The sequence below is a fragment of the Glycine soja genome, chromosome 15 (assembly GCF_004193775.1).
Source record: "Glycine soja cultivar W05 chromosome 15, ASM419377v2, whole genome shotgun sequence".
Taxonomy (NCBI): Eukaryota; Viridiplantae; Streptophyta; class Magnoliopsida; order Fabales; family Fabaceae; genus Glycine; species Glycine soja.
The window spans coordinates 21,490,051-21,562,139 of NC_041016.1; the positions used below are offsets into that span (position 1 = coordinate 21,490,051).

The 72,089-nt window shown below is 33.7% G+C and overlaps 3 protein-coding genes and 1 pseudogene across 4 annotated transcripts; 1 reads left to right on the forward strand and 3 right to left on the reverse strand.

The window, feature by feature from the left end:
* Positions 1-16,985: 16,985 nt before the first annotated feature.
* On the reverse strand, positions 16,986-25,612 carry LOC114388503 (lysine-specific demethylase JMJ18-like). 2 transcript variants are annotated; one of them, XM_028349017.1, is made up of 12 exons: positions 25,351-25,612; positions 25,051-25,139; positions 24,313-24,384; positions 23,742-23,819; positions 23,138-23,647; positions 22,821-23,042; positions 22,197-22,358; positions 20,352-20,717; positions 19,121-20,195; positions 18,926-19,029; positions 18,057-18,254; positions 16,986-17,776 (listed from the first exon to the last, which is right to left on the reverse strand). In XM_028349017.1, exons 2-12 carry the CDS (start codon positions 25,090-25,092, stop codon positions 17,465-17,467), a joined length of 3,141 nt encoding a protein of 1,046 aa, XP_028204818.1. In that variant the 5' UTR covers positions 25,093-25,139; positions 25,351-25,612; the 3' UTR covers positions 16,986-17,464. The 2 variants fall into 2 exon arrangements, with proteins under 2 accessions (XP_028204818.1, XP_028204817.1); XM_028349016.1 differs by having other exon boundaries at positions 23,132-23,647; positions 25,351-25,611.
* Positions 25,613-26,319: 707 nt separating this feature from the next.
* LOC114385943 (elastin-like) lies at positions 26,320-27,558 on the forward strand. The gene is made up of 2 exons (XM_028345971.1): positions 26,320-26,344; positions 27,083-27,558. Exons 1-2 carry the CDS (start codon positions 26,320-26,322, stop codon positions 27,556-27,558), a joined length of 501 nt encoding a protein of 166 aa, XP_028201772.1.
* A 20,308-nt stretch (positions 27,559-47,866) lies between these two features.
* On the reverse strand, positions 47,867-48,698 carry LOC114385944 (annotated as a pseudogene).
* A 17,223-nt stretch (positions 48,699-65,921) lies between these two features.
* LOC114387482 (CASP-like protein 1B1) lies at positions 65,922-67,461 on the reverse strand. Its single transcript, XM_028347673.1, has 3 exons — positions 67,159-67,461; positions 66,898-67,021; positions 65,922-66,352 (listed from the first exon to the last, which is right to left on the reverse strand). Exons 1-3 carry the CDS (start codon positions 67,398-67,400, stop codon positions 66,113-66,115), a joined length of 606 nt encoding a protein of 201 aa, XP_028203474.1. The 5' UTR covers positions 67,401-67,461; the 3' UTR covers positions 65,922-66,112.
* Positions 67,462-72,089: the final 4,628 nt, after the last annotated feature.

Genomic DNA, 72,089 nt, shown 5'->3' on the forward strand with positions numbered 1-72,089 from the left:
TTAGTCAATTACAAACATTTTTTCATTCTTTTTAATAAGTTTTTAGATCCTATAAAGTCTACCATGCCATTGTTATTGGCTAGATTAGCAAGCTCACCCCTATCTAGAGATATATCTTTCCTCTTCTATCAGATGTAGGTTCTTTCAACATAAAAAGTTAGAATGATACTCAATTATGTTTATCTACATATACCACTTTTATTTTAATTATTTTTCTTTGGATTAAGAGGAGTTAAAGCCCAAAAATGGAAAATACAAAAATGCTACTCTAGGAGTTTCAACTCCTAATACATCAAAAAGCAACAGTTGATCCAAGAAAGAAGGTTGTTGCTCATAAATAAAAAATTCCTCATCCATGTGGTTGGGCCTATTAGCAATGGCATTAGTAACCCAATTTGCTTCTCTATAAACATAAGAAAACTTGATCTACCAATATCATAGCTTTGTTTAGAAAAAATAGATTTAATAGTTAATAGCTAAAGAAACCCAAAAGCGTTTCTTTTATTTCTATTTTCTTTATTTTCTTCCTATTCAATTTTAATTTTATCTTCTTTTCTCACTGTCTCTCATACTTTTCTGTCTTCTCACCTGCTTCTTCAGTTTACTTGATTATTGTTTCACTTTGACACATTAGCCAATAGCTCCTCAATACCTATTTGTTTATTCTCATCTCTTATGTGCATGTGTCTTTATTTGGAGGGTAGAGGGAATAGTTGGCATTTCTTCCTTTTGAGTGTGTGAATATCAAGTAAAAGGCAAAAATAAAACTTACTGTACTCTTATCTACTCAAATTTTCTTTTGTGGATAATTATTACATACTTACATGTTCCTTTATCAAATTATAATTGCATTTTCTATTGAAAAGTGTTAATTTAATAATCTAAAATCTTATACATACAATAATAGTCTCATTATTGTATTAACAAATCACAAATGACAAGTTTTATATATATTATTAAGCTTCTACCCCAAATCCTAATGAATTGTGAGATTGATCTCAAAATAAGTTTATTTTTTATTGTTTTATTAATGAATAATGATTAATCTCAAAAATAATTTATGCAGGTTTAACAAAAAGGTTGAAATTTGAAAATTAAGTTTAAGCACTTACCAAAGAAGAGAAAGAGACTTGAGACTTCAAGATACTACAATCAAGTTCATTTTCTTGACAACCAGAATCAGGTTTTATTGTTTTAGCTCATTCTTATTTTATATACTCATCTTTGTAGTGTTTTATATATTATAATTTTTAATTTCATTCAAAAATATATATAATAAGTATGTCAACTAGAAAGTATGAATCAGGCTATTCAAAACTTCAGAAAAAGAGAAGAGTCGAGGCTTTAATTGAATCACAAAAAGGAGCTATGGATAAATTTATAAAAATAGATGAGAAAAATGAATTAGAAAATATAGGTGGGTGCTCTTTGAATGAACGAGATAACAATTTAGATATAGGTGAAAGCAACAATAGAGAAGTAGTTAGTAATGAGGATAATTATAATTCTGATTCTCAAACTCATGATAACGAGGAGGAGATTGGGAGACTAGATGATTCTACTTTTGAAAATATATATGATCCAAGTCAATGGAAGAATATTGATACGACTTTGAGAGATTTATTAGTAGAAAAGGGTCCTATTAAAGTTACTGATATGGATTTCCCAAAGGATAAATATTCTAGGCAGTTTTCTTAATCAAATTACATTCAAAAATTTCCCAATGCAGAGAAACATGAAAGAAAATGGTTAATTTATTCTAGAGATTTGGATAGAGTCTTTTGTTTTTGTTGCAAATTATTTAATGTTGTTTCTTGTACAAGTAAACTAGCTAACAAAGGTAGTAAAGATTGGAGAAATCTTAGTGCTAAGTTGAAGAGTCATGAAATAACGAATGAGCATATTACTAACATGAATGCATGGATTGATTTGGAAATGAGATTAGTAAAAAAATAAAATAATAGAAAAACATGTTCAAGAACAAATAAATAGAGATAGATAACATTGGAGAAATGTGTTGATAAGAATTATTGCAGTTGTTAAAACCCTTAGTAAAATTAACTTAGCCTTCTGTGGAAAAAATGAAAAGATCTACCAAGAAGCAAATGGAAATTTTTTAACTCTAATTGAAATTATTGCAGAATTTAATCCAATCATGCAAGAACATATTCTTCAAATTAAAGGCATGAAATTCACAACCATTACCTTGGGCATAATATACAAAACGAGTTGATAAATTTGTTAGCAAGCGAAATCAAAACAAAAATTATTAAAAAAAATTAAGGACACGAAATATTATGCAATCATACTTGACTGTACTCCAGATATAAGTCATCAAGAGAAAATGTCTTTTGTACTAAGGTGTGTGGATATTGCATCAACTCCAATACAAGTTAATGAGTATTTTTTAGAATTTTTAAAAGTAGATGATACAAGTGGAAAAGGTCTTTTTGATGCTATTATAGATGTCATTTTATACTCCTTGTGGTTGTCATAGTTTAAACTTAGTATTTTGTGATATGGCTAACTCTTGTCCTAAAGCTACATCTTTCTTTGGAGTGTTACAACGTGTATACACTTTATTTTCTTCTTCTACAAAAAGGTGGAAAATTTCACAAAACCATATACATAGCTTAACTCTTAAATCATTGTCACAAACACATTGGGAAAGCCGTATTGAAAGTGTGAAAGCTGTAAGATTTCAAACTTTACAAATAAGAGATGCTTTATTTGAATTAGTTGAAGCTAGTGATGATCCTAAACTAAAAAGTGAAGTTGATTGTTTAGAAAATTATGAGCTTGAAAACTTTGAATTTTTGTTAGGCATGACTATTTGGTATGACATTTTATTTGCAGTTAACTTAGTAAGAATTTACAATAAAAAAAATATGTGCATTGATGAAGCTATTGAACAATTAAAAGGTCTTCTTTCATTTTTTGAAAAGTATAGGGAAAATGGATTTGAAAATGCACTGATTTCTACCAAGGAAATTGCTTTTGAAATGGATATAGAGCCTAAGTTTCATGAAAAACGTATTAGTCGTAGAAAAAAACAATTTGATGAAAATGTTAAGGATGAAATTGTAAAATCTCTTCAAGAATCATTTAGAATTGATTACCTTTTTTACATTGTAGATAAAGCAATTACCACACTTCAAAGTATCTTTGAACAATTTAAAATATATGAAGATATTTTTTATTTTTTATTTCGTGTTAAAAAATTAAAGTTACTAGATTGTACACTTTTGAAAGAGAAATGTCTAAACCTTGAAAAATCTTTGAAACATGATAATTTGTTGGATGTTGATGGATTAGATTTATTTTCAGAATTAAATATCTTAAAGGAAATTATAGGATTGGAAAATGATAAACCAATTGACATTCTTAATTATATAAAAAGAATAAATTATTTTCCAAATGCGTATATAGCTTATAGAATAATGTTAACGATACCAGTATCAGTTGCTTCAACTGAAAAGAGTTTTTCAAAGCTAAAAATAATAAAAACTTACTTAAGATCAACAATGTCTCAACAAAGATTAAACGGATTGGCGTTATTGTCTATTAAAAAGAAATATTAAATGAAATTAATTACAACAATTTAATCGATAATTTTGCATCACAAAAAGCCAAAAAAATTATTTTTAAATAAAAATATGATAATTTTAATGAACTATTTTATGAGTAAATAAAAGGCCTCATTCTTAAATTTGCTTTAGGTCTCTCAAATCCTTGAGCCGCCCCTGGCCCATACTAAAGCACACCTTTGTTTGGACTGATTCAAGCTCAAAGCAACAGCTTGAGAGTCAACTTCAACCTCCAACTTATGAATTCCTTTATGTCTTGCACTGCATAGGCCTCAAAAACTCCCCATAATTCTGCTATAAAGATAGAGAGTCTACCTAATTTGTTAGCAAACCCAGAAATCCACCTCCCCCTTCATCTTTGATAATTCCCCCACAGCTAGAAGGTTCATTGTGACCATGGATAGATCCATCAGCGCTTAACTTATAGCATCCTACATCTAGAACCAACCATCTAATCAATATTTCTTGTCTTTGCATAACCAAAGAAGTTATGCTAGGCTAAGAAGTTTGAAGATACTGATTAGAAAGATGAAAATAACTTCCTAGGGTTTGGATGGCCTTACAAACATTGGATCATGAAGTCACTAATTTCTCGAAAAACAAAACAAATAACATCCCTAAACCCATATGCCCCTCCACCCTGGTAACTCACCACTATTTAGTGCATTAGTTAATTAAAAGCTAGCCAATCCTGCAAATCAGAAGTGAAGAAATTGCTTTTGTGTTGGCTTTGAATCAAATTATGCCAAACCTAGGATGCTAGAGGGCAATCCCTCAAAACATGAAGAACTGTTTCTTCCATAAAATTACAATGATAACATCCTGACTGTCCTAACCCCTATCTTGTTATTCTTCTACTATGGGTAAGAAGTCTATCATGAGTCATTTGCTAAGTAAACACCTTAACTATCTCTGGAGCTTTAATCTTCTTAACCATTTTCCAAGCTCCATTATGTTGAAAAGCATGGAAACCATTGAGTCTTTGATAGGCACTAGCCACAATAAACTCTAGTTGCTTATTTCTCAGCCATAATCTCTTGTCTAGACCGGCTTGATTCAAAGGAGGTAGTATGGGCATAATAAGATCAATCACATCCTATGAAAAAAGTTGTTGCATCAAAGTACAGATCTATTCCCCATCATCTCGAACCAGATCTTTGACTTTTAATCTCAAATACTGATCTGGTATATCATTGACAACAGTAGCCAAGTTTACGTCATTATTTACTCATCTATCCATCAACACATTTACCATACATCCATCACTAATAGCCCAGAATTCACTAGCCACAAGATGAGCCCAAATCTTTCATCAGTTGGAAGCAACAATTTAGCCCACAATGACTTTATCCACTACACAGGAAGAGTACATGGCTCTGGTAGAAGCAGTAAAGGAAGGAATATAGCTTAAAGGTCTTATTAGCAATCTTGGGTTTTCACAAGAAAAGGCTATAATTTTCTGTGACAATCTAAATGCAATCTGTTTAGCCAAGGATCAAGTCTATCATGAAAGGACTAAGCACATTGACATCAGATAGTACTTCATCCGTTTTAAGAAAAGGGTCAAAGTCCAGAAAGTTGATATGAGGGAGAATCCAACTAATATGTTCACGAAACTTGTTCCAAGAAGCAAGTTCATGCATTGTCTCGATCTACATAACGTAGATTGCTAGAAATGAACTAGGTTACATGTAATTCATAAATTTTATTGAACCAAGCTAGGTGGAGATTGTTTATTGTTGGACAATAGAGATAGGGTGGACGAAAATGGTTGTTGTTAGTCATCTTATACGACTAACTTTTGTATAGAAAACTTTTACAAAATGTATATATTTTCCCCAATTTATGGTTCTTTTTGTAGGATTGTAAATAAATTTTGCTTTGTTTTTATTTGTGCTCAGTAGAAGCCTTGTGCATGAAATTAATGTCAATTTCTCTTTAATTTCAGGCAAAAAGGAGTTATTTTGAAGAAGTGCTAAAGTTGATGTCTTGCTAAGTGAGCTCAATGCGCTTAGCGAGTGTCATCCGCTAAGCGAGGCATCAACGTGCTTAGCGGATAGAAGGAATCTGGAAGGGAATCTGTCACGTAGGCACGCGCTCAGCGCGTCATCAACTTGCTCAGCGAGTCATTTGTCACCTTCCAGGCTTAGTGCGAGTTTGGCACTGAGCAAAAATTCACTTACTCACACTAAGCGCGAGAATGGCGCTAAACGCGACGTCGAGGTCAGTGAGCCTTTTTTAAGCTTGGAATAGCAGAAAAGAAGAGACAGTGCTGAATAGTCGTAAGAGCTTGAAGAGTGAAATACACAGAGGCAAAGAACAGAGCAAAGAATCCAAGTTTTGACCTTTTAAGAAGATTTGTGATTTTTTGAGCGATTGTGAGATTCCTAGAGGTGGAGGAGACATCCCCACTTCTTTGTAAGCAAACAATTTCTCTTAATTCCTCTTCTTCATTGTAAAAGGAGCTTCCTTGCTATGGAAGGCTAAATCCTCAATTGGGGATTCTTGTTGAGTAATTGATGTAAACTCTTTCCCTATCTAATTAAGGTTGTTTTATGTGTTCATTGTTTCTATCAGTACTTTATTATTGCATGCTTGTGGCTTGATCACCCATATGTGTGTACCGTTAGGGGCTTTAGCATTGAAAGATGTATTGTCTCCTTAGAACTTGATAGAGTAGGATTAGGTTCCCGTATGTCTGGACACGGAATGCGGTAATTTAGTTTTTATTATGCTGTGATCATAAAGTTGTTCAATTAAGCTAAGTTCAAGAGACATCTGCGAATGAAGTTTAATTAGAATTGGGCTAAACTCACGAGACATCAGTGTTTAGTTCTTGAGCCTTCAACATACAACACAGAAACATCTTTAATTAGAGAAATATCCTTAATTGCATCAATTTGCTCAATAAGAGGACCCAACGCCTTTAGATATCTATTTTCACACTTACTTGCTCACGTTTATTGCTTTGTAATTAGAATAGAACATACTTTTACTTTCATTCGCAATCATGATTTCTGTTTGCAAAAGCCTGCTTATTGAACAAACCTTTACCAAGTGAACAAGTCCCCTGAGTTCGATACTCAATTCACACCATTTTAATTATTTACTTGACGACCCGATGCACATGCCGGTAGATTTCGCATTCACACAAACAAGTAGTAGCTCGGAGTGCGAAACAAGTATTTTGGCGCCGCTTCCGTGGAACTTTTTCCATTTGGAAAGTTTAGTTCAATTTAAAGGCATTAATTCATCATTCTTTGATTTATTAATTTTTGTTTTTTTTAATATTTGTTTAGTTCATAATTTATTTTCTTCTTGAATTGGTTGACCTTTGTTCCTGTTAGTGTTTGCATTCGTAGATCTTCTGCAGGTGAATTGGTTCCATTGGATTTAGAAATTGAAGCAACCTTCAAAAGAAACAACGCAGAGAGAAAAAGAAAGCTTTTGCACCACAGAACAGTAGCATCAATCCTTAAAGAGGCTCACTTCTCTAGAATTTCATAATTTTGTATTGGGCTTAGCAAGTAGATCCGCTAAGCGCATGAGCTTTAAAACTCAAACGTCATGTTGACTCACTTAGCGAGTCCATGCGCTAAGTGAGTCATTCGAAACTGCCAGTAAATAAGGCAACTGCCTTAGGCAGTTTCCATTTTACTTCCTCTGAGCATATTCTCATATTCATTGCATTCACCCTTTGCACAGTACTTCAATCTCCCTGCATTGCCTGCATTTTTGCTCCCTCTTTGCACTCATATTCAACAACACAAGTAAGCTTCTTGACTTTGTTCATTTTATTTCTAAATTTCAAACTTTAGGCTAGTTAACTTAGTAGTGTTAAGTTGAATTTCTGTTAATACTTAGTTCTGTTAGGTTAGTTGTTCGTTAAATGAGAATTAGGGTTTTATTATGGATACAATGTGCTTGTTTTGATTAGGGTTAGATGGCCTAATAGGGGACTAAGTGGAGGGGTGAGAAGCCCCTGCTTTTTCTGGAAATTGCGATGAGCGCGCTAAGTGCCTTGCTACGCTAAGAGAGTTCATCGTTTTTGTTGAACATCTGGATTTCCAGATGAACTTGCTAAGTGCGGCCCTTTCCCGCTAAGCGCGTTCATCTTCTCTGATTGAAAGTTCAATTGCTTATGAACTCGCTAAGCGCATCTGTGCGCTAAGCGAGTAATGTGTTCTCGGACACTTAGAAATTTTTGTTTGTTGTGCGCTAAACATGCCCTGTCACGCTAAGCGCAATTATCTCTCTGTTTTTCTATTTGTTGGAATTGGGCTTAGTGAGCCTGCTCGTTAAGCCAATGTTGTTTAGTAGAGTACTTGTGCTAAGCACGCTTTGCCACGCTAAGAGCAAATCCTTATCTATTTTGAAAATTTATGGAATTGGGCTTAGCGAGCCTGCTCGCTAAGCCATTTCTGCAGAAAAAATTGGATTTGTGTTCACTCGCTAAGCGCCCAGACTGATTTTCAGTTTTATTTTCTGCTTTTTAATTTGAATAAATTCCTGTCTAATCTTGTGTTTTGATTCTTTTGTATTGCAGATGGCTTCCCGTAAGAGAAAAGCCACAACTTTAGTGTCTTAGGACGGTTATGATAGATCAAGATTTGTATCATAGGAGGCCTGTGATCGTTACTCAGATAATGTGCTTGCCAGGAACATTCTGCCAGAAAGAAATGTCAAGTTGTATATCAATGAGTTTGATGATTTCAGAAGAGAATTGATTAGAAGAAACTGGCATATACAACTAACCAAATTGACTGAGGGAAGCATTGATGTGGCAATTGTGAAGGAATTCTATGCAAATCTATATGTCCCTAAGGACAAGTATCCCTAGCAAGTTAGGGTTCGAGGGCACCTGATAAAATTTGATGTTGATTCCCTCAACACCTTTTTGGAGACTCCAGTGGTCGTGGAGCAAGGGGAGAGCTTGCCCTCTTACTCCAGGTTTGCTAGACTGAGGCCTGATCCTCAAGAGCTTGCAGCCCGGCTGTGTATCCCTGGGAGGGGATTTGTACTTAATGCCGAAGGTCTGCCGTGGAAGCTCTTGAGGAAAGATCTTACCACTCTGGCCCAAACCTGGAGTGTTCTATCTTATTCTAACTTGGCCCCGACATCCCATACTTCTGATCTTAATCTGGATAGGGCCAAGTTAGTCTGTGGGCTTGTAATGAAGATGAACATGAACTTAGGATCACTTATTTCTGGTCAGATTTCACTCATTGCTCAGTCCAACTCCTCGCGGCTTGGATTTCTAGCCCTGATTACTACCTTGTGCAAGGTCTGAGGAGTCACTTCAGATTCTTTTACCTTCGAGTCACACAACCCAGCCATTAATTTGGCCTATATTAAGAAGAATTGCTGGAACCTGGATGACCTTTCGGTCACTTTTCCAAGGACCCAGAAATCCAAGGCTAGAAGATCTGAGGCCCCATCTCCTTCAGCTGCCCCTGCTCCCCCTACATCAGCTCCATCTACTTCTGCTCTTCCTTCACCACCAGCAGCTCTAGTTCTTCCAAGTCCCTCCACTCAGAGCTCAGAGCTTTTCATGTCTATGTTGCAGAGCCTGCATCAGGGCCAACTCCTGATCATGCAGAGTTTGCAGGATGTGGTCCAGCAGTGACCAGTTATGAGCATGGAGGAGTTTGTTCATTAGGTGGCTTGGCCAGGAGTCCATCCTTCTCCTTTGGGAGGGGGTGAGGCCTCTGTAGCCCAGAAGCCTCAGTCGGACCAGGAGGATGACATTCTAGAGGCCTCAGAGCCTATTCCACCTTAGCCTTTCATCTTTGAGGATCCAGTCATTGCATAGGAGGATGTTGCAGTAGCTACCCCACAGGTGACTCCACAGCCTCCACTAGAGCCTTCCATTTCAGTGCTGGACATGTCTTCTTCTCAGATTGAGCCATCTGCACCAGTGTTAGACCTGCCCCTTCCTCAGGATTCATCAGTAGGCACTACTGTATTGGACCTGAATGAGCATGCCATGGACTCTGCACAGAATCATTGACAGGATCAGGATTTTTATTTCCCTGTGTTTTGAACATTTTTAATATTATCTCGTCTTTAGTACATTTTATAATTTAGATTTATGTTTATGTTTCAGTCTTTAGATTTATGTTTATGTTTCAGCTTTTAAATTTTAGTTTATAGTTTTTATTTTGGTTGATAGCTTGTACAAAGCTTGATTGAACAGTGCATTTATATTATCCAGTGGTTGATACTTGATTTTGGAATTTAGTGTTTGTGATTGGTTTGAATTGATCAATTGTATGGTGTGAGTGAATTGAAATGTGTAGATCATATGCCTTGAATGAGCATGCAGTCATTAGAAGAGAAAGAACATGGAATTAGGATCATGACTGGAAATGTTAGTTGGTTTGTCAGGTTGATTGTAAAGGAACACATTAGCCGCAACCCGGTGAGAGTGTGATCTTTAATTGTGAGAGAACGACTAACATTAAGTAATGGTTTTTGCATGAATCTCTGAATATGGAATGAATGTGTGAAATTGAAGATGATGAAGCCCATGTTTTGATTGAAGATAGCCACTTAGCTAAAAAGCTTACCTTGTGCATGATTGATTTCTCCCTTGCACCCATTTTGAGCTGAAAGTATGATTGTTTGATTCAACCTTGAATCTGTACAGTTTATCTCCTTCTACCTTGTCTTAGGTTGTAGGAGAGCATCATTCATAAAAGGAAATTTTGGTTCAAAGCAAATTTGCCCAAATTTAGGGGAATTATGGGGTGAAACCTTGTAATGGTAAGAAAAGAGCAACACACACAGTCATCTAATAAGCATCAAGTATTTTAAAAAAAAAACTGTAAGTATAAAATAAAAGTGTGTGTGCTGCTATTTAAGAAAAAGAAAAGCTAAGTGCGGAAATGCAAGTAATAGAGCTGGAATAAAAAGAAAAAGGTTGATCTATGGATGAATGCTCTCTTAGAACCTAAGCTTTTGCATCCTAGAAAAACCATGAATTGATTGTAGCCTAGCCTCGTTACAAGCCTAGCAAAGTCCTTCAGATTCAGTTTGTGTGTTCTTGACTGTATGGCATGAGATGAATTGCAAAGATTGAGACTTGTGTTAGTTGTTGATTGTTGAATAATCCTAAACACTTGTGTTTGAGTGAAACAGTAGTTGTGAGGCTTTGGTTAATGATCCTTCCTTGATATTTGTCACTCTTACTAGCTTATTTCAGTTGTGTTCCTTAATAATCATGTTTACATCTTTGAAAAGTTACATGTCTTGTGAGAAGCTGTTGATTGAAGCATTGTATTCCATTCATTTCATGTGATTGAATTCTTTAGAGCAAACACCTTGTGAATAACCACTGTGATTTTGTCACTTGAGCACAAGTGAGTTGTTCTTTCTTTGCTTGAGGACAAGCAAAACTGTAAATTTGGGGAGTTTGTTAGTCGTCTTATACGACTAACTTTTGTATAGAAATTTTTTACAAAATGTATATATTTTCCCCAATTTATGATTCTTTTTGTAGGATTGTAAATAAATTTTGCTTTGTTTTTATTTGTGCTCAGTAGAAGCCTTGTGCATGAAATTAATGTCAATTTCTCTTCAATTTCAGGCAAAAAGGAGTTACTTTGAAGAAGTGCTAAAGTTGATGTCTCGCTAAGCGAGCTCAATGCGCTTAGCGAGTGTCATCCGCTAAGCGAGGCATCAACGCGCTTAGTGGATAGGAGGAATCTGGAAGGGAATATGTCATGCAGGCATGCGCTCAGCGCGTCATCAGCTCGCTCAGCGAGTCGTTTGTCACCTTCCAGGCTTAGCGCGAGTTTGGCGCTGAGCGAAAATTCACTTACTCACGCTTAGCGCCATTCTCGCGCTTAGCGTGACATCGAGGTCAGTGAGCCCTTTTTAAGCCTGGAATAGCAGAAAAGAAGAGATAAAGCTAAATAGTTGTAAGAGCTTGAAGAGTGAAATACACAGAGGCAAAGAACAGAGCAAAGAAGCCAAGTTTTGACCTTTTAGGAAGATTTGTGAATTTTTGAGTGATTGTGAGATTCCTAGAGGTGAAGGAGACATCCCCACTTCTTTGTAAGCAAGCAATTTCTCTTAATTCCTCTTCTTCATTATAAAATGAGCTTCCTTGCTATGAAAGGTTAAATCCTCAATTGGAGATTCTTGCTGAGTAATTGATGTAAACTCTTTCCCTATCTAATTAAGGTTGTTTTATGTGTTCATTGTTTCTATCAGTACTTTATTATTGCATGTTTGTGGCTTGATCACCCATATGTGTGTACCGTTAGGGGGTTTAGCATTGAAAGATGTATTGTCTCCTTAGAACTTGATAGAGTAGGATTAGGTTCCCGTATGTCTGGACACGGAGTGCGGTAATTTAGTTTTTATTATGTTGTGATCATAAAGTTGTTCAATTAAGCTAAGTTCAACAAGAGACATCTGCGAACGAAATTTAATTAGAATTAGGCTAAACTCACAAGACATCGGTGTTTAGTTCTTGAGCCTTCAGCATAGAACACAAAAACATCTTTAATTAGAGAAATATCCTTAATTGCATCAATTTGCTCAGTAAGAGGACCCAACGCCTTTAGATATCTGTTTTCACACTTACTTGCTCACGTTTATTGCTTTGTAATTATAATAGAACATACTTTTGTTTTCATTCACAATCATGATTTCTGTTTGCAAAAGCCTGCTTATTGAACAAACCTTTACCAAATGAACAAGTTCCCTGAGTTCGATACTCAATTTACACCGTTTTAATTATTTACTTGACAATCCAGTGCACTTGCCGATAGATTTCGCATTCAAACAAACAAATAGTAGCCCAGAGTGTGAAACAGTTGTCTGCTACAACACTCTTGTCTTTTGAATAGGTCGTCCAATCCTCTATAATCTAGTGGAGCATCTAGTCACGTAGAAAAGAGCGTCCAATTTGGTGGTTCATTAACATAGGTTGTGTTGTAATTGTAACTCCCTTTTGTTTTTCTCTTATAATAGTTTTCATTTAGATAGTTAGCTGGTGTCTCCTTTAGAAGGAGCTATATTTTCTGGGTTTAGAAAACTTGAGTGTGTTTTGAACCCTTCAATTGCAAATTTTATTATTTGCAATAAACTTAATAATGTGTATGATATCTCTCTTTTCCTTCTATCATCTGTGCTGCTCTATCTGAATAAAATTTCTTGAATCTTCCCAACACCAAGCCTCATCCTTATCCATGCCTAGCACAAAAAGGTAAAGAGATAGAGGGTTGCGTTGATGCAACCTGCTATGAGGAGAAAACATAGGAGAGCACTTACCATTCCACATAACATTGGTTTCTACTTTTCTATACAATTCATAACAAGAGTAATAAGATTCTTACGTAAACCCATTTCTAGCAAAACATAATTCATAAAAGTCCATTTCATACCATCGTAGGCCTTTGACAAATCTAGTTTGATAACAAAGTAACCTGTTTTGCCCCATAAATTCCTCAAATTTCAGAGAAGTTCTTGAGCAACAACAATATTCTCGTGAATGCTCCGAGTTTGAATGAAACTCATCTGAAAAGGGGAGATCAATTGAGGTATAAGAGATTTGGCTCTCCTTGTAAATTGCGGTCCAACCTATCCAAAAAAGGATTATGAAAGCCATTATGCTTTTGATTTTGGATACCTTCAACACGAGCCAACAATTTTCTTTTCTTCACTTTAATTTCTCCAAAAATATCCCATTGTCATAGAGAAAGGTTCCTTGCAAGTTAGAAATATTAGGCACAAAAGGGGCATTAGATTTCCATGCAGAGGTAACCACATCATTGAAGGAATAATGAGTTAACCATGCACATTCAAATTTAAAAGCCTAAGATATGTCTCCCTTTCAAAACCATGAAGAGCTATAAGGATTGGATGATGGTCTGAAAATTCAAGTCTAGGCAAAACCTTAACCACTGCACCAGGAAATAGAAGCCTCCACAAATCATTGTTCGACGCCCTATCTAGCCTCTCAAACATGTGTTGAAGACCATATATTGAACTGTGGTCCTCTCTAAGTGAAAGAGGGCCCCCCACCTTAGATTGTTGTATCCTGGATTGCGAGGCTGGTGATTGTGTTATTTTAGCATTTTTTTTTATTTATTCTGGTGTGGACATGTCTACCGTAGTTTCACACATATCTAAAAAAAAAACCAAAATCCTGCGCACCAGCTTTGTTTCTCACGGTGGGGGATTTATTCATGCCCCCCACCTTAGAAGCCGCCCTTTGACATATTGCTTACTTAAATGAAAGAAAGCTCTATTAGCAGCACCTCTCCAATTCCAAATAAAAATATCGGAACTCTTATTTACCATCATCATAAACAAGCAATTGAGACTGATAACTTGTAACCCCTTCAACTAAGGGGGGTCTCCATATATAACCACTTCCATATCAAGAGATCCATGATTCCTATCACTCGAATTCCAACCAAGAATTTTTTTTATCAACAAATGTTAATTGTAGGTTTGTTAATTTTATTTTGTAAAAGAATCAAGCCCGTAATCTTTTTTCTCTTTTTTTTTCTTCTGTTTTAATCATCCAACTAACATTCTATCTCCTTCCAATGAAAGAATTGAGTTGTTCATTTGAATTAGTGCGCGGTTGATGCTGCGTGGCCTAGTTGAATGGTTGATGTACTTGCTCATTCAAAAGCAAAGAATCAGATATTATCTCGTCCTGGACAATGGGAACCCAATTTTGAACGTCCCTTGCCCTCTCCCACCTGTATGACCTCAATTTTTTCTCCATTTTTAAAAGTTTGCACGTGCTAGCTCCTCTGTTGACATTTCTATTTTTTTTTCTCCAAGTTGACCACCCCCTACACCTTCCACCATAACACTGCTTGAAACTCTGATTTAGTTCATGAATCTGTATATGGTATATTTCTGATTTAGTTGCCAAATAGCCTTTATTTATTGTAAGAATTAAAAAATTACCTTGAGCTTACCAATCCACAACACTTGTATGGCCTGAACCCGTTATGATTTTATGCACAAGCATTGAACATTTGAACTATTGATTACAATATAATTTACGACAAATCGTGAGAAACAAAAGGTTCAAATAAGTTTCAATGACATGAATGCAATAATCTGTATTATCATAGCGACAATCCACTAAATTTATTACAGCAAAGGCTCCTCCCTCTTAGTCATATATAAATAAAAATAATTAATTTCATATTAATTAAAAAATTAATAACATTATTTAATTTTTTAATCTCATGAAAAAATAAGATTATTTTTAAAATATCCTTCATTAGAATTTATTATTGTAAATAAAAAGAATAATTAAAATTTAATAAAAAGTATTTTAAGGATGATAGTATTAAATGAAACAAAATTAGTTAAATTTATTTATATTTAAGTTTAAGGTATAACATATTTTTTTTTGTTTATATATAAATCGAGAGGAATTACATCATCAACCAAATTTATTATAGCAAAACCATTACTCCCACTACTGAGTCTTAGTATGCTTCATTGCACAATAGAGTTTAAAAAATGGAACAATAAAACTCAAACAGGGACATTAACCACAGAAAATGAGCCAAAAGAACAACAACATCACACTACCCATATGTAGCCATCGCTTAATAGATGGAACAAATACTTACAAGCTAGGTGTTTCAGTGAAGGTTTGTGAATTTTATTTGGAATAAAATTCATTTTAGTTAAAATATATTTACAAGTGAAGTAATTTATTTTTTTAATGTTTTTATCCTAAAAGTAAATAATAAAGGTTAGCATAATTTTTTTTTTGACAAATGACCTATTTGGTCCTTTAACTTATTTTTTTTAGGTCAATTTGATAATTTATATTTTTAAAAATTCATTTTTGGTCTCTTATTTTATTTTTATTTTTTTCAGTTTAATCTTTTATCTTTTAAAAAGATTATTTTAGTCATTTAGTTTCTTCCTTTTGTTCAGTTTAGTCTTTCAATCCATTTAAAATTGATTTCGTTAATTATTTAAAATGAACTTTTTTTTATTAAAAATGAAGTAGAGCAAAAAGAAAGAAAACTGACTAAAAAAAGTTCATTATTAAATAATTAGCAAAGTCTATCTTAAATAGATTGAAGAATCAAACTAAACAACAAAAAATAACATAAAAGATCAAACTTAACCAAAAAATAAGATAAATGACCAAATAAACTTTTTAAAAAGATAAAAAAAACTAAACTGAACAATAAGATAAATGATCAAAATGAACTTTTTAAGGGATAAATGATCAAATTAAAAAAAAAAAAAGATAAAGGACCAAATAAGTCATTTGAAAAAAAAAATGTAAATAAAGATTATTTAAAGTTACTTAAAATACCTCCTTTTTGTGTGGTTGATCCAACTTTGAACACTAAATTATAAGTTTTTTTTTGGATAACCAAGTTATTGATTTTTTAAAAGTTAACCATGTTAGTGATTAAAGTATCTACCAACTATATTTTTTCATTCACAAAGATTCAAACTTAAGACCTAATTTAATACAACGAATCCAATTTTACTTGAACAAACGACTTGTTAACGTTAAACTAAATATTCGTGGACAATTATTTTAGTTATTAGTTTAAGTATTTTGACATAAAATATTTCCCACAATTTTACGTATTTTCTTATATACTTAATTTTAAAATACATTACAAAAACAAATGGGACAATTTTATTGTCGAATTTTTGTTATTCTTCAATACCCTTTAATTATGTTTGACAAATTATTTTATTTAGTTTTTAATTTATTTTACTATTTTCTAGAAAAAAAAATTTCACTAGTTAAAAAATTTATTTAACTGTTAGATGAATAACTTGTTTTAATAATTTCTACCGTTATTTTTCTAAAATTACTTTCGAAAAATACCTCTAAACACTTGTTCTTTCAAATATTAAATTATATCATTTAAACTGCGTATGGCAAACAAAAATTATTAAATCATATGGGGCTTGAACTATAATTTAGCCAATTTTGATATGATCCGAGAAAAGAAAAATACTCAAGAAAAATTATAATTGTACAGATGAAACGTCAACTTGAGTTCTTTTCGTGATATTATACACTTACAAGTAGTCTAGTGAGAAATTGAACTTATAAGTATTAACTTTACACACTTGCTTAAATAACATTTCATTCTCTTCATACATTTTTTAAAACATCTTTCTTAAAATCATTTTCTCTATCTTTTTTCTTCTTATCCCAGATGTATTTCTTCTCTTCCTAATTTTCTTCTAATTATAGAAATAATTGTAGAAATAAAATTTCTCTTTGCAAAACACAATCAATGGCCACAACAGAAACTGGCATCGCTTGCCCCCAGCTTTTAAGTTCTGTATTTTATTTGATTTTCCTCTCGAGTTATTTGATAGGTAGACTAAAAGGCAACCACATAGAGCTAAATCACTCAAATTAAATGCAAATAATGCAGGACGTGGGGATTTTTTTTGGATAAAATTTTAGGATAAAGATCCAAGACTGAAAACCTCCAAGGTCAAAGAGCATTCCCCCATCAGATTTGCACTTACCTCAACCTAGAGAAGAATATCAGATGTCCCTATGTATTTTCCCTACCTTTGATCATTTATTGTAACAGCAGCATTTTTCTTAGTATATACAAAAATTTAGAGAAAAGGAAATAAATGTAAAACCTAAATCCAGCTAAAGCTAAAGGCTAGACCTTAGAAGGCAATGTATAGGAAAGTATGAAAATGGGTCAATGGCTTTATCCATCTGTATTAGGTCACTTATTATGAGCAAGTAGCAAAAATTTATCTCCGCTTCACCCAGCAAACTCTTCAGTTTAATTTATCTTTGAAAGAATGGATCTAAACTATAATGACTAAAGGAAGTATAACTATCCAGAGTCAGAAAGAATTGAGATCTTCACACTTTATTGACGAGCGTTTCGGATCTCATCCATCAGCGCTATCAATGCCACTCTCCACTCACAGCACTGTGCATCAGAGCTGAGTAACTTATGCATTGTGCTTAACTCATCAGGACTTGCCCTTTGCAGTATTAATTTCATCTCTTCAAGGATGTCCTCTTTTTCCTGCTTAATCAAATCAATACCAAAATTTTTGGTATTGATAATAATACCACTGGAACCATATGTGAAGTTATCAACAACACTGCCAGAAGGGGCAACTTTGTGATTCCAGTACTCTACACACAGATGGCTGGGATCTTGAGCTTCGATGGCCTGAAAGTGTCAGAATGTAATAGAACATCAGAAGTAAGAACATAAATCCAGAGGAATGTTCGAGAAGAGTCAAGTTTAACCAAACTATATCCAAAATTAATTTGGTAGTCATTGAACAAAATTTACTATAATAAGCTATGTTAATTTAGTTCAACACACAATTTGGTAAAGAGATTTGAATTATGTGAATTAATTTTAAATTAGACAGTAATCTACAAATAGAAGATATTAGTGTTAGCTCACGTTGGGCAAAAATATAAGATTCGTGTGTTTACATTACCTGAATAATAGATGGTAAAAGGAAGCCAAACATTCTATGACCATTAATGCTTTTCAGGAGCTCTAAGAGAGGAAGTTCTAGTTCACCTAGACTCCTTTGCCTCATGATTTCATGATGTAATCTCTTCAGAACTGATTCCCAGCAATTATCTGCTGAGGTATCTGTGAAAGCCTCACTTGGACATTCTTCCATGGTAACCTGAAATATGTTGTATGGGATGAGAAAGAAGTACACTTAAATTGAAATCATGTCAATGCAAATCAATACTACCATAAAGACTCGGATATAGTTAATTAATTAGTGCTATATAGTAATGTCATTGAGTTTCTTAACCAAAAGAAACAAAAGATTATCACTATTTTGTCAGATTCAATAACTTGAGACATTGATGCCTCTACATGAACATCTAATGATGGAAAAATTAGTAGGCAGCCACTGGATCTATCCCATCAACAGAAACACACACGATCTTGAAGTAATCTGTCCCATAAATCTGTAGCATTATATTTTAACAAAATACTCCATAACCCAGCAAACAAAGCATATTGTGCAAAACATTCCATGCATTCTTGCTGAGGCAAACAACTATATCTTTTTAATAAAGGCATCTAGAGAAAAATGCATGCCAATATTTTAAAAATATCCTTCAAGTTGAATCTACATTGGAGACCAAGAAACTGTTTGTAAATTAATATTCAAGCTAAAATGCATTTGGAAATGGAATTTGGCAACTGAAAATGTCAACAACAGCAACAAACACCATATTCTGGTGGGTTGACTACATGGATTCCAGTATTATCAAGAAACAGTGACTTGTCAATATTGTTTCCTTTTCAAACCTAAAACAGAAACAAGGTTAGGAATGATACCTTGAAAAGAGGTCCAAGAAAACCAGCATCAATGACTTCAGAAATATAGGTACAGATTCTTGTTGGATCAAGAATGCTAAAGAAATTAACTCGAGTCTTGAATCCTTCAAAAGTATACCAAAAACTGGACAAGTAAGTTCCAAGAAATAGATAATCTAATAAAATATAAACCCAGAAAAGATCCTACTGGCATACCTTTTGGGTATAGTGTGTGCTTACTGCACCAGAGCTTTCCATAAACAGCAGATCCCAAACTTACAAGCTTTACAGAAGTACCAAACATTTGCACTAAGCAGCTTTCGTCTGTCAAAGATATACTAGTATGTGTGGTGTCTATGGCTTTCCTTTCAAATAGATTGTTGTGCTGATTTCCAGAATCAGAATCCATTTGCAGATCCATCTCAATTTTTCCACCATCAAATGTACAATAATTACGAACACCCCTTGAACATGATGAAAAATCTGTCTTTAGAACAGAAAACGAGTTTGATAAGTTACCCTCACCACAAAGTTCCATGTTGTCTTCTTCCTGTTTGGTTTCTGAACAGCACACTTTTTCCTCTACTAAAACACCTTTACTATGATGCTTACCAGCAATATGCAGCAAATGATTTTCATTTTCACCAGAGATAACATCAAGATTCAAATCCAGAGAACCAGCCTGATCCACTTTATCTTTGTTGTCTGTGATCAACTTTTTATCATTATTATTATCATTATGACTATCTATACTTTCATATGCTGCACTTGAAGTTACAGGGTGAGCCTCAGACTGCACTATCTCTGAAGTAATATGACTATTAGGACTGCTAGGTGCATTTAAATTTGACCTATCCTTGGTTCCTGCAAAGCCAGTTGAGCTTTCCATTTCTTCACAATTCTTGATTTTGTACATGTCTTTCTCAAGGTCTGGTTTATCTAAGCAAACCTCATTGGCATTGGCAGAAATCATTCCAAAGTTTTTATTTGCCCACACCTCAATAGCATGTGATTCTCCTTCTAATGCTTCAAGCAATTTATTTAGTTCACTTATAGTATATCGAAGCAGAACAAATCTTTTCTCCAATCCACACAAGCAGAACAAATTAGCATGCTTAAGACAAGAATATCTGTCAGGGGAGCACTCACAACCCATAGCTGATAGGTGCAAGTCATAGAAGCAAGAGAAGCATTCTCTTTCCTTGTACAAATCAAAATCACTGTTCATCTTCAGCAACTTAAGATGATTTGGAAGACAGTCTAGCCTTTCTTCTTCCATCTTTATCCTTGCCTATATCACAAATAAGGGTAACAAAGAAAATGAGTACTGAATAAAATATCTGCATGGTATCAAAAAACAGTATAATAAATGAGTTCCAAAACTTTACAGTAGCTTTCAGAATTTGTGGAAGTAAGTATCATCAAAGTGGAGGCTGAGAATCACTACCTTAACTGCCTTGGTAAGATCTCCATCTTTCCCACAAACACTTCCCCATTTCAAACTTTTTGGAGTTTCCTTTCCAAGAGCTAGCTCTGCAAGGGCTCGTACAGCTTCCAGTGCTGACCCAAATAACAGCTTGTCATGTGACAAGGATGTCTTACGGCATTGTAACCTGTAAAGCTCGACAGCATTTTGTCCATGCATTAACCAATCAATAGGAGCCACATTCACTGCCTCTGCACAGTTGAAGCCACAATTGAAGCCAGCATGATATGCCCTGGGAAAGGTAATAACAAATTCCCCAGAATGCTGAACTGTGCGATACACAGGCACTCCCTCAGATTTAAGAATTGAAGGAGAAAACTGGGTAACCTGCTTAAAAGGAAAAAATCAAAACCATTAGAATCATAATACTTTCACAAACCTAAAAGCTATGTAGTGTACATAGAATGCTAAAAACTGAACAAGTGCACTGGGGAAATCTGGAGATGAACAAATGTTAATTATTAGTAGAAATACAACTGACAAAATTCATCCCACTTTGTAAGGAGGGAAATGCTATAAACAGATTTATAAGAGTGAGCATCACTGCAGCAATAACAGAACTGAAAGTTTGTGTCATAAAGAATATTGGTCACGAGGAACCGTCAAGTCATTAAGATCATGCCAATTCTCAGTCACCACCTTTTCCTAAACACACTAGCAGAGTGGTTTGCTGGAGTCTATAATGAATTTCAGTTCTCAGGTGTAGTAACTGATAATTTCTCTTACTCAAAATTTAATACCAAATTACTATAGCTTCCGCAGTTTTACTTAATATTTATATATATATATATATAAAGGCATCTTACACTATGCTGATCAGCATGTATTACGCCTGGTAGGCAAACTTAACTATCTCATAATCACCAAACCTGACATCACCTTTGTTATAAGTATGGTTAGTCAATTTCTGAATGCCAATTGTGATAGTCATTTGGATGTTGTGAAATTCATTCTTCAGTTCATAAAGAATACACTAGGTAGAGGATTATTACATGAGGACAAAGGCAATGCAAAGATCATTCATTACTCTGATGTTGACTGGGAAAGGTCACCCTTAGACACAAGATCCACTTAAGGATACTGTGTTCTTGCTGGAGGAAACCTAATATCATGGAAGAGCAATAAGGAAAACATAATTACTAGATCCAGTGCAAAAGTTGGATTTTGTTCTATGGCAATAGCCACATGTGAGCTTATGCAACTTAGGCAACTACTCCAACAGCTAAAATTGGGAGACAAACACATGAAAGGATCAGAGGCATAGAAAGATCAACTGTCACTTTGTTAGAGAAAAGGTGCTTTCCAGCGAAATTACAACCAACTTTGTTAACTCCAGCAATCAGCTGGCTGGTATGTTTGCCAAGCTTCTTTGAGGTTCAGGTTAAATATACTTGTGACAAGCTTATTACACACCATATATGTTTCACCTTGATGGGAGAGTGTGTTAAATAGCATATTATACACAAGGTTATATTTTTTAAAATAAAGGGCATGCAGAAGCTTATTGCATAACCCAAATATTTTACACATGGTTATATTGTAATAGACACATGTTAATATCAGGAAGATAGCCATTATTGTAATTAGGGATTTGATTTGTATTTAAGATTGACCCCCTTTTTACTCTAATATGTTACTATATATAGTACTCTTGTATAGTACACATGTGCATACCTCTGAGACGCACAACATTAAGTTATAGTTCTTCTCTATAGAAACAATAAAGAAGCACTAAAGCAACCAGTAACTGAAAATACTAGTCAACAAGTAAAAGTAACAAGGAAAGTACAAGTGGTAGCATTATACCAGATCATTGAGTAGATTTGGTTGTTCCTCAAATAAATCAGGCAAGTGCTTCCTCATTACTTTTTCCAAGGCTGCAGCATGGCTTCCAGGTACTCCATACCATACTTTTGGGTCACCCCAGTGCAAATAGTTTAGTGAATAGAGGTGATGGTCCTCAACATGCTGCTCCAAGAAGCAGAAAATGATACAATGCGTTATCCTTCTAGAAAATAGTTAGGGATTGAAAGGAAAGAAAAGCAAAATTCAAGATCAAGACATTTTATTAGTTTTATAGTTCAACAGGTCAAACATATTAATATAAGTGGAATCCAAAATATTGCAAGTACCAACATACTGAGGATTCTATTAAATTAAATGATTTAATGATGAAGCAGTATGTAGTGGCCCACTTCATTCTTTATTACTTCTAATTGTTTATTTTGTCAAGTAAACCTTTAACTAAATGAGAAATTTTCTATAGTAACTAAACAACAGATGTTAAAAAATTTAAGAAAACTTTCATGAAAAATAACTTCAACTTATCATATCATGTCATGACAAAAAATTGGTAATATTCTATCTCATGTCTTAACGCTTTCCCTTAATCATAAATTTAGACTTGGACAAAAAATTCTCATCACTTACCCAGCAAAATGATGAAAAACACATGCCAACATACAGCCATGGCACTAGAACTCCTGATATATCACTTCCTTCATAACTTAGTACAGAACCTGGCAGTCGGGCAAAATTATTCAGATTCCAGCCAGACTGGGCATATTGATCTGACTCACTCTTAGTTAATGATGCGGCCTTGGGAAAACCACTTCCAAGTGCTCCAGTTTCCAAGTCAGCTCCATAATACACCTACAATATGACACAGCAACATACAAACTGTTAGCACAGTTATGCGGCAATAAAGACTAATATAGTTGTCAATAGACAATGATTAATACCTCAACCTCATCAGTTGGTTGCTCAATTATTCGCCAGTATTCACCTTCAATTTCCTCCTCAGAGGGCTCCCATCTCTTTTGATGGTCACTTTCACTCACTATTCTGTCTCCATTAGCATCTCTCAACCCAAAGTAGCATTCCTTAAAAAAATTAGCATATTGCTGAAAGTCTTTAAGCGTGAAGTCTGACCCTGATTGAAATCCGAATTTCTCTTCAGACTCAGAAGCATTCTTAGCTTCAGAAGCTGCATTGGCAGGCTTCCTCCTACATGTGCCTGTTTTGGAGTGCTTTCTACGTTTTCGCTTCCTTCCCCTACTTTTTTTCCTCATAGGTTCCCTATTTTGAAGCAAATCAATTTGTTGAATACGAGTGGGAAATTCAGTATTTTCCCATAGATCTTTCTCCTTAAGAGGACAGGGTGGAGCCCAGCAAGCTGGAGGAACGATCCTACATATGCCATGGGGTTCAGCTAGGGGTCGTATCTTTCCTATGTAACTAAGCGTGTCTTCAAATTCCTAATTAAAAAGTAAAATAAGAAATCAAATTACTCAAGATAAAAAATGAGTATATTGCAACAACAAATGTGAAGATGGCTATAATAATAAGTACTTCAATAGTCGGATAAAAAACAGGTGCTTCTTCAATTATAGGCCGACATGCTTCAACCGGATCCCATCGAGCTGATATCTGCAATGTAGCAACAATAATCCAACATATGAAAAGAAAAAAAAAATACAAAACTTTCTCCCTCTCTTGTATATAGTCATCAATGGTAGCATTCAATGCATTATTTTCTTCTATACTATAAGAAATATGTTTGAAAATACTGAATATAGTCATTGACTTAACTGATATCCCTTCACGCTTTCAATAAGATGGTTATCAAATTATTGAAGTTAGACTCAACTCATGGTTATCTACTTATCTAGACAAGTATAAATAGCTCAAAATTTTGAACCCTCATATTAAACATGTTCATCTTCAAGAAACGCGGAGGGGGCGGGGGGGAGTTTAGGAAAAAACCTATTTAAAGTTAAAGCACAGGGTGTTGAAAAGTTAATTCCATTCAGATTTCATAAGTTGGTTCCTGTTTGTTCCAAAGACCTAGAAAAATACAAAATATTGTTCATGGACCATCAAAACATTATGCATGCTCAATATATCGGACCATATTGCATACCTTTTTATTTCTCAGACTGTCAGAAGACTCAAGGGCATTGTTATTTTTTGGCTTGTGTCCCAAAGACTTATCCTGAAAAATATGTAAGAATGATAAACTTGTTAAAATTATCAGTCTATCTAAAAGTAATCAAGGTAAACAATGAATTGAATCTAATTATAACTAATAATGTCACAATCCAAATATTGCCAAAGGATTTGGTACAAACTGGTGTAACATTTTAATGTCAAAGAGATCAAGAGATACCAATACCACTAGTGTATGCGACTCCAAAAGGCTAAACAAAGGCAGTACTATTTACCACCACTTGATAAAAAATTTCTAATCTTTCCAAACCCCGTGAAAGAAAGAAACCATATAGCTTACACATACATCTTAAAAGTCAGGGTAAAGAAAAATGTTAAGCAATTAGGATATGAGGGAATTAACAATTTAAACCATCCTTCTGAGCAGCAGAAGTTAGTTGATCAACTAAACTACAAGTAATGAACATCAATAGCTCTGACAAGTGAACACACAATGTTATAAACAGAACAAGAAAAGAAAACCAAGGGAATAATAACACAAGAATTGCAACAAATCTTCAAACTGCATAAACAAGGATAATAAGATCACCAGCAATTGTGATCCACAAAAACAAAGGGTAGAAGATTCAAACAGAGAAACAGGATAATAAAATATTCCAAACAGGCTTCAAAAACAAAGACATGATACATTGCTAGGGTTTGAAAATCTAACCTCTTTGGCTTCAGAATCTGCCGCCAATTTCAACTGCTCCATTCAATGCAAGATTATGATATGAAAAACCAATTGAACAACAATTATGCCTGCAACAAAAACCAGATACCCCTTTATCATTAGAGTCCACAAAAAGATCAAGGAGGCAACCCAGAAACAGTTTTCTACTTCTCTATTAGCAAACTAATTGACAGAAAAAAGAAACGTTAAAAACAGTTCAAATTAAAATTAATAAAAAAGAAAAGCAAGAAATTTAAGAGGGGAAAAAGAAGAACAAATGCAGAACATGACAATATTCACCTCAATGCAGCAAAAGATAGTTCGGTTCCTTTCACGTTCTGATTGCGTACAAATGAATTAAACAAGAAATTCCTTTGGAAATCAACACAGTGAAGAAAACCTAAATGCAAATTCAATTTGCATGTGTATGCAAATTTCTGTGAAACCCCCTGACAATTACCTACAAATTTTTTTTTTAAAAAAAGAGTACAAAATACTATGAATCTTGGAATCAAATACTCAAAAATTCGAACAGTTCCCACAAAATGAAGACAACAAAAATTAAAAGAACAAATAGAAATAACAATTGACTGAGTAAAAATCTTTCATTTATTTTGACAGGTGGACTGGGAAACAAAAAATATTAAATTCATATAATTAATAAAGAGAAATAATGAGAAAGATATTATATCTCCAGATTTAAGAAGTAAAAATCGAATACTACTTTTCAAAATATTCTATTTAATTTCCTTTATAATTTTTTTAAAACGAAGACAATTAAAAGCATTTTTATTAACTTTGAGAAAATATATATGGCACTAAAAAAATCAGGGGTAGTAGAGAAGTTAAGATACCACGTTGAAAGGTGTGCTTGCTTTTTGGAGTCTTCTACTCCTTTTATTCTAATTGTTTTTATTATCATTAAAATATTGAATTAAACTTTGATGTTCATTTGAATTGAAAATGGATGGGAAAAAAATAAAATAAAACGAAATAAACCATTCATACCAAAGTAGTAAATATAAAGAAACAAATAATAAAAAAGCAGTAAAAAGGAAAAGGTTCAAATTAAAAATAAAAAGTAAGAAAATGATAATGAGAGAGGGTCAAACGAACCCGCTATAACGCACGCAGTATTAACGGAAAGCGGTGAAACAAACCAACCCACCAACTATATATGTACTGTCTCAACAAAAAAACACATAAAAGAATCACATAAACTCTCTCTCTCCCTGAAAACTGTGGGTCCTTTCTTATACACTTTGAGTAATGACCATGAACCAACAAACATCCAGTATTTAGATGCACTTGCTGTAAAAAAAGAAATAAGCAGAATTATTGTTAGTTGTATACGAGGATCATATATGTTTTGGATTAAAATTTCGTATGATTTTAGCAATGGATGTGACTCTTGTCAACACACGGTTGAATTCGTAAAATAAGACTTGTGTGTAATCCTTACAAAATATATTTAAAAAAAAAGATGGCAAACTTTATATTTCACTAAGTCCTGTATTAAGAATTAGTCACATTATTAACTCAGATATCCGAAATTTGTGAATACCTTAGGGAGCTAGCAATTACTACCTACCCATAAAAAGTTCATACACATTTAGTATAATGTTATTGTTTTAATTTTCTATATTTTCTCCTTTTAAACACAATATCCGTATTAATATACTACGAAAACATTTATATGTTTGGGTTTATAATATACTACCATTAATAAATTTAAAACTAAATAAACAGTTCATTATTAGCATTAACAATTTGAAACATTTATCCTGTGTTTGGATGGGGTATTTAAATAAAGTAATTTATTTTTTTAGTGAATTTAAAATACTCCTATCATAATTTACGTGTTTGGATATAGGATTTCAAAAAATTTAAAATGACATCATTTTTTAAAAGAATTTTAATAGACTAAAATGATAGGAATTGAAATTCCACCATAATGGTAAGAATTTGAACTTTTCTCCTCTCACATTGTATCATAGGCCCCTTCGTTTTCTCTCTCACACCTTTTTTTTAGGAGATGACGCATCCTGGCTTGATCTCGGAGCTCCTACCGGAGGAGCGAGAGGGCCAAGCAATGTCAGCAACGGTGCTGGTGCAGTGTGCTTCTTACTCTTCTTCGTCTTCTTCTTCGACTTGGGAGCAGAAACCTCAGTGCTGGGTGCTACCACGGGTGTCGGAGTTGTCGGTGTCAGTGCAGGGGGAGAGCTCACCGGAACTAGCGCTGGCGGCGAGCTCACAGGTGTCACAGCAGGAGGTGTAGCCGTAGGAGGAGTGGTCGCGGGAGGTGTGGTCACCGGAGGAGTGGTTGCTAGAGCTGGAGTAGCAGCTTTAGACAGAGGAGATGCTACCATGGGAGATGAAACAAGAGGGTTTGCGATTGCAGCATTGGGGGATGAAGCTGGTGGAGATGAAGTGGGAGAAGCAACAGGCGCAGTTGATTTTGGTTTAGAAGGGGTTGTGGTTGGGAATGCTATCAACACTTTTTTTTAAATAAATATTTTAAAATGAAATTTTGAATTTCATTGAAATTGAATTACTTTATCCAAAAAAGGAAATTAAAATACAAAAAATTAAATTACTTCATCCAAACAAAATATTTACAAAATGAAAGGAATTTAAATCAAGGCAATTAAAATGTTGTGTATTTAAATTTCCTAGAAATTTTCAAATCCTCCATCCAAACACAAGGTTAGTGGGTTTGTGAGAATTTATTTGTGTAACACTGTGAAATTTTACTAATTAAAGATTGATGTTTAATGTATTTCTTATATTATTTGATTATTTGATTGATTTTGATTAATTAAGATGTTGTGTGAATTAGTTGTGTGTGATTGCTTGATGTGGATGTTAGGTTATGTGGAGTTTGATTGACCTATGTTGAAATTATGAGATTTTAAGTTTTATCAAAACCTATTCCGATAAAATTGCGTTCTCGAACTCGTTAACTGTTGGATCACCTTCAAATATGGACTATAGGTTCGCAACCCACGTCTTCACGCTTTGATCATTGGGATTTTCAAAATAACACTTTTGAACATCTCGCTTAGCCAGACAAGCATACTAAGCACAATTCCAACCCGAGGAGATAACTCACTCAACGAGATCAGTGCACTAAGCGCAATTCTAGCCAATAGAGAAATTGCGCTCAACGCGAAATGTCACGCTCAGTGCCAAAAGTTGAAATTCACATAGCGAGATGAGTTCATTAAGTAAGATTTGCAGATTATAAATATGCTATTCATCGTGAAAAATACAATTTTCACCCTTTTCTCTCTAAACTCCGTCCAAAAACCCTAGAAACTCCTCTTCCACCACCCACGACCACCAGTGGCCACCACAAGTCGTCGTTGCTTGTTGTCGAACTACCGCATGGAAAGGAACATTTTAATTGGAGCAGAATCTTCAGAATCCATCTCAAGGATTTGATAGAGGATGGAGCTTCCAACCTTTTCTTTCGTGGATATTTTTTAGGTAACCTTGACTTCTATGTCTTTCTCCTGGTTAGTTTGAGTCTTTCTTAATATCTCTTGTGATTTAGGCCATGTAGTAGGATATTTTTACACTTCCTTTGAAAATAAGACGATGTAAAAGTTACCATTTTATAAACTTTATGTCATTTTAATGACCTTATCTAAACCCGGTCACATTGATGTGATCAGAATTTCAAAATAGTGTCTCTTTGAAGTAGAGCCTGAAACACCTCTTAGCCCCTTTTAATTTGACAAGGGTATTCAACCGTGAAAGTTGATATTATGATAATGTTGATGTGAGATAATGTTGATATTGACGATGATATTGATGTTGATGATGATATTGAGATGAGATGATGTTAATGACATTAAGATGAGTTGATGTTGATTATGCCATTGTGATGATCTATGTTGTGTATGTACATGGGGGTAAGTTGGATGTCCCTGGTGGGAAAAATAGAGTGGTTAAAGAGTTTTAGGCATCTCAGGAAAGAGTTTTATCCACAATCAGTGCAATGAGGGTGCTCATGTTTCATACTTCATAATGCATGGAAATAATATAAACTTTGTCAGTAAATACTAGTGGTTTTTTATGAGGGAAAATACTTGTACTTAGGGGCATGTCACTTGGTTTGAAATTCCCTTGTAACTCAGTCTGGTCACCATTGAGGGGGGGGGGGGGGGGGGAGTTACATGTGCACGACAGTGTGACCTCGACACTTGCTGCCTAGTTTTCCTAAGTGTGAGTGTCGCATGGACACACTTAGGTTATTTCCTGATGAATGATACCACATTGCATTTGAGAGTTGAGGTCAGGTACATGCATTATACTGAGCATGATTGATTGGAATTGTGGAAAAATTGATGACTAGTTGTTAAGTGTATGTTAGACTGATGAATATTTGTGTATGATTATGGTATTTGTTATTGTTTTCTTGTTAATCATGGTCATGTGATGTTTGTTGATTTCTTATATAATAAAGTCATCCTTGCAATTTTATATTGTGTGGTTGGTACTTATGAAGATCGAGAACCTTAGTTCATTGAAGCAGATGAACAACAGTAAATGATGTGGAGAGAGATTCTTTTTGTAGAACAAAGGATCAAGCTGAATGTTTTGATGATGCCAAAGGATTACATGAATCATATGCTTCTCAAAGATTTACTCAAGACAAAGCAATTAGAGATATTCAAGATGGATGATCAAGACAGTCTAGAGTCTTAGAAAGGATATTAAATAGGAAGGGAATTCCAATTGGATTAGCAAAAGGTTTGGCCAAGAATTTTAAGTTAAAAAAGTGTTTTTCAACAAATTTACTCTCTGGTAATCGATTACCAGAGGATGTAATCGATTACCAGTGGCCAAAACTGATTTACAACAGCTATTAAAATTTGAATTCAAAATTTGCACTGTGTAATCGATTACACATATATGGTAATCGATTACCAGCAGTTTCTGAACGTTTTAATTCAAATTCTAAAGAGTGTAATCGATTACATACTTATTGTAATCGATTACCAGAGGAGTTTTTCAGAAAACATTCTCAACAGTCACATCTTTTTATGTGGTTATTGAATGGCTATCATAGGCCTATATATGTGTGACTTGAGACACGATTTTGACAGAGTTTTTTCAGAACAAAAAGTGTTTATCCTCTCAGAGAGCAAATTCATTTTATCCTCTTAAGAATTCCTTGGCCAATTCAATTGCAATTCATTAAGGAATTATTTGAGCACTTAATCTGTAAAATCTATCTCTTTCTAGAGAGATTCATTCTTCTTCTTCAACTCATTCTCTAAGGGATTAAGAGACCGTGGGTCTCTTGTTGTAAAGGAATTCTAAACACAAAGGAAGGATTGTCCTTGTGTGTTTAGAACTTGTGAAAAGGAATTTACAAGATAGTGGAACTCTCAAGCGGGTTGCTTGGGGACTGAACGTAGGCACAAGGGTGTGGCCGAACCAGTATAAATCTGAATTTGCACTTTCTCTTCCCTTAATCTCCTTTGTTTATTATTGTTTTACATTCATATTCAAATTGTTTTATTTGAATTAATATTTACGAAGTTCTTTGTTAAGGGAATCTATAACTTGAAAAGAAAGTGAAATAAATTTTTAATTGGGGAAGTAGTTTGGAATATCTTAATTCAACCCCCCCTTCTTAAGATATCTGAGGCCACTTGTCTAACAAGTGGTATCAGAGCTTCATTCTTGTATAAAGTTTAGAAGCTTCAAGAAAAAGATGGCCTCAGCAAACTCCTTATTTCCAGAAGGGAATTCTATCAATAGACCTCCAATCTTTAATGGAGAGGGTTACCATTACTGGAAAACCCGAATGCAAAATTTTATTGAGGCAATAGATCTAAATATTTGGGAAGCCATAGAAATAGGGCCTTATATACCTACCACAGTAGAAAGAGTTTCAATAGATGGTAGTTCATCAAGTGAAAGCATAACTATAGAAAAACCTAGAGATAGATGGTCTGAAGAGGATAGAAAACGAGTACAATACAACTTAAAAGCCAAAAACATAATAACATCTGCCCTGGGAATGGATGAATATTTCAGGGTTTCAAATTGTAAGAGTGCTAAGGAAATGTGGGACACTCTTCGATTAACACATGAAGGAACTACAGATGTTAAAAGATCTAGGATAAATGCACTAACTCATGAGTATGAATTATTTAGAATGAATACAAATGAAAATATTCAAAGCATGCAAAAGAGATTTACACATATAGTAAATCATCTAGCAGCCTTAGGAAAAGAATTTCAAAATGAGGATCTCATAAACAAGGTGTTAAGATGTTTAAGTAGAGAATGGCAACCCAAAGTAACGGCTATTTCTGAATCAAGAGATTTTTCTAACATGTCCCTTGCCACTTTATTTGGAAAGTTGCAGGAACACGAGATGGAATTATTGAGATTACATCAACATGAAGAAAATGATAAGAAAAAGAAAGGAATTGCTCTTAAAGCATCATCCTCAATTCAAGAAGAAAGTGATCAGGAAAATGATCTAGATGATGATGATGATCTGAGTCTTTTTGTAAAAAGATTCAATAAATTTCTTAAAGTAAGAGGAAATCAGAGGCGACCCAATTTTAAATCAAAGAGAAGGACATAAACTTCATCCTCTACTTTAAAATGCTTTGAATGTAATCAACCTGGACATCTGAGGGTTGATTGTCCCATCTTCAAGAAAAAGATGGAAAAATCTGAAAAGAAAAATCATAGTGAAAAGAAACTGAAGAAAACATACATCACATGGGATGAAAATGATATGGAATCTTCTGAAGATTCTGAAAATGAAGAGATAAATCTCTGCCTTATGGCTAAAAGTTACGAAAGTGATGAAGAGATATCTTTGAGAAAGAAGTGGTACATAGATAGCGGATGCTCAAAACATATGACTGGAGATGCATCAAATTTTACACATATCTCTCCAAAGAAAAGCGGGCATGTAACATATGGTGACAACAACAAAGGTAGAATCCTTGGAGTGGGTAAAATAGGTACAAATTCATCAAACTCCATTGAAAATGTTCTACTTGTTGAAGGACTTAAGCATAGCCTGCTTAGCGTTAGTCAACTATGCGACAAAGGCTATCTAGTATCATTTGATTCTCAGAAATGTCTTATAGAACATAAGCATGACATTAATATAAAGCATATAGGGCATAGAGTCAATAATGTTTACATGATAGACTTAAGCATAAAACAAGAAAACAATCATTGCTTTCTTAGTAAAGATGAAGATCCATGGTTATGGCATAAAAGAATTGCTCACATAAACATGGATCACTTAAATAAATTAATTTCAAAAGATTTAGTAGTTGGTTTGCCTAAATTGAAATTTGAAAAAGATAAACTATGTGATGCATGTCAAAAGGGCAAACAAACAAGAGTCTCATTCAAACCTAAAAATGTTGTTTCAACCACTCAACCCTTACAATTATTGCATATGGATTTATTTGGTCCATCTAGAACCATGAGTTTTGGAGGAAATTACTATGCTTTAGTTATAGTTGATGATTTCTCTAGATATACTTGGACATTATTTATTACACATAAAAGTGATTCATTCCAAGCATTTAGAAAACTAGCTAAAGTCATACAAAACAAGAAAAATCTTAAGATTGCATCCATTAAAAGTGATCATGGGGGTGAATTTGAAAATAAAGATTTTGAATTATTTTGTGATGAACATGGTATTGAACACAATTTTTCTGCACCTAGAACCCCTCAACAAAATGGAGTTGTTGAGAGGAAAAATAGGTCATTGGAAGAAATTGCAAGAACTTTATTAAATGATACTTCTCTTCCAAAGTATTTTTGGGCTGAAGCTGTCAATACTGCATGTTACATCATGAATAGGGCCTTGATAAGACCCATTTTAAAGAAAACCCCATATGAGTTATATAATGGTAGAAAACCTAATATTTCTCATCTACATGTTTTTGGTTGCAAATGCTTTGTGCTCAATAATGGAAAAGATAATCTAGAAAAATTTGATGCAAAATCTGATGAAGGTATTTTTCTTGGATATTCATTACAAAGCAAAGCATATAGGATATATAATAAAAGAACTATGAATATCGAGGAATCCATTCATGTTACCTTTGATGAATATAATGCTATCTTGTCAAGAAAGAATATGCTAGATGATATTGCAGATTCTTTAGAACATATGAATATTGATGAACAAGATTCCAAAGGAAATGATAAAGGAAACAATGAAGATCCTCCAGAAGAAGTCAAATCCAATGATGAACTTCCAAGAGAATGGAAAGCTTCAAGAGATCATCCCCTCGACAACATTATTGGTGATATGTCAAAAGGGTGAATTTGAAATGTCAATGATGGGAGAACTAAAGTACTTTCTGGGATTACAAATCAAGCAAACTCAAGAAGGTATATTCATCAATTAATCCAAGTACTGCAAGGAATTGATCAAAAGATTTGGGATGGATAGTGCAAAACACATGTCCACACCTATGAGCACTAGTTGTTACTTAGATAAAGATGAATCTGGTCAATCTATAGACATGAAACAGTATCGAGGTATGATCGGATCTCTTCTCTATTTATCTGCTAGTAGGCCTGATATTATGTTTAGTGTATGCATGTGTGCTAGGTTTCAATCCAACCCCAAACTATCACATTTGAGTGCAGTTAAGAGAATCATGAGATATCTATTAGGTACAATAAATTTAGGATTATGGTATCCTAAGAACTCAACATGTAACTTAATAGGATATTCTGATTCTGACTTTGCCGGATCTAAAACTGATAGAAAAAGCACAAGTGGAACTTGTCAATTCATTGGATCCGCTCTTGTCTCATGGCATAGTAAGAAACAAAACAGTGTTGCTTTGTCCACTGCTGAAGCAGAATATATTTCTGCCGGCAGTTGCTGTGCACAGATTTTATGGATGAAGCAACAATTATCTGACTATGGTATCCTTCTTGATCGTATACCTATTAGGTGTGATAACACTAGTGCCATAAATCTATCCAAAAACCCATTTCAACACTCTAGAACTAAACATGTAGAGATTAGACACCACTTTCTTAGAGATCATGTCCTAAAGGGAGATTGTGTATTAGAGTTTGTTGATACTAAGAATCAACTTGCTGATATTTTCACAAAACCTCTCCCTAAGGAAGTGTTCTTCTCTATTAGAAGAGAATTAGGTCTCTTTGATGTAAGAGATTTAGAAAAATAAGGGATTGATTGGTTGATTGATTGATTGATTTACTCTTATTTATTGTTTGTAGATTAATTTGTTTGTTTGATCTTGTTTGAATTCTTGTTTTTATGATAGAATTTATGATTTCTTGTGTATATAATAATTGAATGATTGAATTTAGTGTATTAGTAGTGAAAATTAATCATATAGGATGTATTTTAGCATAAACATAGATATTCTCTTAAGAAACTAGCCTAGGATAGGCTCTAGTAATCGATTACCATCCAGTGTAATCGATTACACTAGAACAGATGGCCTGTAATCGATTACAGTATTCTTGTAATCGATTACCAGTAGGCTGCCTCCTCCTGTAATCGATTACCATGCGTCCTACTCTATAAATATCACGTTTTCAGAATCTCTTGCGCAGCCCCTTCCTCCTTGCGCCGTACCTCCATTCCCAAACCTCCAAACCTTCCTATCTCACTCATTTCTTCATCAAATCGACTCCCGTAAATTGCAATCTTCTTCTTTTTCATTTTTCTTTTGATTTCACCGATTAAAATCTGCAAAAACTCCCTCAAATGGTAGAATCGTCAAAGAAACGAAAGGGTTCTTCCGTCTCCGCTTCGGCTTCAAGAGCTCATCGTTCTGGAGCCACTAGCGCATCCACAGCACCAATTCCACCCTCATTGTCCTCTTCCCCAGTGTTTTCTTCCGACGAACAGCAGAAACGGTACTCCAATCTTTTCTCATCTCGTTCCATTATCGACCCTAAGTTTATTGATATGGAATTCTTTTCTGCTGAAACCTTTGATTGCATTCAAGCCTTTCAGAACTTAGGTCTTCTACCTTTTATGTCATTACAATTGCCTACTTATCCTGAATTGGTTAAAGCTTTTTATTGTAATCTTGAAATTCAGGACAACACTCTGATTTCAGAAATTTTTGGGATAAAAATGGTCATTGACCAATCCCTTTTCCATGACTTAACCAAATTACCCAGTGATGGTGTACCATTTGAAGGTACACTGAATGACGACTGGAAATTTGATTTCTCTGCCCATGATGCCCGCCAGTTGGTTTGCACCAACAATGCGGATATGACCGGACGTCTTCTTGCCGGGTCATTGGCTTTTGAAAGCCGCATCCTTCACTATTTAATTGTGCGTATTTTGCTTCCACGATCTTCCAACCTTGCCCAGGTTTCTGAGGAAGATCTAATTATCATGTGGGCCTTTAATACAGGGCATCAACTTGACTGGGCACACTTAGTCAGATATCGCATGCATAAGGCATTGCGATTAAATGCTCCACTACCATATCCACAGCTTGTCACTCTCTTTTTCCGCCATTTTCAAATTCCTCTTGATTCTGAACCTTACGTTCCAATCAAGAGATCCTTTTTAATTGGTGCTGCTGTGATTGCTTCTTTTGGTTACCGCAAAGAGCATGATGGCTCTTGGGTCAAAAAGGGTGCTCCACCCGCTGATGATGAAGGCAACCTACCAGTTGAAGATAATTCCTCTCTTCTTCGAAAGCTTTTGGAAAAGTTCGATGGTCTTCAGACTTTTGTTGGTGACAAGTTTGATGCTATGGAATTGCAAGTCGACATGCGATTTGATGCCATGGAATCAAGGATCACCAAAGTTGAAGAAGATGTCTCCTTCATCCGTACTTGCTTTGATCCACCACCACCGCCTCCATCATCTTCTTAGCTTATATGTTATTATTAAGACTAAGTATTATTAGTGGTTAAGTATTATTAGTACTTTGTTTTATCGCCGTGTATTTGGCTTTTTGTTGCTCTAGCTATCGTAATCTTGCACTATAATTATATTTCTAGACTTTGCTTTGGTTGATTATGACAATGTATGGATTTATTTTGGTTTAATGGTTGGCTTTGTTTGGATATTTATTGTGTTAATGTTTGGATATTGATTGCCTTGCTCTAGTTCTTTTTGATGTTGCTAAAGGGGGAGAGAACTTAGGAGAGAACATGGGTTAGAAATCAATTAGAAATTTAGGCAAACATGCCAAAAGATAGGGGGAGTAAGGGTTGTGTGAACGTGTTATCATCTTGTATATAGCTTGTCTTGATTTCAGGTATTGTCATCATCAAAAAGGGGGAGATTGTAGAACAAAGGATCAAGCTGAATGTTTTGATGATGCCAAAGGATTACATGAATCATATGCTTCTCAAAGATTTACTCAAGACAAAGCAATTAGAGATATTCAAGATGGATGATCAAGACAGTCTAGAGTCTTAGAAAGGATATTAAATAGGAAGGGAATTCCAATTGGATTAGCAAAAGGTTTGGCCAAGAATTTTAAGTTAAAAAAGTGTTTTTCAACAAATTTACTCTCTGGTAATCGATTACCAGAGGATGTAATCGATTACCAGTGGCCAAAACTGATTTCCAACAGCTATTAAAATTTGAATTCAAAATTTGCACTGTGTAATCAATTACACATATATGGTAATCGATTACCAGCAGTTTCTGAACGTTTTAATTCAAATTCTAAAGAGTGTAATCGATTACATACTTATTGTAATCGATTACCAGAGGAGTTTTTCAGAAAACATTCTCAACAGTCACATCTTTTTATGTGGTTATTGAATGGCTATCATAGGCCTATATATGTGTGACTTGAGACACGATTTTGACAGAGTTTTTTCAGAACAAAAAGTGTTTATCCTCTCAGAGAGCAAATTCATTTTATCCTCTTAAGAATTCCTTGGCCAATTCAATTGCAATTCATTAAGGAATTATTTGAGCACTCAATCTGTAAAATCTATCTCTTTCTCGAGAGATTCATTCTTCTTCTTCTACTCATTCTCTAAGGGATTAAGAGACCGTGGGTCTCTTGTTGTAAAGGAATTCTAAACACAAAGGAAGTATTGTCCTTGTGTGTTTAGAACTTGTAAAAAGGAATTTACAAGATAGTGGAACTCTCAAGCGGGTTGCTTGGGGACTGGACGTAGGCACAAGGGTGTGGCTGAACCAGTATAAATCTGAGTTTGCACTTTCTCTTCCCTTAATCTCCTTTGTTCATTATTGCTTTACATTCATATTCAAATTGTTTTATTTGAATTAATATTTAAGAAGTTCTTTGTTAAGGGAATCTATAACTTGAAAAGAAAGTGAAATAAATTTTTAATTGGGGAAATAGTTTGGAATATCTTAATTCAACCCCCCCTTCTTAAGATATCTGAGGCCACTTGTCTAACACTTTTTGTGGGAGCAAGATATACATACATACATATATGTGTTTGTGTGTGTGTTTATTTAAGTGTTTGTACGTTGTTTGATGAATGTATATCACAAAAAATTTACTTTCCTTTTCATAATCAAATTAATGGAGATTTCATTTAAAAATTGAAATTATGCGTTTTAGAGTTAGCGATAGCGACGAGGTGTGTCGTTAGAGTGTGCATGCATATGTACGGGTATGTGTTGTATATTATTTAAATAATTTTTTAGCTTTTAGAAAATATATGTTTTTTCTTTTAAAAAAAACTATTTATCTCTATTAAATTTTCTTATTTCAATGTCTTACATGAAATCCAACTAATTTACCTCTTTATTTAAATCTTAATTGATAATATTGCAAACTTTTACCTTGTGTTTATTTTCCTTATGAATGAAAGAGGTGTAAAAAAATGTGAAAATCAATGAAAGGTTACATCCCATATTTATTTGTTACAAACAAAAGTAAGTTGAGAGTTCAAAAATGGTGAGTCCCTCATGCAAGCAAACGCATCTCAAAATGAGAAGAGAAAGGATGAAAAAATATAATACAAAGTGTTTAGGTACCCTTATTTTTTTTAATTGACCAAAAATAACATTTTAATGCATGATCTCATGGGACTTCAGTCAATTCCTAATCATCACTTATGCATATAATCGATTATGCATCATGCAATCAAGCATGATCGATTATATGCCTTTAGTTTATAAATTTATTTTTCTTTTATTCTTTTTCATTCTTCACATTTTTATTCCTTTTCTTTTGTATATTATAATATTTTCATTTTAATTCTTGTTATTTAGGCAATATATATCAAATTTATTTTTTAACTATTTGAAACATTTACGCGTGTGCGTGTGTGCGTGCCTTTTCTTTTGTATATTATAATATTTTCATTTTAATTCTTGTTATTTAGGCAATATATATCAAATTTATTTTTTTAACTATTTGAAACATTTACGCGTGTGCGTGTGTTTAGGGTTTAGTGTGTGTGTTCAATGGTTGCAACTAATTTATCTCTTTATTTCAATCTTAATTTATAAAATTGTAAAATTTTAATACAGTCTTTCACATATTAAAATATTTTGATTTTAATTATTGTTATTTAGGTAATATTTGAAAGTTATTTTTAAACATTTATTAATCACATCATCACTTAATAGAAAAATCTTCGTATCAAAGACTAAATTGGAATAATAAATAATAATAATAATAATAATAATATAATAGCATGTTATTGGTTCAAGTGAAATTTAGATTTTTTGAGTATGATATCAGATTTGAGAGAGAAAAAAATATAATTGTGGTTCTACTAAAACAAAAAAAAGTTAATAAAGTTATATGACATAGATCAAAGTTATAATTAAAAATATATTATATAATCTCTAGAAGACTGAAAACATATTTAAATATGTATTTTTTCTAACTAAATTTACGTGGAATATAATTAAATTCCAAAAGAAATATTAATTGTGCATATATATTCCCCTGCAAAACCCTAATTTACACCACGGAATTGTGCATAACTGCATATACATATTTACGGCTCACGTGATTTTGAAATTAAAATAATAGGAAAGTTTTTTTTAATATATACGATCGACTTACTGTTTTATTTTGAAAAATTTAAGTGATTGTCATATATGACTTATTTTTTTATTATAGAAAGAGTTAGTCATATATTGCATATACGACTTATATAGGTCTTATTTTTAAAAATAATAATAAGTAAATCATACTCAGCATGTGTGAGTGTGACTCTAATTGTGGAAGAATTTGATCATTTCTGTTTTAAATGCACACGGTAGTTAAAAAGCCAATTTTTTTAGGATTTGGATTCTTTCTCCTTTCTTCTTTCCTCTTATTTTTCATTTTTACGCTTTTTTTAACTCCTCCCCCTATGAATATGTGTCTAAACATGTCATACGTGCTTGGTCTCACACGTTGGTCTTTCCTTTGTACAAAACAAATAAATAGCATCCTTGGTTTTCTGAGTTAGTTTAAAATAGATGTCACTCGTTTCCTTACTTTTTTTGTTTAGACAACACTCATTTTGTTTCTGAAGAAAATAGATAAATATTGTACTTTCCTGTGATATTTTTGTTTATACTAGAAAATACATTTGCTATAATATCCTCAAAACAAATAAATTAAAATTATGGAACAAATAAATTAATAAATATAAATATGATATACACTGAAAATGTAAAATAATTTTAAAAGTCAATAAACTTAATATACATGGTGGATTGTGGTTGAATGTTTTTATACTATCACTATATAACCCCTTTTTTTTTTTCTCTCTCTCTCTCTCTATATATATATATAAAGAGAGAAGTGTGAGAGAGAGAGAGGTGAAATCAAATTATATTGACATAACTTTGATAATCATTACATCATTCTATAACTTTCAATTAAATAATATTTTTTTAAAACTCACTGTTGAATTGAAAGTTCATTTCACATAAATCACATACATACAATTTTATATTAATCCATAATCATTTGATGCATCGTTCATATAGATTAAAATCGACGAAATATAAGTATTTCAAAATATACTAAAATATTAATCATTTGATTACCTTCTTGTTATCATTTAATTTTGACACAAACAATCTTGGTAATATGTAGATATTTTGATCAATAAAAATCACATTCTATCTTAAGTTATAAAAATGGTGTAATATTTGTCAAAGTTACACCGGTGTAATTTGATCTCTTCTCATATGCGTGTGTGTGTGTGTGTGTGTGTGTGTGTGATTTATTAGGCTTCCACTCTCCCCACGTACACTTTCATATGAGTAGTCTTATCTCATGAAGTAATGAACCTCTCTCCTTCACTCTCATATGCATTTTGATAAGTTCCAGCAAAAGTTCAATTACTTCAAGTATTTTTTGCAATGGGTGATAGGCCCAATGACTAAAGCAAGACTGAAAAGAATCCAGAAGACTTCCCCAATCTTAGTGATACAAGTGCTCAAACCCATAATTGTCTCATTTCTACAACTTGAAGATCAAGTCAACAAACTTAAAGACAACAATTTGAAGAGCACAATGAGCTCAAGAGTTTATACCCAAGATGCGATTGTTTGGTGAAGTTTATTTGGATGGATCACATAGCTTTTGAGTTGAAAAACCAATTAAGGTCCATTTTTTTATTTTCTTTTGTATTTTCATATTTTATTTTCATGTATTAAATTCAGATGACTATTGACATCTTTTAGGTAAGTTTTTATGTTTTTTACGCTTCCCAAGTTATTATAGTGGTTAGTGGGGTTTTATTTCTAATGGAAAATTAATGTAAGTGAAAATTTAATTTTTAAAGGAAATTATTTCCTAGTGTGGGATATTTAGATGGAAGCCTAGGCATTGAGGAAACTTTGTAAGTTTGAGATAAAATAAATCTGAATGAAAGTTTGAGTTTTATCCCTTTTGTAAGAGCTTTCCTTGGTTCTTGGACAAAAAATTGGATATGATCTTATCAAGATAACTTGTGGCAATCAAACCTATGATTTATCACTCACCTATTTCTTGGTTGTGGCATCAATATCCTTCCCCTAAAAGAAAACTAAATCAATTTCTAAATTTGAATTCTTCAAGGCAATCAATCTCGTTTCTGTGTTTGTATCATTTGGCATCAAAGCTTCGACTCCTTGAAGTTCAAGTTTGAGTTTTTTCGTTGTTTCAATCCTTCTTTTAAATTGTCTAGTTCTTGTTCTTCAATTTCCATTCATCTTGTTTTCTTCTCCATTCTATTCTATTCTATTTCTTTTTATCTTGTTTCATTTCCTTTTTGTGATTCCTTGTTTTTGTCTTGTGTCTTTGCACTTCTCTCCACCATCATTGTGTTCAACATCATATTTTTAGCTAATTTTGAGTTCTTTCCAAAAAAAATGAAATTCATACCAAAAAAAAGTTACTTGAATCATTATTCTAATTGAAAAAGAAGAAGAAAAGTTGTGAAAAAAAAATCTCAAAGGATTCAAGAGTGACACAACAACATATTACACTACTCAATTTCTAAAGAAAAAAGGAAAATCAAAGATTTTTGTGACATGGAAGGACTCTATGCTTTGTTTGTGAAATATGATCTTGCAATGTCTTTGTTCATTATCTTGTATTTGTTCTTATCTTTGGTACACCTATCCATATCCATCTTGTTCTTGTCATATTTCTTGTTTAGCTCTTTGATTATCTAAATCCTAAGTCACTTGATTGTTCCCTTGTTTTCTTAAAAAGGAATCATTGATAAGGTTCTTTCTCAAACTAGATGCTTGATTCTAGGGAATGCGTGTTCTTTGATCATTTGATGATGGAAGCTACACTAATGTGACTAGCACAATGTTGGTTTCAAAATTGAATTTAGAGACTAAACTACACCCACGACCTTATAAACTTCAATGGCTTAGTGAAGATGGTGAGATAATTGTGAATAAGCAAGTTGATGTGGATTTTTCCATTGGAAAATATGAAGATGTTGTGTTGTGTGATGTGGCCCCGATAGAAGCATGTCACTTATTGTTGGGTAAACCATGATAAATTGAAATAAATGTGAAGCATCATGGAAAAACTAATAAGATTTATTTTGTACATGAAGATCATAAGATCAAACTTGCATCATTATCACAGAAGCAAGTGAGGATCAAATTAAGTTGAGAAATAAAATAAAGCAAGAGATAAAAGAAATATGAGAAAAAGAGACAAGAGAAGAAGAGTTGAAATAAAATGAGTTCAGATAAAAAGAAAAAGAGATGAGAGAAAAGGAAATAATTGCAAAAGGGAATGAAGAAGAATGAGAAAAAGATAAAGAGAATATGATTGCTTTTATTTTTATTCTAACCCATTGTTTGATTGTCATGATCATCTTGTGAAAGGATTTGAATAATTGTTTCTAAAGGAGGAAAGTAAAGCATTAAATGAATATCAACTTGAGTTTTCAAAGACACTTGATGTTGCAACCAAGGGACATTGTCCTTTCCAAGTGGTTAAAAAGATCAATGATACTGCTTATAAAGTTGAGTTTCATGGTGGGTATCAAGTCAATGTCATTTTTATTGTTGTTGACTTCAGTTTATTTGATGTAGATGATGAACTTGATTCAAGGACAAATCTTTTCAAAGAAGGAGGGAATGGTATGATCCAACAAAGGTACAATTACTTCAAGTATATCTTTTGTAATAGATGAAAGGCACAATGACTAAAGCAAGACCGAAAAGAATCAAGACGACTTTTCAAAGCTTAGTGATGAAAGTGCTCAAACCAAGAATTGTCTTATTTCTATAACTTGAAGATAAATTCAACAAACTTAAGACAATAATTTGAAGAGCACGATGAGTCCAAGAGATGATACTCAAGATGCGATTGTTGTCTAGAGATTATTTGGATAGATCATATAATTTTTGGGCTAAAGAACCAATTAAGGCTCATTTTCTATTTTCCTTTGAATCTTCGTATTTTTCATGTATTAAGTTTAGATAACTCTAGACATCTTTTGGGTCAGTTTTTATGTTTTTTAGGCTTCCCAAGTTATTATAGTGGTCAGTGGGATTTAATTTCTATTGGAAAATTAATGTAAGTGAGAATTAAATTTTTAGTGAAAATTAATTCCTAATTGGATGTTTAGATGGAAGTTTAGGCTATAAATAGAGGAAACTTTGTAACTTTAAGGTAAAATGATATCTAAATGAAAGTTTGAGTTTTTTCACTTTTATGAAAACCATTGGTTCTCGAGCAAAGAACTCAATCTGATCTTATCAAGGTAACTTGTGGTGATCAAACATATGACTAATCATTTACCATCTCACATATTTCTTGGGTGTGGCGTTAATATCCTTCCTCTAAAAGAAAATTAAATCAATTTTTAAATCTGAATTCTTCAAGACGATTAGTCCTATTTTAGTATTCATATCACATTTGGTACATCCTCTTATGCTTTTAAATTTAAATAACAATTGATTGAATGGTATAATGATATTTAATTGAATATGAGAAACTAATTTCAAATATATATATATATATATATATATATATATATATATATATATATATATATATATATATAATATCTTAAAAAATATGCTCGTAACATAATTAATGTATTTGGAAAGATAATTTGATAGTTTATATTATGAGTCAACTAGCTTATTTGACAAATTAAACATAAGCTAGTATAGGTGTTTTTGATTAATATTTTTAAGTTACCAATATAAAAGTTTTATTTATTTTATTCTTACACCTGTTTGTAAGAAGTTTCCCTAGTTGTTCACTATAATGAATCTCTTTTAGAGGATTTAAAGGCACTGAACCAACTATGCTTTTTGTGTATAAGAGAGTCAAGATTTGAATCTTAATTACTACTTATTATTTAAGGGATCTGAGTTCATCATTACTCAAGCCAACCCCTTGTTACTCCCTTTGTCCTATTATAATTGTCATGTATGCGAAAAAACTTGTCCCAAAACAATTGTCATTTTAACTTTTCAATGCAACACTAATTATCTTTTTTCACTTATATATCTTATAATATTAGTGATGGATAACAAAATCTATAAATGAATTAATGATTATATAAGGCTAATTTTTTAAATTATTATTCTATTTCCTCTATTTATTATTTTTTATTGGTTTGTGTAAAACAACCAAGGACACTAATTATTTTGGGATGGAGAGAGTAGTATATAAAAGCTTTAGTTTGATAAGTTAGCAGAAGTAATGTATAACCTATATGGTAGAGGTACACATATTTTTTTTTCATTTTTATCTTGGTTACTTTTAAAAAAATGACAACTTTTTTACTATCTCCTAATTAGCACCCTTATTTTCAAAAAATTATATGTACTAAGAATATTATTAGTGATGCTATTTTTTTTAATCACCGTATTCAATGACGTATTCAATGACAAATTTAGAAATTTTTTTAGTGGGGGACAAGAAGTAGCTTAATGCCGCCAAGTTTTGTGGGACTATTTTGTCATTAAATTGTAATGTTCAAGTACGAGTTTGACATTAAGATGTATTTTTTAGGACTAATTTGACATTAGGTTGTATGACAAGATGTAATTGTTGCATTTTTTACACGTTTAGGAACTAAATTAGAATTTTCTTTCTTTCGAAGACTAAAATTCACTACTAAAAAAGGCGCTTTTTACGTCGCTACTTCTAAGACGGTTGTCAAGGACCGTCTTAGAAAGTGCAGCGGTGGCATAATTGTAATTAAGAGCAACACAACAACGTCATTTCTGCATACCCATCACCGTAGCCCCATGATATGGCAAATTTGTAATTATGTAATTACCATACAAAGACGGTCTTGTCCCTATAACCATCTTTGTATCGTTTGTGGATGCACGTGGAGGACACGTGATTGTTGTTTCGTGTTCTTTGGCGCCTACGTAAGTCATCAAAACACCTTTCACTACTCCCATTCACTACGCGTCATACCTAGCATTTGTTCTCTTATGCCCTATGTTCTGCTTTCGCCTTGTTTGTCGTGCTGCGTGCTTCGAGGTTTCATTTCGTGGGTGGTTTGCTTTCATGTTTGTCCATTCTTTCGTCTTGTGCCATCTATAGTGCCCTTCGACAACACTGAGCCCCAATTTAGGTAAGTTTTATTGGAGAGTCTGCATTTGGTTCATATGTTCATGTTCTTTTGTAATGCTTATATTCCTTTATTGATACATTCGTGTTTCGTCTCTGGTCAGGGCCCTTATGTCTCAGCAGTGGTTTTGGGTGTTGTACTACTCCGTAATAGATTCCGGTGAAGCTGAGCCCTATTATAGGTAATGTTTAAAACAATGTAGTTTATAATTTTTTCTTTCCCACTTGAAAGCTTTTTGTTGTTGTCTTCTATTATTTGCTTGTTTCTTTGATTTTTCTTAGATAACAAAATTTTGTCACTTAGCTGTAGTTTCAAAAAACATAAATCTAACAGATGTGACATTGTAAACTTTAATCATTGAAGGTGGAAATTGCATGTATTGTCCTAGGAGGAAGTTGTAAGTTTCAAAAATAAGCCCTTAAAATCACAAATACACTTTTAATTTGTAGGTAAGAAGATAAAATTATTAGATGTATACTTGTACTTAGGTCGTAGGTTCTACTAGATGTATACTTGTACCCAGGTCCTGTTGTCCAAGAAAAGTAATGTAGCAATAACACCCATTTACGTAGTTAGTGAGCCACGTATAAATGAGGTTTGTATGTGTGCCAATCTATAAATAAGGTTTGTACCATTAAAGGCAATAAGAGGAATGCTTACTTGAGTACCACAATAGAAACTAGGCTTCACAGAGGGTACATATGGTTGGATAGATGGCTTTTGAAGAGGAACAATCATTCATGATCTCATAAAACGTTGAGTATTGACTAGTATTGCAGAGAATGAAATTTGGCAAAAAATCACATAGCATCTTAGACCAAATCTAGCATACATGAAGAAATAGATCAATGAAATTGCAGGAAACAGATGAAGTCAAGAAATTATTCATACCATTCAGGGTGTTTTCAAACTTTGAATATGAGGGAGACATCTAAATTAAAGTACATGTTTAGAGTTCAAAGGGACAAACCTATGAGGCCAGTCAACTAGAAAATGATACAAGGGAAATGTTGTCTTGCATCTCATTCAACATGAGACTAAGAAATTCCACACAAAGATCTGTACATAGTAATTAATGTGAATGTTTTAAGACATCCAACAACTTCTGTAATTCCTGAAATAAGAAGATCAACACAACATGTAAAAAATATGAAGGAGGAAATGAAACCTACAACAATAAACCTCAAAGCATTGATTATTATTGTTTATTTAGCTGCTAGTAATCATTGTGTTTTGGACTGAGTTTTTTAATCTTGCTTACTCAAAAACCTTAAGCTTGAACTCATTAGAAAAAATCTATATACTAGTGGTGGATGCGTTGGGTTTGCTTCTGCTGGTATGACCCTAGCTTGTCTGATAAAAAATGAACCATTAGTTTACACATTATGAGAATACATTAATATACCATACATCATATTATTAAAGAGTGTCCTACAATACCTTAATAGTGACAAGTTCAAGCCTTTCACCCACAATGGGTTAGTACCCTCCACAACATCTTTCAAAAAAAAAAATTCTTCCACAATCTCCAATATTGTTTTGACTAGCAGATGATAATATCAATGATTTCAGACTTAATTAGGAGTTTTATTAGGGTAAGCCAAACTACATTTCTCAACCATGATTTGCTTTTTAGGGATTCGATTGATATGGCTACTACGTGTTTTTACAATTAATGTTCAATCTTACTAGGATGCACAACACATTCAAATTGGTAAGGATTAAGGAATAAGGATATATAATACACTTATAAAATTGTTGTTGTTGGAGATATCAATTTGTTCTTTCTTTGTGACTTAATTTTTGTTGGACAATTAATTGATAACACTTGCTATGTGCATTTTTCTCCAGTTGGTTGTCTTATAAGATCAATAGTATAAGGGAAGGTGACCATGAGAGGGCATAAAGTGGGCAAATTGTTCATTCCGCTAAATTTACACTTTCTGGTCTTTTGTTTTGTAGCTTGTAATGATATGTAGCATATCAAAATGAGGCCTGGGATAAACGATTAGGTCATTGAAATTCAATGTTTTGTCGTCTAATTTTGGGAAACGTGGATTTGGCTATTTTGCATAGAAAAGCTCTTTTTTTATTTCTTATAATGCATAACAATTATACTTATACAAGAGACCGACATAATTATAGATTTGACAATATGCTTAATTAACCTATTCATGATAGCACTATCCTGAGGCAAAATATTTAAATAAAAAGGAGTAAAGATAGTTCTGACCAAAGCAAAACCCTAATTGAATTGGTATAAAAACATCAATCACCTAGCCCTGAACAATTCAGATTAGTGATGTAGAGAGATAAAAGAAAATAGCAGATATACATGAAAGTTGCTTCTTTGCATGTTTGTCAGGTATTTGATGTGTTTCAGGTACAGCTATGTAGAGAGAAACAAGCAATCTAGCTAGCACACATAGCTAGCACACACCAAAGCCTATTGTATCCCCTCCCCACAAAGGTTCTCTATCTGGTTAGTAGTTGTTGAACCATAAATGCCTATTATAGCTAGCATTGCAAACTTAGAAAGTAAATTTAAATTCATAAAATAATCAACAAAACAAATAATAAGTTAGCATTACCATGTTTGCTTTTCAGTTATTTTTGAATCATGATAAACTTGATATGATGAGGACATGCTTTCATTCTCAGTATCATATACGATAAGTCTTTAATACTATGTCTTATATCAGCTCTCCTAAAAGCACAATATATTCAATGAGGGATCATGAATGATTTTATATCTAACTGGAGATAAAGGGGGAAGTCAGTAGTTTTAGTCCAAAACAAATTTGGGTAGGATTAAAGATGTTGGAAATAACAAGATAAAGGGAGCTTTGACTTCTGGATTACGAGACACATAGCAGAAAAATTGACATTCTCTTTTTAGGGCAGTTCGTTGGATTGCACCCCATGTGTCACTATTCTTCAGTTGTGGTTTCATTGTTTTCCCTTGTCCCTCCAAGATAGCCCTCCATATAGCTTCCAGTGTGTCATCACCATCTGAATCCAGCAAGAAATAATCATTCGTGCAACTTTCAAGTGAAGGGTGGATCATGAATTTGTCATAGGTCAAACCAGACTCTTCAATCAGCTGTTGTTGCTCTAGCTGTTCTTGAACCACCTCTTCTTGTTGTAGTTCTTGTTGTTGTTGTTGTTGTTGTTGTAGTTGTTCTTCTTATTCTTCAACCTCCTTTTCTTCTTCCTTAGGTGCATTGGTTTGGTTCTCTGACTCAGTTGGGTGGTTGGCAGTGTCTAAAATGATGGTGGTTGTGTGCTTAGGATCAGAGGTTGGTGGTGAGTCAGAGAAGGTTTTGGGGTGGAAGTCGAAGGAAGCTGCAATGGTGATGATGATGAAGTTGAAAATGATGTAGAGGAATGAGAGTCTTAGCCAGCTTGTAACTGAGACACAAAACTGAGGAAGAGTTGAGAGAAGACGATGGAATGTATATGGGACTATTGTCACTTTCAACAAAACAAGAGTGGAGATAACCCCCATGGACATTAGCACAAGCTTTGCAATCCACATGGATGTTTCAAATCTGTTTGATTTGAGAGAAGATGGGTTTTGAAAAAGATCCATCACTGGCATGTTGCAGCAGTAGCACTACTAATAACAACGCTTGACAACAACACCCAGATTTCAAAACAAAGAAGAAAAAAAGGACTTTTTTCTGCTTGGAAAAAATGAGAAGAATAAGACCCATAAACTAAAACTTCGAGGGGAGGAATTTAGCAAATTAACAACTAGGACATAAACATGAACAAGTAGCAGTTCTTTAGAAGAATAAGAAGAGAAAGGAGGTTTTTAGAAACTGAAAATTCAGTCTGAAAATTAAATTCTGAAAGCTTTTCGTCAGGAAGATAATAAAGTAGGAGATGCAAAAGAACCAAGATTTGTGGTGAATTACTGTGGATCCATGAAGATCATGAAACATAAGGAAAAAGGAACAAAAAACAAAGGAGCTCCAAAACTGAACACAATGTATTGAGGCCTGGCTGGCAAGAACTTTAGTCCTCTTTCTGGTTTCCATAGTACTATAAAGAAAGAAAGAAAGAAGACTTTTTTTAAAGAAAGAGAGCTTTCAAATTTTAGTATTTCAGGTGCTGTAGTTAGCAGCAGAGCCAACAAAAATTCCATTAGTACTTAATGGGTAGGCATGCTGGTTTGGTTATAGAGTAGAGGACCACATGATGAGTCAAGAGGGGATTCAAATGAAGATCTATGAGGCTTTCTTATATTACTGTTCTAATCAGTGACAATGTTTGATGAATTCTCCACCGTCAGATGCTTGAAAATAGTTAAAAAGGGTTATGGGGAGATAATAAATTTTGCACTCTCATCTTCATTCCATTACTATAAATTACCCGCGATAGAGATAGAGACATAGAGATTTATATTTTTTAAGGAATAAATTGTTTTGGATATATTTTCAGATTTGAAAAGTGAAGCAAAAGTAAATTGTTGGGTTTGGGTGGAAATCATACTATTAGTTAATTAACTATAATTACCTTAGTTGTTAGCATGGTTTAGTTTTTCCTTTTAAGAAATCTAACCAATCTTTGAAGGTAATTTAAGTTATCTGAATCAAAGTAGCTGCTTTGCGCGGCGGTGGCCACAATTTGCGGAGGTGTCATGATACCAACTTTTGGCACCGCTAAGCTAAAGCTGCTAAACTAACTATAAGGATACATGCATGAAAAACTACTAAGAGTGTCATACCACTACCTATTTATGATTTATGCATTTTGATCAATCACTACGGTGATGCATATAAGTTTATGAAAAAAAATTAATAATGCTTAACTATCTATCATAAGTTAGTTCAAATTATGGTGATTCCATATCATATAATAATTTTTGGTACATGCATTAATACTTATACACATAGAAGTATCATATCCGTGCCAATTTAGTGGTAGATTAATTCTAGATTTTTCTTGCATGGGTAATTCTATTCATGTGCTAATTGTTATTTTCAACATATTTTTTTGGCTAATCACATGGATGAAGTTAAGGACATTGTCGCCTCAGTCTTCATTCCACTGACATTCCTGCAAGTTGTATTCCTTTTTCTTAATAAGATGCATGAACAATGTTTATATAACTGCTTTAGTATGTCACCTAATTATAGTGTTTGGGATTAGTTGTAGGTACTTGTATTTCAGTGACAAAGGAAGTTAAGGCGATTTTGTGTGGTTCTTGGTTGACTAAAAATAACCTAATACAATATTTCCTGCCATCATCTCAGTGATAGTTTTTTTTACACGTATCTTGCCAGATACGTATGTCATAGTTATTGTTATGCGGATATTACAATTTTTCAAATATTTAAATTGTTAAATATTAATATTATGTGCATGCTGAGTTACCCTTAGTTTCCTGTTCAAGCTTCAATACAATGATTCATACGGACAATTTGGATTAATCACTGTATTGGATCTTGAATTGTCCATTTGGACAGTTTGGGAGCACTTATTTTTTTTACTTCATTCATTGTTACATGTTAAGTACATTTCAGTATATTTGATTAAGTTTTGGTTGGCTGCATATCACTTTGTTCTCGAGGTGCATACTTGAATATGGTCAAATCATGTGACCTGTTTCATTTTGTGCACCTGGAGACCAATGCAAAATGCTGTCGAAATTTAATCAAATTTACCATATCGTACTTGTACATATGAATGACTTAAAAAAAATGGGTTCCTGAAAGGGATAGGACCACACCTTTTAATGAAAAAAGTGAGATAATCATGCATATAGGATAATGTACCTAGTATTATAGAACAATGACCATGGATCGAAGTTGGATTAGAGCACCTCACATAAGTGAAATTTTTTAAAAGGGGGTTGAAGAGTTTTTGGCATTTGCCGAACAAAATGCACCAGATTTAGCTGCAAAATATTTCTACCCATGTGTTAAATGTGTGAATGGTAGACGCCAGTCGTTGAATGACATTAGATCACATCTGATATGTGATGGGTTTAGCCCGAGTTACACAAATTGGATATGGCATGGTGAATTGCCACACGTGTCAACAACATCTCAACCTGAGCCGGTTAATGTACAAAGTGGAGATCGAATGGAAGATATGATACATGGTCTTGGCCAAAAGGGTTTTCGGGATGTTCATGCACATATTTATGATGATTTACAAACAGATTCAAAGAAGCCATTGTATGTGGGATGCATAAGCTTCACTTGGTTATCAGCTGTGCTAGGTTTGGTGAACTTGAAGGCCAGATTTGGGTGGAGTGAAAAAAGTTTCACTGAGTTGCTTGTGTTATTGAAGAATATGCTTCCTGAAGAGAACATTTTACCCAAGAGTCACTACGAGGCAAAGAAGATATTATGTCCCGTCGGCATGGAGTACCAAAAAATCCATGCATGTCCTAATGGTTGCATTATGTACAGAAATGAGTTTGCGAAAATGCGTAACTGCCCCACGTGCGGGGTATCACGCTACAAAGTCAATGACCGAGAATGCATTGATGGTGCATCCACAAGTAGTAGTCATCCAACAAAGGTATGTTGGTATTTGCCAATAATACCAAGGTTTAAAAGATTGTTTGGCAGTGCATCTGATGCCAAAAACTTAAGCTGGCATGCAGATGGAAGAATAAAGGAAGGGCTGCTCCGGCATCCCGGTGATTCTCCATAATGGAAGACAGTTGATCAATTGTATCTAGAATTTGCACAGGATCTAAGACACCTAAGGTTTGCTCTTGCTTCAGATGGAATGAATCATTTCGGTAACTTGACCACCAATCATAGTTCATGACCGATTTTGTTAATGATTTACAACCTTCCTCCGTGGTTGTGCATGAAGAGAAAATACATAATGTTGTCTATGATGATAGTGGGTCCAAAACAGCCAGGAAATGATATTAATGTTTATTTGAGTCCTTTGATTGAAGACTTGAGGAAATTGTGGGTAGACGTGGTTGATGTCTACGATGCAAATGTTGAAGACAACTTTAAGTTACGTGCTATGATATTTTGCACTGTTAACGAATTTCCTGCTTATGGTAATTTGAGCGGATATAGTGTGAAAGGACACCACACATTTCTTATTTGTGAAAAAAAAAACACTTGTTACATCCAACTAACACATGGGAAGAAGAGAGTACATACAAGGCACAACAGATTTTTAAGTCGTAATCACCCATATCTTCGATTAAAGAAAGCATTTAATGGAGATAATGAGATTGAAAGTGCACCTCAACCATTACGTGGACATGATGTTTATGATTGGGTCAAAGACATTGTAACTATCTTTGGTAAGACATGAAAAAAGGACTTGTCTGCGAATAACATTTGGAAGAAAAAGTCCATATTCTTTGATCTCCTATATTGGTGCGATCTAAATGTTCGACATTGTTTGGACGTTATGCATGTGGAGAAAAATGTGTGTGATAGTTTGATTGGCACCCTTCTTAACATTAAGGGCAAGACAAAGGATGGTTTGAAATCTCGTCAAGATTTGGTTCAGTTGGGTATACGAGACGAACTACATCCAGTCTCACGTGGTGATCGAACATATTTGCCCCAAGCATGTCACACAATGTCAACGGCAGAGAAATTTTTTTTTTTTGTCATTGTCTACTAAATGTGAAAGTTCCACAAGGATACTTTTCAAATATCAAGAGCCTTGTGTCAATTAAGGATTTGAAATTGATTGGCCTTAATAATGCAACAACTTTTGCCAGTGGCCGTTCGTGGAATCTTGCCTGAAAAAGTTAGAATTGCCATTACTCGGTTGTGTTTTTTCTTTAATGCTATTTGCAGCAAGGTTATTGACCCATCACAATTGGATAATTTGGAGAATGAAGCTTCAATTATCCTTTGTGAATTGGAGATGTATTTCCCCCCCCCCTCATTTTTTGACATCATGATTCACTTAATTGTTCATCTAGTTCATGAGATTGGGTTGTGTGGCCCTATTTATTTACACTGGATGTATCCGGTTGAGCGGTACATGAAGGTGTTGAAAGGATCTACAAAGAATCAATATCGACCAGAAGCAAGCATTGTTGAAAGATACATTGCTGGAGAAGCAATTGAGTTTTGCTCAGAGTACATAAATAATGCATCACCAATCAGGGTTCCTCAAAGTCGTCATGACTCCACGACTCAAGGTAGGGGTACACGAGGATTTAATGTTGTAATGATGGATCGGCAACAGCTATCCTAAGCTCATCTATATGTACTAAACAACATAACAGAGGTCATCTCGTACATAGATTGTCACAAACAACATGTCTTATATACTCACCCTAAATTTAACAAGATGAGGTTGTTGCAAGAACACAATAGTATTGAACAAGTGGCCTCAATAACTTAAGAGGGGGGATGAATTAAGTTTCTAAATTCCCACTAACAAACTTTTAACCCCCTTCTAAATGATAGGCTCAGAATGCAGAAGAAGAAGCAACAATCAATTCAATAATGTTCTTTAAACATGCAAGACAAAATTGATTGCAATAACATAAATGAGATAAGGGAAGAGAGAAATGCAAACTCGATTTATACTGGTTCGACCACTTTCCGTGCCTACGTCCAGTCCTCAAGCAACCCACTTGAGATTTCTACTATCTTTGTAAAAATCCTTTTTACAATTTATGAACACCCAAGGAATCCATTTCCCTTGTGTTCAGGAAACTCATAATTCAAGAGACAACCAGTCTCTTGATTACAATTGACTTTTTGAGAAGAACATAAAGATTTCTCTCCTTTAGAGTGAATAATACAATTTGAAGTTGCTGGATGAACTCTCAATAGATTTGCAAGTGTTTGTCCAAGAGCTGTTGAGAGAGCATTTGACAATGAAGTTCTCTTGGAATATCTCTCTCTTGCTTTTTGAAATCAGACACACATATATATAGGCCCTTCGTGCCTTTTCAAAATGGTTTGAAGAGACGTGTTTTTTCAAAAAGCTTTTTCTGAATTTTTTCACTGGTAATCGATTGCAGGTTTCTAGTAATCGATTACACAATTATATTTTGAAGGGTCATGACTTTTGAATTTGAATTTCAAGAGTTCCGTTGCTAGTAATCGATTACAAACATCTAGTAATCGATTACAGGTTCAAAATTCAAATTCAAAACCTTTTTTAACAACTATTTTCAAAATTGTCTTTTGGTAATCGATTACACTGCATGGTAATCAATTACCAGAGCCTTGGATGTCTTGGAAACACTTTGTTTTAAGGCAAGGCTTGATCTTGAGTTAATCTTGAAGCAAGGCTTTGTTTGTTGAAGCAACCTTGTATTAATCTTGAAGCAATGCTTATCCTTTGAAGCAACCTTGTTTGATTCTTGTTTGGCATCATCAAAATCATGTATTCATACATTCACAAATAGAACTTTCATTAACTGGTTTAGACACACCATATTTGTTGATGACAGTGTTTCGAATACACTAAGATTGTTAGCTATTGGTCCAAATCTAAATGTTCCCACCTGGCAGGGATATGATATCAATGGATATTGTTTCCACACAAAGTCACATGATGCAAGAAGTAGCATGCAGAACAGTGGGGTTAGTGTTGACGGTCAGGCAGATCACTTTAATAGTGTTTTTGATAATAATCTGATTCACGAATCCATGCCTTACTATGGAGTCATTGAAGATATTTGGGAGCGTAATTATGGTGAATTTAGAGTGTCTGTGTTCAACTGTCAATTGGTTAATGGCAACACAGGAGTACGCTAAGACAAATTGGGCTTTACTTTAGTAGACCTCGAAAAGGGTGGTTACAATGACAACCTATTCATCATGGCAGTGCAAGCTAGACAAGTGTTTTATGTCCAAGATCCATCCGACTCGAGATGGTCAGTGTTTGTTCAAGGTAGAAAATTCTCTATGAGTGACTATAGTGATGGTTCATCAGTTGATGTCAGTGACATGCCAATCGCTTGCCAACAAATGCCCATCATAAATGGCATAGATCATGATGATGTTGTACATGCAAATCAAAATGATCATCATAAAGGTTTATGGGAGAATAATCATACATAACTGCTTATGTTTTTACTGTTAATGTATATGACCTATTGCATAATTGTAATACATTTATGTATTTGAATTTGATTCAACTTAATGTACATTTTATTTGTTTGTTTAACTGACATTTATGTTTGTATAACTAACATGCTCAAATTGATGTTGTCATACATTTATGATCATGTTGACATTTATGTTTATATTACTGACATGTGGTGCTAATTGTATTTGTTTCAGTTGTGTATACTCATGACGACACCCTCACCCTCACCTACACATTCCAATATTCCTTCTGATGGTACGTCTAGGAAGACTAGACAATCCACTCGACTAAGAAGGTTGACTGCGCGAAGCTTGGATCAGCCATGACCTACAGTTAATGTCAATCCAGCCACTAGGAGAGGATCAGGCCCTCATAAAGAGAAGTTTCATAGTTATCTAAGAGTAGTTGCACGAGACAAAACTTCGATTGCGCACTTGAGTTGGAATGATGTACTAGAAACTCTAAAGAATCTGATATGGGGTGACATTTTGGTAAGTCCTTATTTCAGTTGACATTTGTATATGATTTCATATAATATTTTAACAAAAAATGATATGTCAGTAATTGTTACTTAACAATTTTGTTTTGGAGGCCAAATTCAACATCCCCGAGGGTGACAATGCGAAAAAGAAGATCATGTCAATGGTGGCTACTCGATGGAGGCAATTTAAGTCCTCCCTGACAACAAAATATGTTTACGGTAACAGTGACGGGCAAGCAAAAGATGATCCTTCTGTTAAGTATGGTATTGATGCAGCAACTTGGGCCGAATTTGCAAAAATCTGCCAAACCCCTAATTGGCAGGTTTATTTTACTACATATATACTTGTCTATGCAGCTTGTGAATTTGATAAGATATAAATGTTTTTTCTAATCCTTGCAAATGTCCCATTTTTTTTCAAAGGGAATACGAAAAAAGGCGCAGGAGATTAAAAAATACAATGACTGTCTGCACTTGTTGTCTCGTGGAGGTTACGAGCTTCTTGAAAAAAATTAATGGACAAAAAAAGGAAGACACGATAACAACAAGAATTTACTGAAAACCCGTCATTGTATATGGACCCACCATCCCCCATTTTGAGACAAATGAAGTGGAAGATGGCCCGCACAAAGCAATATGGCCAGATGACCTCTACAGTCGCCAAAGAAATATCTGACAAAATTGTGAGTAATTACCAGTCGCCGTTTGATAGTGCTAATTAATTAATTGTATAATAACAATCTTCGTTGGCTTTTAATTTTGTGTTTTCTTTTTAACAAGACTCTTTAGAAGAGCAGACCATGCAAAGCAGCTTAGTTCCTTTTGGACGTGAGGATATATTGAACACTGCTATTGGCCGACCCGAGCATCCAGGTCGTGTTCAGGTGGCGGGGACAGGTGTCACAATCACACAATACTTTGGTTAGGCCTCACGTGCCTTTACCACTTCATTAGCATCGATCATGCCACAATAGTTGGCTAAAATCATCAGTAACTTAAAGGAAGAATGAAGGAAAGAAGTAGAACAAGAGAAAAAAAACAGAGAAGAAGCATGGATGAGGATGGCAGAACAGGAAAAGCAACACACTTTGGACACAATTAAATTGCATCACAACACTCACCCCCACTTCAGCCACAGGATATACAAGTATTAGCTGCAAGGGTAAGCACGAAAGGGAGCTGTGCAGCACCTGAGACAAATGCAATAGGTAAAAAAACTTCTAATCTGCATCCTGATACCGTGGGCCTGCATGTACTTGTCGAGCAGTCTATGCAACTAGTGGCATTAGGAAAACTGTATGACACTTCTAGCACCATACACAATGTGCCTTACGCAGATGATGTGGTTCGGGTGAGTGTTGTGAAAGTTTACCACGGTAATGCTCATGTCCCTTTCCCAACATCAGAAATTAAGTTTGTGAGAGAAGATGTTGGCACTTTCGTGGGATGGCCAACACATCTGGTGAAACCCATATCTGATGAGGTAATTACTTTTGTGATGAATAGTAATTTTATTGACATTGTTAAATTGTTAGTTAGCGTAATTCTTTATTTTGTTAACCTTATAGGATTCACAAAACCCTCTCACCAGACCACTTAAATCTGCTGAGACGGACAAGGTAGTGGCTCCAGTTGATCCATTGGGAGAGTTGGTAAAGAACTTGTTCGAAATTTACCAAAAGCCAATTGAGTTGTCATGGGATGGGGCAAAATTTGGGATCGATAATGTCAAAGATGGATTTTTCATCACACAAGTAGATGTTAGTGAGATAATTTTAGGTTACAAGTGTTTGAACATCTCCATAATACAGTTGTGGCTTATGTAAGTAAATTTGGTTTATTAGGTCTTCCATTTGTTAACTGAGGATGTAAGTTGGTTAAAATATACCATTAACAATATTTATGTCAAATGTTTGAAATAGGTTTATGTGTGATTGGAGTACAAGCATAGGTTATGGATCACTGTATGGTTTCCTTGAACCTCAGTGTCTCCACAATACAAAGAACAAATGTGAAGATTGTCAACATTACATTGAAAAATAGGTAAAGGAATCACAAAAAGAAGTGTACATAGGACCTTACCTAAATCAGTAAGTTGAATTCATGTTGTTCAATGTCGATATCATGTGGATTATTGTTCCCTCAATGACATGCCTTTATGTTTTAAGGGCCTATTGGCAACTTGTTGTTCTGTGTCCATGGGACAATATAGTTGTCTAGTTTTGTTCTTTGCGTAAGAAGCCTGATGTTAACATCAAGACTGCAATGAACAGGTTAGTTTTAGTATCATAAGTCAATTGATGTATTACAATTGTATAGTACACAAACAATGATTATATACGTTAACTCTTAATTTAAAATAGTGCAATGAAAACATTAAGCACAACTGCAGAAGAAATGGCAGATCAACCTGTGCCTTGGTGGATTGAACCAAAGGTACGTCATTATATTAAATTAATATAGCGATCTCCAATAACTGATGTGTGTTTCTTTGAAATAACTACCTTAAGTCAACATCTTGCATGTAGAGTCATGTTCAAACGAGAGGCTACGAGTGTGGATACTATGTCATGCACTGAATTTGGTGCATAGTCAATGGTGGTTTGAAGAATGAATGGATTAGCATATGTTTGTTATTAATGATTTACTTGTTAATGTCAGTAAACCTCACTAATTCCAATGTTTTTATGTACGCAACTATTTCATATTTACAATGTTGCAGTGGTTTTGTGATGGAACACCGCTAAGCAAAGAGACCATGACAACACTCTGACATAAATGGGTGGGATATTTTCTCCAGATTAAGAACTCGAAAGTTACAAGAATTTAGATAACATAGGAACATGTTTCGTTCGTACTAAACATTTTTCCAATCATTTACATTTGCGTTATTCATACTTATTTTATAATTAAACTTCATTTGATGGTGGGAAATTTTTATCTTTCCATTGCATGTATTTTTTTTTCCGATTGGTTATATGAACATTTGTTAGTCGATGAATACGACTAACTTTTGTGTATAAAACCTGTGTAAATTGTATAAAACTCCTCCAATTTATGGTTGTTTTGTAGTATTGTAATTAATTTTTGTTAAAGATAGGCAATAAATACTTAGTATGCCCCATTTTATGTGTTTAATAATCATTTTCTCTCAATTTCAAGTTAATTAAGCAAGTTTGTGAAGTGCTGATTTTCACCCTCTTGCTAAGCCAATATGTTGGCTTAGCGAGCCATCCGCTGAGCGCAACACTCCTTAGCTGAGCGCGAGGAAGAATCTGGAAGAAGGATGAGTTGTGCATTTTCGCTAAGAGAAGGGTCATCCAGCGAAGCGCACCACTTCAGTCCATCTGCTGAGCGAGAAAAGCACGCGTTAAGCCGAAATCCACTAATAAGCGCTAAGCGGTTCAGAATTGCGCTAAGCGTGCAAGCACGAACAAAACCACCTATTTAAGCCTGAAATCAGATTTTGAAATGGAAGTTTGGGCCTTTTCTTGGATCTTTTGCATGTCTAGGGTTTTCTAGAGAGAGAAAGGTCCAAGTTCCAGAGAGTTTGAGAGATTTTGCTGTGTGAAGACCTGCAGAGAATTGAGCTTGAAGAGGAAGTTGTCCTGAGAACTTGAGATGAATTTGTGAGTGATTGTGAGGTTCTAGAGGTGGAGGAGACATCCCCACCACTTGTATTTCTTCAATACTTCATCTTTCTCTTCTCTTTGGTGTAAAGGAAACTTCCCAGTTATGGAAAGCTAAATCCTCTATTGGTTTTTCCTTGTAGGTACTTGATGTAAATACATGTATATCTATTTAATGATATTTTGTGTGTTCACTGTGCTATCAAAACTTCATTCTACCATGCTTTTGCCTTAATCACGTAGATGCATGTGTCTTTAGGATCATTCAACAGTTGAAACTGGTATGATTCTTAGAACTTGATAGGACGGGGCTAGTTTATATCACGAGGGATCGGGGTACGGTAACCTAGTTGTTGTATGTTTGTCTTAATGCGGTTCTGGTCGAGTTTAGTCCAACAAGAGGAATCTACGGACGATGCCTGATCAGGATTAGGCTAGACTATCATGAGGAATCGGGGCTTAGCATTTCAGGAGACACCATAGAACACATGAGCATTGTTAAGTAGAGAATATCCTTTTAACTTCAGGCACCTATTAGGAAGACCAACATGTTACCTACTTGTTTTTACGAATCATTACTCATGTGATTTTCCTTTTTCATAGTTAATTTACATACTTGTTCATAGTAAACACATCACTTTTTATACTAGACACCTATTCACTGAAGTAGCTTTGCCAAGTAACACAAGTTCCCCGAGAGTTCGATACTCGGTTCTTACCGTTTTATACTACTTGCGCGATCCGGTGCACTTGCCGGAATCAAACAACATTACATTACATTACTTCATGGTTTGTTGTCTCTATAACCAAATTTATGCATTAGCTACTAAATGCCTATAACTATGGTGCTTTGGACTTAGACCAATGTGTAACACGAGTGAATTGACTATAGGAACTACTAAGCAATGGAAATACAATTCTTCTTTTAGTCTTGTTGTGCTTTTTACAGATACTACACTTTGCTCAAATGGAGAAAACAAACTTTTTGTTTGTGTAATACAAGCACAATTGTAGTTGCTTCTCTAATCTTAATCAATGGTGATGGAATTAATTCAACTTTTGCAGTCCACTAGGTGTGATCCTCATGCAATTTTTTTGTCATTTTCCCTCTCTCCTTCTGGATTTTTGGCAATGGAGATTGGGCTCAGGAAAGGTTCTCCTTCCTTTAATGAGGCTCGTGGAGCTGGTTTTACTGAGGAGAATGGAATTCTGGCTGACATATGTCAAAGTATCTTAAGCAGTGATGTTGTGTTGCTATTCATTTCTGATGCTGCAGAGGTTGGTTAATTGAACTCAGTGCTCAATTTTTTAAAAAATATTTTTCATAAAAGTATTAGAGTTGTTGATGGTATGATATCCCAATGTTTGATATTATAACTTTCATTATCAGTCAGTGCATAGTTCATTTGACATGCCAGTTCAGTTTTTACTTTGTGTTGTTTTCATTCATCATACATGTTTTTCCTCCAAATGGGATGCAATGTTTTGAAAATATTCTTGTATTGGTCATAAATATTTTGTGTTACTATACGTGTCTAATCCCACTTTGGGAAAAGCTTTTAGTTTTCAGAATAGTTCTCCATGTCCCGGTCCAGTCATTCATATGTACAAGTAGGTTGGAATTGTATTAAGCAAGTGCCTCATAATACAAGATGAAGGATTCCATGTCTTTTTCCAGTGAAATAAAAAGTTATTGAATAAATAAGGAAAAACTTCTGAAGTGCTTAACCACTGCATTTTTTGTGATCGATCTCCTATTTTAAGGTTTACTCTAGGTAAGTCAACTCATTTCTACTTCATCAGAATTGACGTTCTTTTCGAGCCATACATGTAACCTTAACAAAAGATGCCTTTGGTCAACAACTAATCATATGATTTTTAAAAGTAAAAACTGATTAATTTTTGTGGAATGAGATGTTGTATCATTGTTTTACCCTTGAAATTTGCTTTTCTTTTCTACCTCAAAAAAGGATAAATAAGGGAGAATTATAAAAATATGTACTATTTTACTGATTCATTCTACTGTTTTATTTATATACAATTGTAATTATCAATGAATGTGTATATCTTTGTCTCCCTTTCACACACTCCAACTTTGAGATTAATTCTTTATATGACATCTAATTACTTTCCTGCCTTTCATGTGACTGACCTTTTCTTTTTGCAATTTTATTTTTAAAAAATAGATTGGTAGACGAAGGTCTGCACACTTGCTGAAGTACCCTGATGCTAAAGTAATAAGCCTTGGAATTGGTGATACAAATAAACCTATTCCTGTAGTCATAACTAATGCAATGTCAAAGGTACAACTTTGATCTCAACAAAGCTGATATATCTTTAATGCTTGGACATTGGGCAGTTAATATGGTCTTTTTTCTTTTTCTTTTTTTAAAAGTAATTACCATTTCTGTGTTGAGGTAGGAGATGTTTGATTACTGTTGAATTTCTTTTCTTTTCTTCATCCTTGAAATATTTCAGAAAGAAATTTTGATATTTTCCCCTTTTAGTTGAGTGAACATAAGTTTGTTGTGCACTTCGAGAAGTTTTACTGGAAGATGAAGTCATGGCTTGAGCCTTGTAACAAAATTGGGTCTTAAAATTTTTCACATTAGATCATGTTTTCAGGGTGTGTAGTTAACCTTGTATTGTATGCCAAGTAGCTTTTATCCATCGTTTTAATTTATATACCTTCTTTGAAAGCTTTGAGAATTGAGATGACAAGAAAGCTCTGTGTTTGTAATCATATATAAAAAAAATGTCTCTGTAATGAGGGGTGCCAAGTGCCTAAGTTTAATCCTTGCAATTGATGTTGATGTTTACCGTTTGGGGGAATTTGATTAGATAATGACATCTCTAATATATGCATCCATTAAGAAGGGCACTTGCTTCAACATTTTATAGTGATCTTGGCATAAAACAGGATCATATATTTGTCTCAGATGGAGCAAAGTGTGATATATCTCGTCTCCAGGTTCATATGTCTTTTTTTTTATTATTTAAATATTTGATATCCTTCTTAAATCACCTTTTCTGCCTATCATGCTCTTTTAGCTAGACCACTTTTCTGATTTAGTTTTAAATATTCTCCTTTGTGGGGATGAGGGCTGCGGGTTGGCATGTTAATTGGGTATTTGCTACAATCAATAAGTACTTTGTGAATTGAACTAAATATTCTTCTATGTTCATTTTGTGGCAGATTGTCTTTGGGTCAAATGTAAAAATGGTTGTGCAAGACCCTTCATACCCGGTAATTGTTTGCTCTGTCATTGTTTAAATGATTTTCTCATCAGTTGCTTAAGCACTCATGTATGCTTCAATATGCCAAAAATGGAGAATTTAGTTTTGTTCCTATTGTTAAATGTCATTCATTTAATAGGTGAGATACTGACTGATTTTAGCCCATTCAATTTGGTTTATGCTGTATGATGCAACAGGAAGTAGTAGAATCACCAAGTTTCTTTGTTCATATAAGATAAGACTTGAAAGAATGATAAATATGTAGGTTTATGTTGTATCATCAGTTGCTTAAGCACTTATTTATGCTTCATAATTTGTTTCATTTTGAAATGATTAACATGTATTATTTTATATCTTAATACACTAGACATTGTTGTCCTTTTCATATCTGATAAACAAACAAATTAATAGCTAGTTATTTGATAGTTGTGTTGGAATGAGAACATTTGACTCAGGCTTTCAATACACACACATTTTAGAAGAGTGAGAATAACCATTATGTGACTGCATACCTAACTTTTGGCTGTCTTTTTTTTTTCTCATCAATATTTGATTGTCACTCCATTTTTACAACTACTGAAATAATATAAAATTATTTTCATAATGAATTTGGTATAAAATTATTCTGTTCAAGTTACTAGCCCTTTATCTCTTGTAGTTGTTCTCTGTTATATTTGCATGCATATGTAGATTCAATTGAAATTATGGGCCAGACTGGCCTCTACCAGAAGGATGTTGCCAACTTTGCATACATTGAATACATGAGGTGTAATCTAGAAAATGGTTTCTTCCCTAATTTATGTTCAATTTCTCGACCAGACATAATTTTTTTCTGTTCTCCAAACAATCCTACTGGTGTTGCGGCAACTTGAGAACAACTCACCCAACTCGTTCAGTTTGCTAAGGACAATGGTTCAACTTATGCAATGTATATTTCTAGTGACAGCCCATGCTCTATTATTGAAATACCTGGAGCTAAAGAGGTCAGTATATCCCTGATAATTTGATGGTTAAAGACTGGTCACTATTTTGACTCTTTAACAATGACTATGATCTATAGCATTTGGTGGGTTCTTGGTTACAAACTAATTGCCACCATAACATGAATTCTTATGGCAGGTGCTACAACTTAAATTATACTTCATATCTGAATAGCATTTTACTTCCTGAAAATCTTGTCGTTTGGGTGATGGGCATTATTTACTTTAACCTAAATCATGAATCTATCCACTTGCACTGTGGTATATCTGGGAAGAGTTTGATTGCTCATTTCCTTACAATACTATTGCGACCCTAACCCTATTAAGATAAACTTCTCTATAAGCACTTATAGAAGAAGAAAATAAAAAGGAAAATGAATCAAGCTTTTTCCATAAGTTAAAATTTAACTTAAGCATCTTAACTTTTGGAGGAGTTAGATGAGATAATTTGTATAATAGAACATGTCAAACTCATGAATTATTTTAGTTGCACTATTGACTAATTTATTCAAACTATATTTGAGTGTGCTATTTTGCCTGCTACTGAATATTTTGGTAGCAGTAAATGTGTATCTGCTTTTGCAAGTGATTTCTATTTTTTTTCACAATACATGCTAGATATTTTGGATGATTAGTCTTTTTGGTATTTTTCCTGCTACTGAATATTTTGGTAGCAGTAAATGTCTTGCATGCAATTTAAGTTCAGATCTTAAAGTGTGTTGCATGCAATTTAAGTTCAGCAATGGTGCACATCTTTTGTATGTTGCTAGTAGGCAACTTTGAGTGAAGCTATATATTTGGCATTTTTTACTTGACAAGTTTTTTAGTTTAGCTTCATGCTTTGTCAACATTGGAAGAGGCCAAATTTACTCCGCAACATGCTTTCTTTCTTTGTCATTTTCAGATGGCTATTGGGAACCTATACATGTTGATTGAGATGGCAGTGCAAGGGGAGGAACGTGGATTTTCACAAGCCTTGTTTTCTGCCAAAGACAAGATTAATATCATTGTGACTCTGCTATTCCTTGTTTTTATCTTGAGGGTTATTACTTAGTTGGAATTGAGCTGCATCCAAAGTGTATATATCTGGTACCCCTTTCTTGAAAGCTGAGATTTTTTTCTTCTTTTGAAAGTCTCTAAATTTATTCTTTTCATTTTCATTAAATGATATGTCCTCCTTCTTTGTCCGAGCACACTAGTAAAATTTTGTTTGATAAATCTTATATCAATAACAAGTTTTGATCAGCATTAAAAACACGCACGTGCGCTCTGAATTACTGTAATATGTCAAAGAAAATAAAAGCTCCAATAAAAAAACATTTCTTCGACGATTCTGTTCACAACCGTCTTAGAATTCAATGTATTCTAAGACAATCACGTGATCAGGACCGTCGTAGACTGCGTTGCATTCTACAACGGTCTTAGCCACGTGACCGTCTTAGAATGCATTTAATTCTAAGATGGTCACGTGGACAGACCCGTCTTAGAATGCAACACAGATTATGACGGTCTTGTCCACGTGACCGTCTTAGAATTCAATGCATTATAAGACGGTCCTATGCAACCGTCGTTGATAACGTTACAACTTTTGACGATGACGATTATTAATCGGCGCAGTATGCCTCAATTAACCGATGTAGAATGCGTCTTCTGTAGTAGTGATTGTCACTAGTTTACACATACGGGAACCAAAATGGTTATTTATCCAATATTTTCACGCAAAAATATTACAAAATTTTATAAAATACATAATGTCATGATATAAAACTAAATATTCCAAAACATTAAATAAAAAACTAAATATAAAAGAATCCAAAATACTTAAGTTTTTACAAGTTACCGTTGTCATTTACGTGCATTTTCATACTTTGAAAATGTTCTATATTTTTTCTATGTTAGTGCTAAAAAATATTAAAAGGATAAAGTAGTAAAATTAGTACTGATTTATTTTATTTTATATTATATTTTTTATTCATTTCTAAAAAATATCTTGTGGGAGCAATACCTAGTTTTCTATAGGAGCAAAAATAAAATTTATTACACATAGATAAAAATAAATTCTCCCTTCACATAAATCCGTCATTGATCATAACATTGATGCAGAGTATTCATCAGTTGCATTAATAACTAACTTTTGTTAGAAAATTTGACTAATTACTACCTTTAGTTGGTCTAAATGTACTCTCAATTATGTTTTTTTATTCACAAGGTTTGAACACCTCAATATCTTACTTAAGAAAATTGAGTTTACTTGTAGCAAGGACATGTTAGTTAACCACTTGAGACTTTTTCTAACACACTCTCTTTGAGTGTATTCTACTTAGGTTTTTGTGGGGCCGAGCCTGCCGATTTATTATATATCTTCATTTAAATTGTGAAAAAGATACTACTATTAACTTGCCCTAACTCTATAGCAACACTTTTGTGTAGAAAATCAATTGTAGCAACCGAGGGGAAGAGTAATTTCAACATTGCACCCATTGTATATATAGAAAATTTCTAGCTAGTGCTTTTCAAAAGTTTTAAAACAGGGTCTCCAACAGATACATAGGATACAAAAGAAAAAGTTGTATACGACCGAAATCATTATTTATGTTAATTTCTATGCGACCAACACATAAAATAGTATGACCAAATATGTGTTATTATGGAGAAGCGTGGTTAATGCGATTTGACTTGAGCAGCTTGATAACCGACATCACTGAAATAATGAGGAGGAGAATGAAGCCAACGAAAGAGACAATAAGGGCAGCACCACCTCGGTTGCAATAGGTTTCAAACTTGTCACAGATCTTATCCCACCTTGCGTGTGAATTACCATTCTTTCCCAATTCAGACATGAATGTTGCTGCACCATCCCCAGCTGAAGCCAGAGCCATAGTCATCTTCATCCAAAATTAATTATAAGCAAGCAGTTTTCATACAGTAGCTAGCTAGTAATTTAAATTTAAATTAAAAACATTTGACGATAAATAATAATAATAGTAATAATAGAATTTAATGGTCATGTATACAGTATAAAACATGTTTACATGTTGTTCAATTATAAATCTATGACTTTTAAAGTGAACCAATGCAAAATATTTTACTCTTTATGTATATAACCTTAATTTTTTTTCATAATAATATTTATAAATATTCAATTTATCTTAAATATAAGATGTATGCATAATGGTAAAGATGATATCATATAATATTTAATATTTAATATTTTCTTTACCAAAGAAAAAAAAAAGTTTATTAAGTATAACAGTTGTCTATACCAAGTAATTTAAAATTATATCAAATTTTATAGCCCTGATTTACTTAACAGAACTCATGATGAAAAATGTGTATATAAAAAGTTATTAAATAAAGTAATAAATTAGATAAAAATTAGTATTAAAATAAGTAGATTATTTTCATCAATAATAATAATATCATTCAGTACCATATCTAATATTGCAATTAGTGCAAGCCGGAGTCCTTTGTAATCATATCGGGGTCCTAATACTTCCATTACTATCATCACCAAGTTATGCAGACTGGCATTTCCATTGGCTATCACAAAGAACCTACATATCATCCCACCAAGTATATATGCATGTCAGGATATGCGTAACATTTCAGTTAAAGCTAATTAAATTTCAGGTAAAAACAAAAGGAAATTAAAATACAATCATACATATGTATATAATAATTGAAAACATACACAAAAGCTGGAGTTTGGTTAAACTTTGCAGCAAGAGTGGCTGTTATTGGAGTGCTACCGACGGTGGCAACTACGAAGCTTTTGGTTTGTTTGTTAAAAGTCATCACAAGTGTGGCAGAAGCAGTGGCAAAAAATGCAACCATTCTGAGGGACAAAAGAACCCAATCCTTCTTTGGCTTATGTGTCTCTTGAGGAACTGCATTCAAACCTATCTCCACTTTCTCTCCATTTTCTGAGGCCATTGTGCAATTAATAATAAGCACTAATTAATTGCCAACGTGAGAAAATGATTGGCGGTGGTGATGTGCAGATTATTAGGGGGAGTAATGGGTTATTATATATAGATAGGGATAGTGAAATTGGTCAACCATATCATTTGGTAAGTCTAAGAAGCCAAGTGAGGGTTCTTTCTCAGAATTTCTTTGGGTGGTATAACCAACAGAAAACTTCAGGTGGTTGTTGGTTGGTGAAGAAATACGAGAGATTAATTGCGCCAAAATAGTCCATTTAACTTTCACCTTTTAGTTTTTGGGGACTTAGCTTAATTTAATAAAATCTAATATATTATTTTTAAAAATAAAAATAAGTGTTTTTAAAAAATACTGCACAGTGTACACGTTCAAAAATATGAAGGAAGTTTAAATTTAAATATTGTTTAAGAAATCCAACTCGTAGGTGTAATGATGGTTGGCATAATTAATTACTAGGATTTAAAAGGTCATATTTTCATTATTTTGTTCTTTTTTATTCCAGGATTAGTGAATTTTAAATAAAGAGATTTTACCTTCCTAAACTTCCTAATCACCAAAACATAAGAATTAATTAATGGATCATTATCTCATTCTCTTAAACTTTCCATGATCCTCTTCTACTTTACATAAGAATTAATGGACCATCAACCTCGGTGAGAGTCACAGTATAATTTACATATTGCCTATTAACAAGAGAAATTTGAGAATCAAATTAATCCAAGTCGCAGCTAATGTGAGCAGAAAGTTTTATTAAATTTGTCAACTCTTATCAAATTTTATTAATTCAACATTTGAATTTAAAATTCTTATAAAGTATATTAAATCTACAAATTTTCTTTTAGTTAAAAATACATTAATATTTCATCATCCCATTTTATTTTATTGTGCATTATACTTTATCTACACTGGCAAAATTATAACTAGAAAGAGGACTAATCAAAATAAGTTGTGAGAAAAAAATAATAAGTTATGAGAAAAATAAATATGTGAGACATGTATCAAGGGAAAGGGAAATGAAAAGCAAATCAAATCTAGTTTTCTCTCTTAAAAGCATATTCCGTTCGGTCTCAAATATACGGAAAAAAAATTGATTTATGATAATTAATGTATCATATTTAATTACACCAATTTCAATTAAAAATATTTTTTAAATTTATCTTTTATTAGAACTTGGTATCAAAAATAAAAAAAAAAGTCATTATATTATTGAAACTATATAACACCTCATTTAAATGAATGATATTTTAAAAATAATAACATTTAATAAGTTAAGTTATTTAAAATTTTCTTATATTTAAGACCAAGAAAATGATATTTTTTTCTTATATTTTAGACCGTAGAAAGTATTATTTACAAGATCTTTAGAACTTCTACACATAGATCTCTTTCATCCAGCCAAGACACTTAGGTAGTGTTTGGAAGAGGTCAATAAAAAGGGATAAAAGTGTGAGGAATTAAAAGAAATAAAAAAAAAAGATGAAATAGAGATCAAAGTGGAGTTGTTTGGTATGAATGAAAGAGATGTGAAAGATTTGAATTAAAGTGATTAGATGAATAATAAAAGAAAAAAACTAAAAATAAATCATTATAAAATCCCAATTTTATCTCCAGCGGAAAAAAAATATTGGCCCATGAAAATTAAATGCACTCCTTACATTTTATATTACAATGCCAATTATATTATTTTTAAAAAATTATGTAACTTGTTTTCAAACTAATATAATTAAACATAAATTAGAAAATTCATATAAAATTATTTAGTCAAGGGAGTCTAACTTAGTTGGTTGAGCAGAGTGTGTGAGTTATTATAAATTTCCTAACACGGTCTTCAATTCCTATGAATAAAAAAATATAAAATTATTTAATAAACATATCTCGTATATAATTGGCGACAGACGGTTACAATTAATTGCAATGTATTGTAAACCTTAGAAATAATAAGAAGCCAAATTAGTGTATTCTAACTATCCCGTTTGACTTTTACATATGACCTTGTCCCATTTAACTTTTGCAGATGACCTTGTCCTTTTTGCAGAAACATCCTTGGACCAAGTGGAGAATATATCAGCTTGCCTTGACATCTTTAGTGATAGCTCTGGAGAAAAGGTGAGTAGTGAGAAGACCAAAGTTTTTTTTTGTAACATAATGTCAGTTGGGGGGTGAAATAGTATATTAGTCAGGCTATAGGATTCCAATGTACAGATGATCTAGGGAAGTATTTAGGAATTAAGTTGCATCATAAGAGAGTCACTATTAGAAAATACAGTTTCAACATCGATTATTTACGGCATTCTACATCGGTTTTAAAACCGATGTTGAATGTATTATTGTTAACATCGGTTTTGAAAAAGCACAACAATGGTTGAGTGCTTGGAAAGCTAGAACACTATCATTTGTGGGTAAAGTAACTCTTACTAAATCTATTCTTAGTGCCTTGCTTATGTACACCATGCAGTCAAAATCCATGCCTAGGGCAGTTTGTGACAAGTTGGACCAAACTTGTTGGAATTTCATATTGGGGGATACTGAATCCACGAAGAAGGTGCATTGGGTGGCACGAAAGGACCTATGTAAGCCCAAAGAGAAGGGGGAGTATTGGACTGCGTTTGGCGAGGCATGTTAATGATTCCTTTATGATGAAGGTGGCTTGGGAATTGTGTATGAAACCTAGTCATATGTGGGTAAGAGTTGTGAGAGCCAAGTATGCTTATGGAGAGGATCATTGGTGTTGAATAATGTGCAGTAGTATTAATGTTAGTCTTTGAAATTATGTTCATGTACTTAGAGAATTACATGTATCTAGAAAATATGTACCTAGGTAATGAGAATTCATGAACTAGTGAATTAATGTTCTAATGTTCCATTGCTCACTATAAATATGTGAACTCACTAGTTGCATCATCAACTCAAGTTAAGCCAAAGTTGAAATAAAATCAGAGAATTATTCAGCCCCAAATAATCTTCCTCTCATTCTATTTTCTTTGAGTTTTCACCTCTAGAATACCACCAACAGAGTGATATCAAAGTTGCAGATCCTTGCAGTGAAAAAATAAAATAAAATAATAAAAGAGAATAGATGAGAAGGAGGAGATTGAAAGTGAAGAGCCATGGCTTCCTCAAGAAATGTTTGTACAAGCATCAGTTCAATCTACGACAATGTCCAAGTTCCTTTATTTGAGGGAGAAAATTATGATTTCTGGGCAGTAAAAATGAAGACTTTGTTCACTTCTCTGGATGTCTTGAAGATTGTCAAAGAAGGGTATGAAGAACTAGCAGCCACAACAAAAGCTACAACCACACAATGTGAAGAATTGAAGAAAAAAAAAATCACAAATGCTGGAGTTCTAGGCATGATTCAAAGAGGAGTCTCAACAGCCACATTTCCAAGAATTATGAGAGTAAAAACAACAAAGCAAGCATGGGAAACTTTGCAGCAAGAGTTCGAAGCAAATTCAAAGGTGAGAACGGTTAAACTCCAATCTTTAAAGAGAGATTTTGAGAAGAAAAAAAGTGAAAGAAAATGAAAGTTTGAATGAGTATTTTAATAGACTCTCTGAATTGGTGAATCAAATGAAGTCTCATAAAGATACAATAGATGATCGCAAAATTATTTATAAAATTCTAATTAGCTTCACTAAAAAATTTGATCCAATGATGGTTGTTATAGAAGAAACCAAAGACTTATCAACTATGTTTGTTCAAGGGTTGATGGGGTCACTTAGATCCTATGAGCAAAGGTTGTTACGACGCATTAAAAAGTCAATTGAAAGTGCGTTTCAATCCAAACTCACTATTCAACCATAAATAAAAGTGGTGGAGGCTGAGGAAGAAGTAGAAACTCTTGTGCAAGAGGAAGAGGCACCTATAGAGGACGAGGAAGTGATGGAGGATCAAATAAATGGTTTGAAATATACATAAGGAGCTCTCATGAAGAGAAAGATTGTTGGAACAAAGACAAGCCACAATGTCACAATTGCAAAAAGTTTGGGCACATGCAAAAAGATTGTCGTTTTGGCAACCAGCGGCACATTTCATTTGCAAAAGCACAAAATAGTGAAGGTGGCCTATTCTTTGCTTGTCAAAAAGCAACTAAAGAATATAAAAATGTGTGGTATCTGGACAACAATTGCAACAACCATATGATGGGAGATAAAGATGCTTTCATTGACATGGAATCTTCATTTGGCTCAAAGGTCAAATTAGGCAATGGAGAATAAGTTGAAGTTGAAGGCAAAGGCAGCATTGGAGTTGCAACGAAGCAAGGAGGTAAAGTTATTTGTAATACTCTTTATGTACCTAAATTAGATGAAAATTTGTTAAGCATTGGACAACTTTTAGAGCATGGTTATTCTCTTCAATTTGAAAATTGGGAGTGCAAAATTTTTTATTTAAAAGGAAAAGTTGTTGTTGTTGTAAAAATGACAAAAAATAGAAGTTTTCCACTTTCTCTTAATTATGACAAAAAATCTTAGTTTGATGGCTAAAGAAGAAGGTGACTCTTGTCTTTGGCACAAGAGACTTGGACACTTAAACTGCAACAATCTCACGTTGCTTTCTCAAAAAAATATGGTGTACGGGTTGCCAACAATTGAGAAGAAAAATGGAGTTTATGAAGGATGTATGCTTGGAAAACACCACTGCCAACCATTTCCAAAGGAAGGAGCAAGGAGAGCCAAAGAA

What these genes read in the sequence shown, in the direction of transcription:
- LOC114388503 (XM_028349016.1), bottom strand. Translation starts at nt 25,092, where the DNA reads ATGGAGCAGTTGAAATTGGCGGCAGATTCTGAAGCCAAAGAG. An exon ending in AACCAACTGATGAGGTTGAG is followed by an intron (nt 23,043 to 23,131) that starts GTATTAATCATT and finishes GTCATATTGTAG; the next exon opens with GTGTATTATGGAGCTGACTT. An exon ending in GTTTTTCATCATTTTGCTGG is followed by an intron (nt 22,359 to 22,820) that starts GTAAGTGATGAG and finishes TTCTTGGAGCAG; the next exon opens with CATGTTGAGGACCATCACCT.
- LOC114385943 (XM_028345971.1), top strand. Translation starts at nt 26,320, where the DNA reads ATGACCATGAACCAACAAACATCCA. An exon ending in CATGAACCAACAAACATCCA is followed by an intron (nt 26,345 to 27,082) that starts GTATTTAGATGC and finishes CCTTTTTTTTAG; the next exon opens with GAGATGACGCATCCTGGCTT.
- LOC114387482 (XM_028347673.1), bottom strand. Translation starts at nt 67,400, where the DNA reads ATGGCCTCAGAAAATGGAGAGAAAGTGGAGATAGGTTTGAATGCAGTT. An exon ending in AACCAAACTCCAGCTTTTGT is followed by an intron (nt 67,022 to 67,158) that starts GTATGTTTTCAA and finishes GATGATATGTAG; the next exon opens with GTTCTTTGTGATAGCCAATG. An exon ending in TAATTGCAATATTAGATATG is followed by an intron (nt 66,353 to 66,897) that starts GTACTGAATGAT and finishes TTTTGGATGAAG; the next exon opens with ATGACTATGGCTCTGGCTTC.